Raw genomic sequence first — 72,089 nt, 5'->3', positions numbered from 1 at the left:
CAGTGCTTTTGTGGGGGGTCACGGACAGTTACAGCTGTCAAGAGGCTAATGCGGCGATTGACGCCCAGGGAGCTCCAGAGGGCATTGCGCATATTTGACGGGGTGCAAAGGTCCAAACGAGTCTTTAGCATCTTCTTTCCTGTCTGCCACGCGCCTTCCATGTATGTATACACTCTGAACCACCCCCAACATGGACAAACTTTCGAAAAAAACAGCTCTGCATTAAAAGAGCGCTGACTTGCGCACAGCAAAATATATCAAGGATGGGGGTGCTGGGCCAGGGAAACTAAGCAAACGCTGCAACAAACATATGAGAGGGCAGGTAGGACAATGGCCTCAAAGTCCACGCAGAAACAGAAACATAGGAATGTTAGCAGCTGTTGCGCCGTTCAACAAACCGGTGAATTATGAAGAGTGACAGTGACTAACGAAAAAGAATGTTAAGAAGGGAAATGTAGTGATGGATACGAGGAAGGGGGACGCGCATAAAAGGCGTCAAGAACGAAGTTGGCAGATAATTATTGACAGAGGGAGAACGTCTCGTCACTGCCCAATCGCTCAACACCACATAGCCATGGCCAGTCACCTAGATAAGGCTCACCTACCACACGGTAACACGTGCTGCTTGCTGTGCAGAGCCCATTCTAACTAAACGTCTCGGAAATTTTTGGAATAGAGGGGTGTCAGGAGAAACGACGCTTTCAAATCTCTCCGAGCTACTGGCCCTTATTTTACTGCAAACGACGGATGCCGTAATTTTCACAATGGCCTCTAAACAGGAAGCAGCCCTACTTCTGACTGTCTGCTTCATCAGTTCGTTCCTGTGTGTGATCAAATAACAATATGCGACGTGCGATGACTACAGTACCATGATCGCAAGTTACTTCCAAGCAACTTTACAAACAAGTTGGCCAGAAGGTCACCAAAAGTGAATGAAACTTGCATCATATGATACTGTCAAAGTACCAGCGCAAAGCTTTGGCCCTTTATTTTTAAATCTAAAATAATATAGCATTCCCACAGCGCCGAAAGCAGGATTGAGTGATGGGAAACTTGCAAAATAGTGCCCGCACTCTCCTGTATGTAGCCGTGGCTGTGCCACACACTAGAAGGTCTGGCTGGAAAACAACAGTGATCTCCACTGTTACCTGGGCTGCAACAAGTCTGGCCTGTAAACGAGAAGACACACGACGATGCACCGTCTTGTTTTTGTATCGCCCCATTTTTAGCACTGTTCGTTTCTCCAGGTCATGTAACAGCTAGGTCATCGACACACATTATATAAATGCCTTAATCCACAAACAAAATTTTAATTTTTTAGATATCATATTTAAGTATAGCATAAGGATGATAGCATAATTTGATGCAAAGTGGCTGCAAAACATGCATCCTCATTGTTAAAACATTCTTGTCCTGGGAGTTTGTCTTTGCGTAGTGTACAGCCTCCAGGCACTTTGTCGACCAGCCTTCGTCGACCGACGAAGGCCAGTCCTGAAACGTCAGTAAAAACGTCAGTCCTGAAACGTCAGGCCAGCTGAAACGTCAGTAAAAGCATACACCCACAATGTTTGTCTATTTTTTTTAATGTTACACCTTCGAGTCTGGCCGTAAACCTTTCATCTTGCATACACACACACACACACATAATATACAGAAAAAGAGAGAGAAGGTGGGGAAGGAGTGGTAGTTGTCGGCGGACCCCCCCCCCCCCCCCCACCAAATTAATTGCTGGCTGCACCACTGTACCTGACACTGTGGTTTAGGTGTGAACCCATTAAAATTTTACTTTGACCGTTGCTCTCCCTCTTAACAAATCAATTTATTAGACTGAATCGATAACAATAATGAATGAAATAATGAACTTTCGCTAAATGTACAAACTCACTCAGTCACGTCAAAATAGGGCATTCCAAAGCAACCGTCCACCAAGACGTGCTTGCCAAAGCCAGTGCACAGTCTGTGCTGCTCGTCCGTGTCGAAATTGTACAACACTGCACTCATCTGATTCTCCATAAAGAAGCCGACTCCGTCGCCAACGGCACAGCCACACATAAGGGACTGCAGCGATATTCGCGGATTTGAGTATTCCGAATAGGTCCTCGGTTCGTGAAAGGTGTACCAGCGGTTAGCATCCCTGCACACAATGACCGTCTTATGACTGCTGAATGGAATGGCGACGACCGGTGGTGCAAAAGACATCCCTGTCGGGAGGATTGCGGCGAGCATCAATTCGATACCTTCCATCGGACAGGCCGGGATGATGCACACGTGGTCATTCAAGTTTACGATGGCACTGGCTTGGTCAACGGCAACTTCTTCCTGAAGTGTCTCTCCCCGATGCCACAAACCTGGACGGGCACAACAATTAAAGACATAGGATGAAGGCATTAGCAAGCACTTGCTAAGACATCAGTATTGAAAAAGTATTTTTCTGAGATTTCTTGGTCAATTTTAATGAACCTTTCTATTCCTGTGCAGATTTTCTGCACTGATTTCAATTAGGCAATTAGTTTTGTTATAGGTTAATCATTTCCAAATGCAATTAAATTTTCACTCCCATTGCTTGAGGCCACAATGGAAAAGAAATGGCACTATAAAAATAATTCTACAGCATGGCTAGCTAAACTAAACAGTAAGGAATAAAAAGTCGAAAACTGTTTCTTGATCTGACCATTATTAGATATTTTACAGTCCATTAAATTTAGGCCTTCAAAATCTGGCAATCATGTGGCAGAACACGCAGAAAATACTTTCAGAAATGAAAAAAAAATCTGCTTCCAAAATTTGATTCCTTCCTCTTTAGGCTATGCAACCGTACTTTAGAAAGCTATGTAACCACGCCACGTTTGCCAAAGATTATTGTCATGGCATTCTGCATATATGTGTGTTTATTTAAAATGTCTTCGAAATGTCACAGGCTGTTCAGAGGCCCTTTAACTGGATTGTTTCAAACGACAACAAAGGGAAACACAGAATCAATCTAAATTATTTCAGATTAACCTTCTATAAATTTTGCAACCTCTAGATTTATACCAACAGATGTACTTTCAGGGGAAATCGGAGCTGGAGGGAGTCACTGAATTCCTCCCCAATTCGATTTGCCTGCTACGTGTGGGTGCTCTTGTACATCTTCCCCGGTGACCTTTGAGGTGATGTCTGCTTCAGCTACATTGCACTGACAAAATTACCCAGCAAGAGTGACTGAACAGTTTTGGCCAGACCAGGCCCTTGAGCCATAAAACTAAACAGTGCAGTCTTCTAATGAAGTTGCATATGAATTATTGCTAAATAAAACAGGAGACAGCCAAACACATTGCACATTAGCTTATTAACTGATGCCTCAGCACAGTAACAGTGCCTACTGAAGCCCCGTCCTTCAAAACAGCTGCTATGGAAATGACCATGTATTTTCAGTTAAGATGAAGCAAAAGATACTTTTAAAAAGTCACCTTGTGCAGTTCGTCCTCCCAGTATGCTCTGGGAACCAATGCTGTCCCCTTTATTTGGGACGAAATTAGTAGCACTTGATGTTTTGAATTTAAAATTAGCTAATTGAACTCAAATCAATTATTAAACAGTTCTCTATTTCAAAGGTAAACATTCGGCAGACATCTGCCTGGTTGGGGACAACTGAATTAGGGAGAAGGAAAACTCCAAACAATATTTATTTTAAAACCCGATGTTTGAGAGCCCGACCAGCTCCTCCTTCGGGGGCGAGATGGCTTGTGGAGTAGCAGTGCTTACGTGCTTCTTTTGGCGCTTTGACAGGCATGCAGACATTTCCCGTGGCCTTCGAGGTGCAGGTAATTACCTGCACCGAGTTCCGTGCGTCCAACGTTGGCGACACTGATAACTTCCCAGAAATATTTCATCAACACAAGAATGACCTTCGCCACCTAACAGAGAGTGCAGACCTGCGGCAGAATAGTGAGACCTTTTTGATCCCCGGATTAGACTTGAAGGCACAGTCATCTTGGAGAGAGAAAACAACCACCAGCGGCGGCTCCTTTTGGAATCCTGGCATATGCAGAAGACACCTGGTAACATCACCCGTTCATCAGGAACACTTCCCACCGTTTATGCTCGAGGTCTATGGAAAATGTCTGCGCGCCTGTCAAAGTGCGAAAAGCGCATATAATCACTGCTATGTTTCCTGCCATCTCACCTTTGAAAAAAGGAGTCGGTCGGGCTCCGAAATATAGGGTATTAAAATAAATTTTGGTTGGGGTTTGTCTTCTCTTCAATTCAGTTCTCTATTTGCATTCAAATGTTGAGATATTTGCATACTCTCAATACTGGATGGCAGAGCTCATAGTGGAAAATATAATGAAAGAAAAATACAATATTAAACCTTCTCTCCTTATCTTTAGAATCACAAAGAAAAAAATCGCTCTGGTGAAAACTGTTCAAATCAAGTTATGCACAAGTTGTGCAATGTGTACTTCTGCTTAGAAAACACAGTGGGGACTTGGTTCAAAAATTTGAAGTGCATTGTACCAACAGGGGACCTCTTTCGCAGTAGCTTAAGGACTTTCACCGGCATTGCAGCATTCGGCTGTTATCCCCTACGTACATACATCGCGTGTCTCTTAACATGACAAAAGTCACAGCGAAGGCCAGAGTTAAGGTTATTTTTAGTTCCCCTGATAAACTTCACAGATTATGCAGAAGAGTTAAAAGTTATGGGGTTTTACGTGCCAAAACAACTTTCTGATTATGAGGCATGCCGTAGTGGGGGACTCCGGAAATTTCGACCACCTGGGGTTCTTTAACGTGAACTTAAATCTAAGTACACGAGTGTTTTCACATTTCGCCCCCATCAAAATGCGGCCGCCGTGGCCGGGATTTGATCCTGCGACCTCGTGCTCAGCAGCCTAACACCATAGCCACTAAGCAAGCACGGCGGGTATGCAGAAGAATTAATGAAGAACAAAACGTAAAACAGCTATATGCCTAAGAGAGCATGCTCATAATTTTGTTGATAGTTTTACGTTATCCTAGCCCAGGCTGCATACAAGATCCTGCTCGCACGCGATCGACATTACAACAGGCAAATAGCAACACGTATCAACAACCAAATGTCAAAATTTGGCTTTACTTAAAGGCCAGAAGGCACAATCATTTTGCTGCCCACTGTCAGAGGTACAGCTGCACTCTGATCTTTGAACAGTGCAAAATAGTTCAAAAGTACCACGCATGTACACAATATTTTTAAGACCTTTAGCCTTTTGACAGGCTGAGAAACATGCATCAGCCCTCCGTCTCTCCCCCTATTACCCTACTGACAAAAGAGAATGACTGTCTGCCCTGCTGATCATTTTACATTTTACGTGTAACCTTCCTCGTGCTTTCATATGCAGCTTCTGCAAATAAAGCATTCATTTGTTAGTCAGTGATCTGGCCTCTGTCTCTTTCCCTTGTACTTTGTTGTGCTGTCAGAAATTCTGCTGTTTGACACCATTGCACACATTTTCCTCTTACTGAAGAGGCCACAAACGAGGTGAGCCAGCAACCAACCTCGCAAAAAGTGCCCTGCGAGAGGCAAAGAATGCTTCGCCTTACTAAAGGGTGACAGGAAACCCACCAGTACTTGTGTCATAGATGTCAACGCTGAACAGACGCACACGGTGCCTGCCGACCCCGCCGTACAGGTGAATTAGGCTTCCCACGACAACTGGCTTGCAGTGACTCCTTGGCTCTGGTAGCGTAGCAACCTCAACCCACTTCGACAGCATGTGGTCCCAACGAAATACATTGAGATTCCAGTGGCCGGATCCGATTCCGTATTCGCCACAGAGGAAGTAGGCATCCTTCCCTAGAATTTCACAGAATGAAATACAGTAACCCCTCATTAGCTCCGATGTCTCGAAATACTGGTCAAGTAGAAATTTTTTCTCTCGCTGTGGTTTCATCTCATGTTTTCCCCCTCTTATCTTGAAAAGTTCTTGTGCTGGACTCCAGATGCTTTGAAATCTTGCTGTCTCAAACCACTAATGCCCAGATGACTAGCGTCAAATATTGTATTAGTATCAAACGTCGTGACTCTGCCAGGCATGCAGTCTTGGCACGTTGCCAGTAATGCCATCGCCTGCAGATGCGCTGACACGTCCAGAGAGATGCAGGCAAAAGTGGTCGAGGTTATTACTGGCATGGCATTTTGGAAAGGCTCCGTGTGGCCTATGCACAGCTGGCAGGCTTCTATTTTTCTGATTTCGCTTATCTCAAGATGCTGCTTATCTCGAAATTATTTCCGGTTTTTACACCTTTAAGTTAATGCGGGTTTACAGAAAGCAAGAAATAAAAATTCCAACATATTTTTTTTACTTTTGCAACATCATTAGCATACAACAGCTCCAGCCAGAGAGATACTGTTATAAAAAAATGTAAACCAACAATGTGGCATGAAAATATATAAATAGGTGTGCACAATAGATCATTTCTGCGTAGGTTGGTGCATTTATCATAATTGATAAAGCAAGCAGAGGCAAAAATGCCTACTAAAGATGAGGCAAAATACTAAACATAAGTTGAATATCCGCTGTCTAGTTGGTGAAACTGAGCAGCTAATTAGCAAGAAGTGGTCAAAAGCAATATTGATAACAAATGCAAGATAAAAGGGGGAGGGGGGACAGAAAGACGCCGTGAATGTGTGCATACAGATGGCGAGCACCACCGAGTAAGAGGCATGCACAAAAGCCAGTTGTTCTCAAAACAAAATTACATTTGTAAATCGTTGCAGGCCTTTAGGGGATCGCTCTCAGTTGTTGATAAACAGCTACTAAGAGATACCACTGACCTGCGTTTGCCGAGCATAACTATAAACTCGAAACAAACGAGCCCCAACACCAAATTTCCGAGGTTGAATAATGCATTGCGTGTTAAGCCGCACGCGTCCCACAACAAGTTGGCAAAATCTGAGCTCATTCAGTGCGGCAGAACAAAGAATATTTCAATTTTCACAGTGGAACCATACAGCAATCTGGCAATACTACCGGATGACGAGATTAAATGACACCCCCAGCAACTTTCGTGCAGCTGCAAGTGCTAAAAGCGATTGTAGGAGCTGGAAACACGTAATGGTCACCGTAAATGGTTTCGCTGCAGCCCCACGTAGTTGCTGCACACGCCCTCTGGTGATCAAGGCAGAAAGCTGGGCTAGTTGGTGTGTCATCATTATTCTTATTATTCGTTAGTGCTCGTCCTGTCGTCTACTGTGTCTTTGTCCCTGCTTTTTGCGCTAGTCTTTAGAATAATGATGCCCTCTGGTGCTTCACTGCACGAGCGTGAGGATTGCGGGCACAATTCAAAGGCAGTGCCCTTGCTGCAATTAGGTTCCAGAGCATATAGAGCAAGAGATCCAGGGCAGTTGCAGACTATTTTAGTACAGACGACACAGAGGCGCCCTTCCTGGTGTTACACAGTCCATGCCAAAATGGTGGTCCCTGTCAGTAGGAGGGGCTAGAGGCAGCTATCTTAAATTACAATTTCGAATTTAAATCCGCACAGTTTTTTTGTGCATGTAACCACATCAGCAGTACAACTTATGGCCACTTCAGTACAAAGGCCTCTCCTAGCGATCTCCAATCGCCCATCTCATTATCTCAGTTTATTTCCTTAAGAGGAAGCTTTAGCTCGGGTGCTCCCGTCTAAATACATGTAAAAGAAGAATTCGTTTTTCTTGGCAACCACTGCATCAAACTGATGACGCATGGACTGTTGGTTTCGAATTCTTGATTTAGGTGGTCAATTTTTTATTAAAGATTGTCAAAAATAGAAAATTTTCAGAGAACGAAACTATCAAGTTTGCAACTCTGTAAATCAGCAATGAAAAATGGTCTCACAATTCTGTGAATTGCGTCTAATAGTACATCTAAAGTGGAAAAAATTGAAATGTTACACATGAATCTCAAAAAATTTAGTAATATGAAAATACAGCTTTTGGAGAACCCTTGTACACAACATAACGAATTCACATAAGATATAAACTGACCCATCAAAGTTGTCTGCTTTGAATGATCTAATGGATGCTGTTTACAGAACCGTGATATCTGTTCTTGATGCAGAGCAATTAATTTGTCAACTTCGAACTTCTGTTCTTTTCACACTTTCGAATTTTTAAAAATTTGTTTAAGATAATTCAGATCCTAAATTGAAATTCCGCTTCTAACAGTTATTAGAATTTAACTTTCTCTCTCAAATGTAACAAATTTCATTAAAATCGGTCCAGGGGTCATCTCAGAAAAGTGCTTCTGCGTTCTACATGTAATTGAATAGGCTGCATCAGAGTTGGGTCCGAGCTAATGCTTCTTCTTAAAGGCCCCCATTTCAAGGGGGTACTAAATAAGGGGTGGGATTATATTTGAATAATAAGAACAAACAGCGAAGATTATTTAACATTGAAGATGATCAGTTACGCATTCTTAGAAAGATGATGTAGCAATGAAGACGATGTCATAGGGTAGGCCGACCCAGTCTGCAGCTGCTCTAAAAAATGAAGCAGGAAACGTACTAGTGTGCGATGAAGGACAGGCAACTCGAAATGGATGACCGGTGCGGTAGGATATGCATGCTGCCTCTTTAATATACAGTGCTTGATTGAGAGAAAAATAAAAATAACTTCTGAAAAAAGTCAAGGCTAGCAATGTGGTGATGATAGGAAAGGGGCAGTAGTCTGGATTGTGCTTTTAAAGACGAAATACTCCAATTATAGCCCACTGGCCCCTTTACTCTCAGTCACAATGATAAACTGAGAAAGGCATGACTGCCATGTCCTCCTTAAGCTCAACTTTGCTTGTGCAGTAAGAGATATATTCAGAACATTTCCCTTTCTCTCAGGCATGGGTAGCTTTATTCAGAAAAAGTATTTGCAAGTGTTGAGGCAGGCAATGAGCGAATAACTATTCCCAAGGCGATAAACAGTTACATATTCTATATTTGGGTAATGCGCACCAATCTGGGAAGGTTGTCTATACTATTCTCCATATTTTCTTTTTTTCTTCTCGCACTGTGACAGCCATTTTCTGCTTAAACATTCGCAAATTGACTGTTTATGGTTACTAGTTCACCTCAAGGAAGTTCCATGATAATCCACTAGGAAACTTCCTCAGTACACTAGACAACTAATAAGATGGTACACATTTTCCCAGCCACATAAAGTTCTGATCACTGGGATCCACTTCCCTTTGAAGCTGTGAAGAATACACAACTCAATGAGAGAGACAGGGCCCCACTGCTTTTTATCACTCACTATATTTTTCTTTGCTTTTTCAAAATATTTTTTTCTAGAACCACTATCCCATCTGCAAGCCATTGCACGCTGTCTGACATCATCATCATCATCATCATCATCATCATCATCATCATCACCACCACCAGCCTGTTTTATGTCCAGTGCAGGACGAAAGCCTCTCCCTGCGATCTCCAATTACCCGTGTCCTGCACCAACCGATTCCAACTAGCGGCTGCAAATTTTCTAATTTCATCGCCCCACCTAGTCTTTTGTTATCCTCGATTGCGTTTTCCTTCTCTTGGTACCCATTCTGTAACCCTAATGGTTCAGCGGTTATCTAACCAGCGCATATTACATGACCTGCCCAGCTCCATTTTTTCCTCGTGATGTCAATTAGAATATTGTCTATACCCGTTTGCTCTCTGATCCAAACCACTCTCTTTCTGTCTCTTAACGTTATGCCTAGCAATTTTCGTTCCATTGCTCTTTGAGCGGTCCTTTTGTCCTCAAGTTTCTTTGTCAGCTCCAAGTTTCTGCCCCATATGTCAGAACTGGTAAAATGAGCTCATTGTACACCTTCCTTTTCAATGATAATGGTATGCTTCCAGTCAGGAGCTGGCAATGTCTGCCGTATGTGATCCAACCCATTTCTATTCTTCTGTGAATTTCCTTCTCATGATCAGGGTTCCCTGTGATTTGTGATTAATTGAGCTCGGTAAACGTACTCCTTCACAGACTCTAGAAGCCGACTGGCGATCCTGAACTCTCATTCCTTTGCCCGGCTATTTATCATTATCTTTGTCTTCTGAATATCAATCTTCAACCCCACTCTGGCACTCTGTCTGTTAAGGTCCTCAATCATTTGTTGTAACTCATCTGCATTGTTGCTGAATAGAACAATGTCGTCGGCCAACCGAAGGTTCCCGAGATACCAACCCAACCTTGCTTTGAGGATCCTTTTAAGTATGTCAGGACTCGCTCCATCGCGCGATTGGGGATTTTTGTGCGCTCCTTTTGCTTTTTTAGACCATCTAATATCGTGAGCCGGCCGGCCGGCTGATGGCTATGGCCGCCTATGTACGCGGCCATGCCTAAGCCTGAGGTTCCCCAGGACGAGCAGACGTCCGTGCAAGACTCCCCTAGTGGTGTCAAAACGCCTTGCTCGGACGGCTCAAATGTGTCAGTCTTCTCTGATGAAGGAGACACGTTGGTTCGCGAAGCAGAGATACCTGGAGGGGAACGCGATCCGCCTGCAAGGGACGGCCCCGCTAGCGCGCTTCTACCCGGGCCCTGTTGTTGCTGCCCTCAGTTCCCTGCCATCCGTTTGCGGCAACTCGGTTTCCACTGTTCCACTGGATTCTGAGCAACGGATTACCGCCTCCATCCACCGCACAGTAGAGAAGCAAAAACAAATCACCGACTTGATCTTCTATGCCTCTTCCAAAGTACCGAACGCTCAACGCTCGCATTGTGTCCTGGCTAGCTGAGATATTGCAGGAATGTTCTGACGTGCGCCCGATTGCTGCCCATCAATCGGGGCGCATCAAAGAGTTGCCGCGGGACCAGCTGCAGCAGACGAGGCGCCTTGCCCGCGATACGCCGGTGGCTCCACCGCCTCCTCCTCGCCAGCCAAGGACATACGCGGCTGCGGCGCATCTTGGGATCATGCAGGCTGCTCCTCTGACGACCCAGCAGCCCCCGATGGGGACCCCCGCAGAGATTCTACAAACGGACCCGGACCCGATGGTACTTCCTCCACGGCCCGATGCAATCAGGTGAGAGCACGAATTTATCCTGTTTCTGACCCCTATTGCTCGTTCCGCCTCGCCGGCATGCGAAGTCGTAGCCTACTGGAAAGATTTTGCGCCAAAAAACACAACACACACAAGAACCCAATGAAGGTGAGCGACTTGTTGATCACTGCAGGGCTTGCACCGATTGCGTTCCACGGTTCCACGAAGCGAGGATTCTGGGTAGAGGCAAACATCAGACATCGCGTGAAACATTGGAAGCATTCTACATCAAGAAAGCGGGTCCTAACTGTGTTAGTGATACATCGGTTTTTCTTTACGAGGCTGAGCTGAAGTTTCTATCACGCCTACTTTGATAAAACTATGTACTCCATGTTGCCTTGTACGCATGCGCGGTGTTTTGGATGGCTATATATGTCGAGTGCTTTCACCCTCATTAAACAGTTGAAGTAGCGCCCGTGGTGTTGTCGTCTTTCTTGTGTGTGTTGTGTTTTTTGGCGCAAAATCTTTCCAGTATGCAAGAACACCAACTAGCCCAGCAGTTAACTCTTCTGAAGTCGTAGCCCTTCTGAAGGCAAACATAGACCCTAACACGGAGGGAATCGGTGACGTCTCGATGCGCCGTACACGCCACGGCGTCACAATACTCACTAATGAGCGACACTCCTTCGAACACCTTAAGGCTGCAATCGAGATCGAGGAACCCGATAATGCGTACAGCGATCTCCATCAAGGTGGGCCAAAAACGACAGCCCCATATTCGCATATCAGGCGTCGATCCCGACGTACCCGCTCATGGCCTCCTTGCCGCAATCAATGCGCGTAACCCATCTATCCAACTTGATCGATCCTGAATCCTGTAAAGTGCGACACTCTTTCCGCCGACGCTCTGGTAACCTCACCCACGTCCTTGCCGTCGATGTAGCCTCTTTCCGCTCCCTTAACGCCCTCGGACGGCTGACCATAGGATGTACTTCAGTGACGGCGCGGGAAGATTTGCATGTTCCCACCTGCACCTACGGCTCGACGTACGGGCACTCCAAACGCGCCTGCCCGCATAAGTCGGACCCCTCGCGGATGGTGTGCATGAAATGTGCAGAGTCACATCTTGCGGAAACGTGCTCGGTCCGTATAGGGGATGCTGCGGTGTCGTGCGCCGAGTGCCGGCGGGTGACTAGGGCGTCGTCGCATCCCACGGGCGATGCGACTTGCCCAGTTTTACTCGAACGCATAGCGCGTATGCGCATGCGCACGGACTATGGATAGGATAACACGCACCACCCATACTCTTGTCCCTTGGGGTCTGCGCGGTGGCTCTTTCCATCTATACCTCCTGCCGTCAGATGCATCGGTGTGCTCACTATCCCTCGGCTTCCGGACCTGACAGTAGTGTCGGTTTGCGGGTGCGTACCCCCCCCCCCCTCCTCTTCCATCCTCGTTCGTATTTTGTTGCTTACCATATCCCTCTCTTCCTTCTTGTGGTTTCATTCTCTCTATTCGCTTCCTTCCTATCTTCTCTCTCTCTTTCCTCCATTTTCCCCTTTTATCTGTCAACTTTTGTCTCCTCCTTACTCTGTGCAGCCTGCCTTCCTTCATTTCTGCCATCTGCGCTCCTATGCTCATCTTAACGCACTCTTCCCCTTTCTCATATACTCTCAACCATGGCCCCATTCCACACCTATTAAAAATTTGCAGGCTGATCTGGTGCATTCCCGACAACCAACATTGCTGTTGTCGTATTTTATTCAGCAGCACCACATTGATTTCATCATTATTTCTGAACCATATACACGAGGCAACTCTGTTCCGCACCTACCTCACACGCACATAACCTTCGCTTCACCACTTACTGGTCTGGTTCTCTTAGCACCTAAACATACCTATGATCTCTTCCTAATCCATTCCCATCCTCTCTATGTCATGGTCTCCTGTGTTGCCCCTTCTGTCTCTTTCGTCATCCTCACTGTTTACACTCCCCCTCACGAACCACTGGAACCCTTTTTGATGCCCTCCAGGCTCACTTGTCCTGTATCACTCAACCATTTCTGGTGATGGCAGGTGATTTCAATGCCAAACATTTACTGTGGGGCCCAGTAGAAGGCAATATCAGAGGTGTGCAGCTCACACAATTTGCTGCCGCAAACAACTTACAAGCATTGAATAATCCTCGTTCGCATTCTAGCTTTAAATCCCACTTTGCTGAGAGTTGGATCGCTGTCTCCTTTGCATAGGTTCATCTCGCCTCATGCGGCTACAGCTCGTTGGTCGACGAGTCTGAAACGCTCTCCGACCACAAATATATCTTGTTTTCCTTTTTTTGACCATACCAGACCTCGCCATAAACGCTTAACCAAATCGACTACATCTCATCTTTTGCAGTCACTCATCACATCTCCATGGTTTTCGTTGGTCCAACAGACGACTTTGCTATCATCCAACGCAGTCGTTTGGTTTTAGTGAAGTTCTACATTCTCTTTGACCAGCTTCATCGTCTCCATTCTCGCTGGATAAAGCCGCGCCGCTCACCGACTAATTCATGGTGGACTCCCGAACCCACTGTTGAACGCAAACGTGTCCGTGCTCTCTGTTGGCGCTTCCAACGCACCACTGATCCTTCGCTTCGTCAGACGTTTAAGGCATAATATTACGATGCCCATGCCAACTATAAAATGCAAATCGACCAGGCCAAATCTGCTGCCTCCAAATCTATCTGCTCCTATCTTTCCAAACGCAATCTTTTAGGCCTTCCTTTCCGCATCTGCTTTGACAAACTCTCCCGCACCAACCAGCTCCCCTCCCTTCTTTTACCCGATGGTCGTTCCACATGCAGCGTCCTCGAGTCTGCCAATTTCTCCTTACTGTTCACGTTACTCAAGACTCCTTCTCAACAAATGACGACGACCACGTCCGCTTGCGTAATATAACCGACACGCCTTACTCCTCCAAAACTATCGACTTCCCTTTCACTATCACAGAGATTGAACATGCCCTCAATTCAGGCAACAACAACGCCACCCGAGGCCTAGACGGACTGACTATTCCTACGCCCAAGACGCTTTTTTCCTATCACCCGTCCTTTTTCCTCTTCATTTTTTACCAATGTCTCAATCTATCCTACTTCCCAGCTCATTGGCGTAAAGGAAATGTTATCTTTATTCCTAAACCCAACCGCCCTCCACTCTCTCCTTCATCCTATCGCCCTATTGTTACGAATTCTTTGTTTAGTAAAATTCTCGAACGACTTCTAAATTCCCGGCTCTACTTTTTTCTCCACTCTAATAACTTACTTCATCCGCGTCAACTCGGTTTTACGCATGGGAAAAGTGCATCCACCGCTTTGTACCGTCTTCGACAAACTTTAAACACCTACAAAGACCTGAAACAGCATGTCATTCTCATCTGCCTAGACTTCAAAGGGGCTTTCAACAGTGTTTGGCACCCTGTCGTCCTCCTATTTTTATGCTCACACAATTGCCCTTCCAATCTCTACCAACTCCTAAAATCCTTCTTAGAGCACCGAGAGATCACTTTCCGATCGCAGGCTGGTCAGGTGTCTGCCATGCCTACTTTGGGCAGCCCTCAAGGGTCACCCCTCAGTCCACTGCTGTGGAATATTATCATTTACGGATTGCTTGACCTCCCCTTTCCCCCAGACGTGGTTGCGCAGGTCCATACAGACGACACTGTTATCGTGCTCTCTGCAGCCAATTGTCGCGCCTTAGAATCGAAGGCATCTCTCACTCTTAATCTTATTTCGACATTGGCACAGCGCACCAAATTCACAATCAGTACCGACAAATTTTCCTTCCTCTACTTCCCCAATATCCATTCCTCTTCCTCTTCACGCACCCATCTTCCCACTGTTCGCTTTAACGGTTTCACCCTCAAATCTCAGTAGAGTATTAAAATTCTTGGCGTCATCTTTGACACCCATCTTATTTTTAACGTGCACCTAACGTATCTTCGTACTAAAGCAGACCTTCTCTCTTCCCATCTTCTTCTGTTCCTTCGAATGCATTATTCGATGCCCCCATCTGCTCTCCGTCTCCTCTATAATCAGGTTCTTCTTCCTTCCATAACATTAGCTTCTCCTGTCTGGTGGCCGACCTTTCCTACGTCACAGTCTAAACTCAAAATTTCCTCTATCCAACGTACTCTTCTCCTTACAATCACTGGTGCTTTTCGTACGACGCATGCCTCGTCGCTTCAGGTTTTGACTAACGCACCACCGCTCCCCATTGAACTAGACCGCTTAAATGCACTCTTCCCTTTATTTGTACTCAAGGCCCTTACCTTTTATGGCCCTGACTCCTACCATCCGTCGCGTGTTCACTACCCTCTGAACCCTTGGGACTGTCATCCCAGCTTTAAATCTTGTTTTCCTCATCACCGCCTTCGAATTCAAGAGGTACCCTCTGTTACCACTATGCTGGCCTACCACCTGTATACTGACGGCTTTTACACTTCCCACTCTGCTGGTGCCACTTTCGTACTTTATAATCCAACAGGCCACATCACTAAAGTCGGCAAGTTTAAACTTATCGTTGCCACTTCCTCTTATGCCACCAAAACCGTCGCTTTACTGGAGGCACTAGCCTACATACGGACTCTGCCCCATTTCACCCCTCTGCACATTTACACCGATTGCCTGTCAATGCTCACTGCAATGAACACCTTTACAACAACCAATACCTCTGTCAGGGACATCATCTTTTTCATGTGCCGGCACATCAGGGCGTCGAAGGCAACGAAATGGCCGACTACCTTGCCAACTCCGCCGCGTCCCATGGTGCTTCTCGGTTCCTCCTTGCCGCTCCCTCTTCTATAAAATTAAAGATGCGTGCCTATTCCTTCGCCCAGTGGAATGCTCACTGGACGCGAGAGAATAGCGACACCACTGGACTTTTTAAGTGGATCAAAAACGTTGCTCGCATTCCCCCTTTTTTCCCGCCTAAAAGACCCATTGTTGACCTCATCACCGCTCAGGGCCGCTTCCCTTCTTATTATTTCCGTTTTCACCTCTTATCTCACTGCAACTGTGCTGTGGCAATCCTTGCCCAGACTTGCTTCATTATTTCAACAACTGTCCTCTTACTTCTCATATTGCTCATCTCCTTAAAGATAATCACCAGACTACCATAACACCTGATTTTCACCTCTCTCTTCTTACCGAGCAACGAAAGCGGGCACTTCTAATTCATCTTTATCGCGTCATCTCTTCGTTCACTTTTCAGGACTCCTCCTAATATCTTTTCTTCAGCCATACCTTATTTCTTCATCGGTTTCTTTTCTCTCTCATTTTTCCCTGTTTCCCTTCCATATTCCTCCCACCTTGCCCTTCGCCTTTCGCTCTATAGTGTCCTTAGTTATGCCAACTAAGGTGGAGCTCGTCTCCAGGGACACTATAGACGGAATGCCTGCTTTCTTGACTCGGCCCTTTAGCTTTTCCTCCATTCCCTGCCTGTAACCTTTGCTCAATGCTCAAGATAAACTTACTGAACCTGCTTTGCTACCACTTTCAAGTCTCTTGCAGATCTTCAGTCCAGCTGTAGTCAAGCGGCCCCTGCGCTCTGCTTCTGATACCTGATGCACTGTCGCACCTACCGGTGACCTCCAGTCACATGTACGAGATGCACGCCATCCCACGAGCCTTCAAGCATATACCACTGCATTTAATCTAGAGGCACCGCCTACTAAATGCCAGTACGTCTCCAGGCTCCAGCCGTCCGGTCTACCCGAAGCTCTGCTCCAGATGTCCGGCATCCTGCTGGACCTGTAGGACTGTTCTGGCCCTGCCCTTTTCTGTTGTCCCGAATCTTTTTTCTTTCTTTTCCCTTTTCTTTTGTTGTTTTTTTCCTTCTGCTCAGTGACCTAATAAAGAATTGGACGAATCCCGAGACGACACACACCAATGCAGACAGGTACTCCGACGTTATTCCTGCTCCCTACTTTTAGTTACCTGCAGGCACGTACCCAAGGGGGGGCCCGGGGGGGCCCGGGCCCCCCCCGAAATCAAGTGGCATACCCCCCCCCCCCCCCTCCTCACCCACGCCACCACTCCTCACACATTCCTAAAGCGCCGCCAGATCAATGTTGAGACTTGGCAGCTGTTCATCGGTCAGCATTATGCTGCCTTTTTCATTCCTTTTAGATGGCGGTAGTTATCGGCATCTCTTGTAATGTGAAGGACAGTTTTCTCATAGATTCCGCACCCGCGCGATTAACTCGAGATGCGTTCAGTTGTCACCATCTATTCAACCGTCACGCACACAGCTGTTGCTTTTGTTAGTTCAACCTTCTTTGTTTAGGCGGATCCTGGGACCAGAGGAGGGATGCGGCTGTTACTCAGCTGGTCTGTATTCTCATGGAAGGAGTTGCGGCGGGAGAAAACGCCAATTGCGTTTAACTTATCCCTTTGCTTCATTATTTCCTTGAGTTACGGCTCGCCGTGACGCTGGCACATGCTCGGAACCACATACCCGTGATATTGGTTAGATAAGGTGGGAAATAAAATAATGTGAAAGAGCGCCCATCATGAAACCCTGCAATAACCCTTAAACCCATAAGCAAGATGACTGTCGCCCGTTACCTCGTCTGTTTTTCCCTAACTTTATAGCACTTTCCTGCGAAATTGGCAACTGGAAACAAAAATCGCAAGGAGTTGAGAAATTAAGCGATCTACTAAGGTAGAGAGCCAAAGCAACAACCAAACTGCAAGCAACAGCGAATAATAAAAAAGTTAACCATTGTTTATGAGAATATTTATGGATCAACATCTTTTTATTTAAAAAGGAAGTAGAGAAAACGCCGCCAGAAGTGGAGAACAATCGCTTGTTTTGAATGACGCTTCTACAGCTATCGGTCGAACCGCCTCACATAGTCACTTCTCTGCTGTGCTTATGTGGGTGTTTTTCTAACCTTTCGCGGTGAGCGCAGTACGTCTAGAATCGCAGAGTCCTGCGCGTTACGCGGTTGTATGGGACTGGCGGCCGCACAGCGTTACGCAATTGGCGGAACTGTCAAAACTGACCAACAAGGCGAAAATAACTGATATTCGAAACTATAACATCAGAAAGACTGAAGAAGCCGTAAAAAAAGAAAGCAGCCTGAAATCAGTAAAAAAGAAACCTGGCATAGGACAAACCATGATGTATGCACTAAAAGATAAGAAGGATAATATCATCAGCAATCTCGAAGATATAGTAAAAGCAGCGGAAAAATTCTAAGGTGACCTGTATACAGTACCCAGAGGAGTCACGATACCTCACTTAGAAACAGTAATGAACAGGATACAGAAACTCTCCTATAACTAGCGATGAGGTCAGAAGGGCCCTGCAAGACATGAAACAATGAAGAGCGGGAGGAGAAGGTGGAATAACAGTCGATTTAATCAAAGATGGAGGAGACATAATGCTTGGAAAACTGGCGGCTCTTTATACGAAGTGTCTATCGACTGCAAGGGTCCCAGAAAACTGGAAGAATGCAGACATTATGCTAATCCACAAAAAAGGAGACGTTAAAGAATTGAAAAATTATGGGACCATTAGCTTACTCCCAGTATTATATAAAATGTTTACCAAAATAATCTCCCAACACTGGACTTTAGTCAACCAAGGGAACAGGCTGGTTTCAGGAAGGACTACTCTACAATGGATCACATCCATGTCATCAATCAGGTTATCGCGAAATCTGCAGAGTACAATAAGCCTCTCTATGTGGCTTATATAGATTACGAAAAGGTATTTGATTCAGCAGAGATACCAGCAATCGTAGAGGCACTACGTAATCAAGGAGTACAGAACGCTTACGTAAAAAGCTTGGAAAATATTGCTACATATGTGTGGTATTTGTTTGAACGAGGCGCGTAGGCGCCATCACTTCAGAAAAGAGGAGGAAGAGCGAACTGGGCTCGCGCTGTGAATCTAACCGGTCAGCGCTGCAACCTTTGTTGTAAATATAATCTGTAAATAGTTTCTCGTCTTACTGACTCGTCCTTCGCGTAAGAATATCTACAGAGGTTCTACAGCTACCTTAATTCTACGCAAGAAAAGCAGGGAGATACCTATAGAGAAAGGGGTCAGACAGGGAGACACAATTTCTCCAAAAGAATTCAAGCTATTAAACTGGGAAGGCTTAGGAGTAAAGATCGACGGCAAATATCTCAGCAACCTTCGGTTTGCCGATGACATTGTTCTATTCAACAACAATGCAGACGGGTTACAACAAATGCTTGTAGACCTTAACAGAGAGAATGTAAGAGTGGGGTTGAATATTATTGAGCAGGAGATGAAGATAATGATAAATAGCCGGGCAAAGGAACAAGAGATCAAGATCGCCAGTCGGCCACTAGAGACTGTGAAGGGGTACAATTACCTAGGTCAATTAATCACAGGGAACCCTGATCATTAGAAGGAAATTCACAGAAGAATAAAAATAGGTTGGATCGCATATGGCAGACATTGCCAGCTCCTGACTGGAAGCTTACCATTATTATTGAAAAGTAAGGTGTGCAATCAGTGCATTTTGCCAGTGCTGAAATATGGGGCAGATACTTGAGAGCAAGTTAAGGACAGCGCAAAGAACGATTGAACGAAGATTGCTAGGCATAACCTTAAGAGAGAAAAAGAGTGGTTTGGATCAGAGAGCGAACGGGTATAGACGATATTCTAATTGACATCAAGAGGAAAAAATGCAGCTGTAGGTGATGTAATGCGCCGGTTAGATAACCGTTGGACCATTAGGGTTACAGAATGGGTACCAAGAGAAGGGAAACGCAATCGAGGACGAGAAAACACTAGGTGGAGCGATGAAATTAGGAAATTCGCGGGCGCTAGTTGGAATCGGTTGGCGCAGGGTAATTGGAGATCGCAGGGAGAGGCCTTCGTCCTGCAGTTGACATAAAACACGATGATGATGATGGTGATGATGATGATGGAGGTGGTGGGCCCCCCTCGAAAAAAAATCCTGGGTACGTGCCTGGTTACCTGTATACATATACTGTCGGCTTACCTCGTTTTTTTTTCTTTCAACAATTGACTTTTCCTCAAATTACATTTTGGGTCTCTACCCCTCTTCATTTAATTTGGATTGGCTTAAAGCTGCTCTACCTTGGTGGTGTGGGTTTCTCTCATTTTTATTTAGGTTATTTTTGTAACTTGAGGGGCTCAAAAATATGCAGTGAATAGCACTGGAGAGATCGTGTCTCCCTGTCTGACCCCTTTCTTTATAGGTACCTCCCTGCTCTTCTTGTGTAGAATTAAGGTTTAGATATTTTCAAAGGTATTCACGTAAGCGTTCTGTACTCCTTGATTGCGTAATGCCTCTATGACTGCTGGTATCTCTACTGAGTCAAATGCTTTTTCATAATCTATGAAAGCCATACAGAGAGGTTTATTGTACTCTTCACATTTCTCGATAACCTGATTGATGACATGGATGTGATCCATTGTAGAGTATCCTTTCCTGAAGCCAGCCTGTTCCCTTGGTTGACTAAAGACAAGTGTTGCCCTTATTCTATTGGAGATTATTTTGGTACATATTTTATATAACACTGGGAGTAACCTAGTGGGCCTATAATTTTTCAATTCTTTAACATTTCTCTTTTTGTGGATTAGTATAATGTTTGCATTCTTCCAGTTTTCTGGGACCCTTGCAGTCGATAGACATTTCATATAAGGAGCCGCCAGTTTTTTAAGCATTATATCTCCTCCATCTTTGATTAAACCGACTGTTATTCCATCTTCTCCTGCTGATCTTCCTCGTTTCATGTCTTGCAAGGCCCTTCTGACCCCATCGCTAGTTATAGGAGTTCCTGTATCCTGTTCATTACCATTTCTAATTGAGGTATCCTGACTCCTCTGGGTACTGTACAGGTCGGCTTAGAATTCATCCGCTGCTTTTACTATATCTTCGAGGTTGCTGATGATATTACCCTGCTTGTCTTTCAGTGCACACATCTTTGTTTGTCCTATGTCAAGTTTCTTTCTCACCGATTTCGGCCTGCGTTTATCTTTTACGGCTTCTTCAATCTTTCTCACGTTATAGTTTCGAATATCCCTTATTTTCGCCTTGATCAGTTTTGACAGTTCTGCGAATTCTATCCTATCTCTTGGGTAGGACACTTTCATTTTTTGTCGTTTCCTTATCAGGTCCTTTGTTACTTGGGAGAGCTTGCCTACTGGTTGCCTTGGTGCCTTGCCTCCCACTTCAATTGCTGCCTCTGAAGCCAACCTATTTACGGTTTCATTCATTAGCTTTATCTCATCATCATCTCTCTGTTCTAAGGCTGCATATTTGTTTGCAAGTACCAGCCTGAATTTGTCTGCTTTTACCCTTACTGCCTCTACGTTGACCTGTTTCTTCTTGACCCAATTTAGCTCTCTCTCTATTCAAGTTGAGGTGAATCCTAGCCCTCACTAACCTACGATCACTGCACTTTACCCTACCTATCACTTCTACATCCTGCATTATGCTGAGATCAGCAGAAAAAAGCATAAAGTCAATTTCATTTCTTGTTTCACCATTAGTGCTTTTCCAGGTCCACTTTCTGTTGCTACTCTTCCCGAAAAAAGTATTCATTATTCAAAGCGTATTCCTTTCTGCGAATTCTACCAGCATCTCTCCCTCTAGCGTTCCTAGAATCGATGCCGTAGTTGCCAACTGCTTATTCACCAACCTGCTTTTTCCCCACTTTTGCATTAAAGTCACCCATTACTACAGTATATTGAGTTATCAGTATAACTCAATATACTGTCTGACATATATCACAGCAAATATGCTGTAAGATACCACTTTGTGCAAACTGCTGAAGAGTTTGTACGGTTGAAGGGTGGTTGGAAGCTGCAAGTCATTGTGTTGTGTGTAACACCATATGGCATGCTTTCCTTCTCTGAGTTACTGAACCCTTGATGGGTTAATGTGGCAAGCACCATGCCCATATGTTAACCACAATACATCCGAGACAAAACTAAAAGAAAAGCGCTACTACAATAGGGACACAAGTCCAGCAGCTACTAGGGAAAGTACAGCCTACGGTGATGATGGCTAGGCAAAGTTGGCATATGATGCAAAGGCAAAAAAGTGCTACAGACAAGAGCAGAAAGCACAGATAATGTGTCGTTTGCTCATCGCTACACACAGGTCTTGTCTGTTGGCATTAACAATGGTATGGTAAACAAGGAACGTTGCCTCCGTCAACATTTCAACAAGGTATCAGGGCAATAACATAAAGGCAGCAACTGCTTTCCTTAGCAGCGTTGTTTACAAACAGACTCACTCTCCAAAGCATCTATGTACAGCGCTCACGGAATGAAACGCGACAGCGAGTATTTGGTAGAACCCACCATATGTGCAGAGAACTCGAGAGTACCATGTCATGTCGCTATGAATCTGGTCACTAAAGGTGACTCTGACTCCTCTCTAAGTGTACACACCAAAGTTACGTCGATGTGACACGAACTGCAGCCGGTACAAACGAAAGTCTGGGCATTAGTTAGCCCTAAATTGACGCGTTTCATTCCGTGAGCACTGTACAGATAGCTCAGATTGAACTGCACACACATAAACGCTGCCAAGGAAGGCAGTTGCTGCCCAGACGGAGAAAAGAACCCTAGTCGAAATGTTGGTTTCACTGACGCCCTCAACATACCGCCCCGTCTTTCTTCCCTCAGCAGCTGCATCGAAAAGCGACGGCAGCAATGAACATTCTAAAACGCACCGACGGAGCAGACGACAAATCCTAGAAGCATTTCGGGGCGGCCCGCCAAAGGCAGCTCCGAGTGAAACGTGAAGGGACCCTCGTCGCTCTTCTTTGGCATGTACACGCACACTTTGGAAACTTCGCGGCAACTCCAGGCGGGCACGGACACTGCGACAGCAGGCCGCATGATCGATCGTGGCGGCATCGTCACGCTGCTTTGCATGGCTTCGCGCCACTGGTCCACTGCGCTATCCCGCTCGACAAGCAAGGCCTCGACAAACGAGCACCACGCCGCTGATGCCTGTTTGCGTAGCTGACCACGCCTGACGCGCGATGCGACCGCGATAACTTCCTCGACAGTGCAAGAGGCCCCGTTGGCTCTCAACCACTTCTCTGCCGCCACCCGCACGACGTTTTCGTTCGACACGTTAAGCGTGTCATTCGACAGTAGACGCTCGAGCAGCGGACGCGGACAGCTCGCCAGGGAGGCGTGCTCGACGAACTTCTCGAACTCGCTGAGAAGAGTCACCAGGGCACCACGGCACAACTGTCGAGCGCCGAAGACGTAGCCCTTTTGCCACGTTTCGACGGCATTGTCGAGGCAGACTGTCCGAAGCAAGTGATCTGTGCAATCTCTTTCCAGTTCCTCGAACTGAAAGATGCAGCCCGCTTTCAACAGGCTGTCGACGTTGTCGTTCGACACCTTCACCGGACGGCCTTCGGATACGTCGATGAGCGCCCTCAGGGTGTCTGGCTCAATGTCTCGCATCTCAATTTCGTCGCACGACGATTCCTTCATGCCCGACGCGAACATGGCATCGAAGTAGCGCGAGCATTGTCGGAGAGCTTCGCGAGAGGCTTCTAATTTCTGACCACACGATACGATGAGCACGCGGTCTGATGGCATCGTAGGCGACGGGTGCTTACTCGGTAACGCTACACAAATTTGAGTGTAGTTTGAATGAAGCGCTGTAGGACAAAAGCGCACGCTCGACGATTTCAGCCTGGATGGATGGATGGATGGCGGCTATACCCTTTGTAACGGGCGGCGGCTGGCGCCACCTAGCCTTTTGCTCCCCCTCCTATTTTATTATTATTCTTTTTTTCCTATCTTTATATCCTCTTTTTCTCAACCTAGCTTTTACTCCCCTCCTCCCCCCAAGATAACTATCTAAAACAGTAGAGGAAACATTATGTCCCCGATTTATGTTATTATCTATCCGACAAGGCGCCGTAGCCCACTGCTAGAGAAACTAGCCCACATGTAGCCAAGCACAAAAAAGAGCAAAACAAATTCGTAGCCAATATAGCCATTTTAATTTGTATATACATTTTCATATTCAACTGCGGTAACAGCTTTTTGCACAACCTGTCGTAAGAAAAAGTCCATGAGGTTGTGATGGTCGACCCTTTATATATATTCCACAACAGCGACATCATGCTTGCGCACAGAACACCTTTTTATTGGCCCTGGAAACTCAAGTTCCAAGGAATCGCTGCTGAGATTTTGTAGGAAACTCTATGCTGCTGAGGGAGAACCTGTCGAAATGAATATTCAATGTAAGCACGAACAAAAAACTTGTAGGATGCTTAAAGTGACCGACAACTGGCCAGAATGTGTTCTAAAACATTTATTCAGGAAAATAAATCATCAACCAGGCACGCTGTTCACAATTGAAGTAGGGATTTTAATTTTAAATTGGCAACGAAAATCACAAAGGCCAGTAAGTGGCGAGGCCTGGCAATCAAATATTGATACTCGATCCTGATGTAGTCTATGAGATTACTGTAAGTCGGCTGTTATTAAGTACAATATAATTATTGCTTAAGATTGCAGTTGACATTTGCAATATTGCAAATTGCAATATTAGACACTTGCACTTTATTATATGCTTCGGAAATCAAATGCGCACGCATGGCTACGGCAACACGCTGAACTGCGTGTCACGTGTAAAATCGTGGTTTCGTTTTCAATCCGATTGGTTTTGCTTTGAGTGTTTAACTATTTCTGTACATTACCCATTGGACGTAGTTATCCCGCTAACAATAGTTTGAGACGCCGCTTTCGTGACATTCCGTGCTGCTCACGGACACACAGCTGTGCCATTGGACGCGAACGAGGAGAACCACGTTTTTGTTTTCTCAGCAGTAAGATTTTTTCATGCCAGCTGACGGTAATTTTTGAATGCGCTCTGAAGTTCCGCGATCGTCAAAGTAGAAAGCAAAGATGGCCGCCTCCGGGAACGGTGCGTGCGTGCGCTTCGAACGATCGCAGGTGCCGCGATTCCCGTGGCTCTGCGGCTGATTTTATCGATGAACCGAGCAGCAGCGAGTCTCACGATACTGCCTAGGGATTTGTCGGACTTTGACTCTGATAGTGATGACGATACAAAACAGCCCGGAACATGCGCGGCCGCAGCCCAGCTGTGCCCTGCTGTAGTGCTTGCAGTTAAATTTTTGTGGTGGGATACCTGTTCAATGAAAAATTTTGAGTTTTTCGGAGATACTGCCTATTAGATGGTAATACATTTTGTATATCTCATAATTTTTGTTACATATTTTTCTTAGTTACAAACCTTGTTCATATTTTATCCTGCAATCTTGGTTCTGGCAATTTGTCTTTTTTATGACATACATCTCGTTAATAAAACTTTTATGCTTGAAAAGTGCGTTCATTCTGCTTTTTGTTTATGTATTACGTAAAATATTTAGTGCAGCATTTCTTCCAGAAAACAAATTTGGCGTAACCTACAAAATACACCTATTTTCTCCATGGTAGGGAAAGAGTTAAATACCAAAGAAGTTGATCAGGAAAAAATGAGAACACGTAGCTGTTATAGCGGGACAGTCTTGGGGCTAAGCAACCCTGTGTGTATCCTGTGTCACGTGACGGTGGCTTCCCGTCAGTCTGTACCCGGCCTCCGGCAATAAAGGATGTAACATAATTGGCGACGAGGATCGAAAGTTAGGCCTGATTAGGCGTAGGGCTAGCCGAAATGGCAGCTGCACTGGGCACGATTGGGGAATTTGTTCCGACGGAGGCGCCGTCTTGGCCCTTGTATTTGGAGCGCCTCGAATTTTTCTTTCAAGCAAACGACATCGACGGCAACGAGAAGAAGCGAGCAACGCTCTGCAGCGTTTGCGGCCCAGCAACGTATGCCATCGTGCGTTCCCTTTGTTCTCCGGACGCGCCGTCGGCGGTGGCCTACGATGAGATCGTCAGGCGTCTCTCAAACCACTTCTCGCCGCGACCGTCGGTGACAGTTCAGCGTTTCAAGTTTGGCACGCGTCAGCAGCAGCCCGGTGAGTCAATTGCCGACTACATCGCAGAACTGCGACGTCTCTCGGAACATTGTGATTTCGGTGCGTCGCTCGACGACATGTTGCGCGACCGACTGGTGTGTGGGGTGCGAAGCGAGACCCTTCAGCGTCGGTTGCTGGCGGAGCCGGAGCTTACGTTTGCGACAGCTCGGGAGAAAGCCATTGCCATGGAATCTGCGCAGCGACAGACTGAGCAAATTCGCGGCGGTGCCACATCGTCTGAAGTATGCAGCGTGAGCGGGAAGCGTTTCGACCCATGTGTTACGAAGGTCTCGGCGCCGGGGACAGCCAAGGAGGGTACCCAGAAGCAGGCGGGTTCGCCTGGGAGCACAAGTGGATGTTTCCGCTGCAAAGGTGCGCATTCGCCAAGCAGTTGCCCATTCATTAATGTGCAGTGCCACTTCTGCAAGCAACGAGGGCACATAGTAAGAGCATGCAGGAGGAAGGCTACAGCTCGCGCTTCGGCTGAACCGAACTCTCCGAACGGAAAACGGGCCAATGGAGGCCGTCACAAGAATGCTGCGTCGGACGTATACGACGTGTTCGTACTGTCTGGTGAGGAGCCAGCCGTGAGAGTGGAAGTGCGCGTCAACGGAAGTCCCCTAGAGATGGAGGTGGACTCGGGTGCAGTGTGTTCAGTCATCAACGACCGGACTATGCGGAAGCTGCGAATATCGAAAAGGGCGTTGCGCCCAAGTAGCCTTCACCTCCGAGCTTACAATAACAAGGAACTACGAGTGTTGGGTGAATTGACCGTGACGGTGGAATTTAGGGGGCAGGAACATCGCCTGCGATTGGTGGTGGTTAAGGGTGCTAGTATCGGACTTATCGGTCGAGACTGGTTCAAGTCCTTGGGAATAAGTCTGAGTGGCGTTCACAGTGTGTGCGAGCCGAGTAGAACTGGCAGTAAAGGAACAACGGCCTGGCTCAAGAAGTATTCTTCAGTCTTTGAGCCTGGACTTGGGACAAGTAGAGGGCCTCCTGTACGCATAGAGGTGAACCCGGCAGCTCCGCCGCGATTTTTGAAGCCACGGCAAGTACCGTTTGCATTGAGACCGAAGGTCGACGAAGCACTGGACAGGTTGGTGAGCCAAGGCATTTTCCAGCCTGTACGGCACTCGAAGTGGGCAACACCGGTCGTTCCAGTTGTCAAAAAAGATGGATCGATAAGGATCTGCGGGGACTACAAGAGCACCGTCAATCGTGTGGTGCAGTGGGAAACGTATCCTCTGCCAACACCAGAGCAGCTGTTTGCCAGGATGGCAGGTTGCTCGAAGTTTTCAAAGCTAGACCTCGGACAAGCGTATCAACAGAAGACTGTTGATGAAGAAACAGCTGACTTGTTGACGGTGACAACACATCGGGGACTTTTCCGCGTAACCCGTCTTCAATTTGGCGTGGCAGTGGCAGTGGCTATTTTTCAGAGGTACATGGAAGAACTGTTGCATGGAATTGATGGTGTGCTGGTGTTCTTGGATGACATCTTGATCGGTGGAAGGGATGAGGCACAGCACTATGCTCGTTTGCAAGAGGTGCTCAAAAGAATCCACGAAGACGGTCTGCGACTGAAATTTGACAAATGTCAATTTTGTGTTGAGGAAGTGCGTTACTTGGGATTCATCGTGAACTCTGCAGGTGTGCAGCCGACAGAAGACAAGGTGCGTGCTATTCACGAGGCCCCGGAGCCAACATGCAAAAAGGAGCTTCAAGCCTTTTTGGGAGCTCTGAACTTTTACAACAAGTTTCTTAAGGGAGCAGCACATACCTTGGAGCCACTGTACCGGCTGTTGGACAAGGGTCGCGAGTGGCGTTGGACGGGAGCAGAGGCAGACGCATTTCGCCAGGCGAAGGATCTGCTGCAATCATCGCATGTTCTTGTGCACTATGATGTCAACAGGCCCCTAGTGCTTGCCTGTGACGCTTCCCCGTATGGACTGGGTGCTGTGTTAAGTCATGTGGGGGAAGATGGTAGCGAGAGACCGGTTGCATATGCATCAAGGACTATGAGCGCGGCAGAAAGAAAGTACGCCCAAACAGACCGAGAAGCGCTCGCCATTGGCTTTGGCGTTAAGAAATACCATCAGTTTCTGTATGGGAGGCATTTCAAAATTGTGACGGACCACAAACCCCTCTTAGGACTGTTGCACCATGCCAAGCCCATTCCCCAGGTGCTATCACCACGGATGCTGCGGTGGACCCTCATGTTATCAGCATATGACTGAAATTGAGTATCGACCAGCAGAGAAGCTTTCCAATGCTGATGCATTCAGTCGTTTACCACTGAGGGCCAGTAAGGCGGAGGAAGAGGAGCAGCGTCTTTGGGAAGTAGGAATGCTAGAAATGGCACCAGAAGTAACGTGGAACTCTCGGAAGGTGGCCAGTTTTACGTCAAGGGACAAGCTGTTGGCTAGAGTCTGCAATTGGGTGCAGCATGGGTGGCCAGAGGGCAAGCTACCGGAAGAGTTTGCAGCATTTGTGATCCGCAAGCATGAACTGTCAGTGTATCAAGGTTGTTTGCTGTGGGGCAGTCGTGTCGTCATTCCAGAGCCAGCTCGACCATATGTCATGGACATTCTTCACACAGCTCATCCAGGAATTATCAAGATGAAGGGGCTCGCCAGAGGAGCAGTGTGGTGGCCAGGAATTGACAGAGACGTGGAGCAGAAGGTGAGGGACTGTGCACGTTGTCAAGAATCCAGGTCTGCGCCAGCAGCTGCAAAAATTCACCCTTGGGAATTCACCAAGCGTCCTTGGACAAGACTACATATCGATTTTGCTGGGCCATTCCAAGGCAACGTCTTCCTCATTGTGGTGGACTCTCACTCGAAGTGGTTGGAAGTGTGCCGAATGACTTCCATGTCGGCAGCTGCAGTTTGTGCGAAGCTTCGTTTTTTGTTTGCTACCCATGGCATTCCAGAGACTGTCGTTTCGGATAATGGAACCGCATTTTGTTCGGAGGAATTCAGAGACTTCATGTGCCGAAATCAAATCCGACATGTGACCGTTGCCCCATATCACCCTTCTTCAAATGGTCAAGCAGAGCGGATGGTGCGCGAAACCAAAGAAGTACTCAAGCGCATGGTTGGAGGCAATATCGACACACGTCTGGCTAGGTTTTTAATGACCCAGCATATCCTGCCTCATGCTACAACAGGCAAAAGCCCAGCCGAATTGCTAATGGGCAGAAAACTTTCAACTGTGTTAGAGCGTCTGCATCCTGACCTGCAGTCCACTGTGCAGCAGAAACAGGAGCAGGTGATGCAGCGCCGTAACCAGGCAGTGCGACTGTTTGAAGTGGGGGATCGAGTGTTTGTGCGCAACTATCTCTATGGGCCCAAGTGGTTGCCGGGCATTGTGGATTCTGTCACTGGACCAGTGTCGTACTTGGTCGTCACCAAGGATGGACGTCGGTGGAGACGGCATGTTGACCAACTCAGAAGTCGTTCTGCCAGCTACGCATTGGACACTGGAATGTGCGAGGAGGAGGAATCGTTGGTTGCTTTCCCGGCAGGGTGTTCCGAAAGCGGCATTCCTTCAAGCCCAGAGTACCCTGGAAGATGGAGCCCAAGAGAAATACGAGAAGAGGCTGCAACACCCAGTGCCGAACCTGTTTCCTGTGGTGAGGACAGTGAAGTGAGCGCACCCCTTCAAGTCCAGCGACCACAGCGCCAACGCAACCGTCCTGCGTATCTGAAGGACTACGTGACGTAGGGGGGAGGAGTGTTATAGCGGGACAGTCTTGGGGCTAAGCAACCCTGTGTGTATCCTGTGTCACGTGACGGTGGCTTCCCGTCAGTCTGTACCCGGCCTCCGGCAATAAAGGATGTAACAGTAGCTATTACCGCCCAAATACTTAACACTTCAGAAAACATGAATCACAGGAACCTTGAATTGTTAGACAAAATACTTTGTCACAGTTACGGCTGCACTTAATTGTGGTCTGCCTCCCACTAAAGCCGGCGTATACTCGCTACCGCGCTCACCTATCACCGCTTTCAACAAGCTTTCAGTGAACTACATTCTCACTGCAGGTAAAAAATTCTGATAAGAAATGCTCCGCGGCGTTCTCCGCGTTACCACTTCTTGATTACACTCAGACTGGTAAGCTTTCCATTGCATTAAAAGATAGGTACCATGAAAATTGGTTCTCAGTCCCTTTAATCTTCACCTTTACGAGTGGAACGCGATAGCATTCAAAGATCCCTGACTGCTTCCCACGCTTCCCGGCAGCTGTAGCTTATGTAACCATTATGTTTACCTGCAAACACTGGAAGCGAAGGATACGCACAAAGGTGAACTTCCTGCTCCTTTTTTTAAATTCCACCTTCATGGCCGGTGCCACCGCTGCTGCGGAGGCAAGTGCCATCTGGATGGTGTTGCAAGGGACCGAGCGGGGTGCGCCGCTCCTACTTGGCAGTAGCCACTTGTCCTCATTTTATGCGAAGCATATTAACGTAGGTTTCGGGCCTTCGCGCGACGCCCGGCGGTGGCCACCATTGACCCTAAAGTGGGGTCACGTGATGACGTCACACAGGCTGCAGATGGGGCCTCATATCGCGCCGTCGGTCGCCTCCCGGCGGTGGCCACCATTGACCTTCAAGTGACCTTCAAGTAGGTCACGTGACATGACGTCACGTGATGACGTCACACCGGCTGCAGATGCGGCCTCATATCGCGTCGTCGGTCGCCTCCCGGCGGTGGCCACCATTGACCTTCAAGTAGGTCACGTGACATGACGGCACGTGATGACGTCACACCGGCTGCAGATGGGGCTTCATATCGCGCCGTCGGTCGCCTCCCGGCGGTGGCCACCATTGACCCTGAAGTGCAATCACATGATGTGACGTCACGTGATGACGTCACACCGGCTGCAGATGGGGCCTTATATCGCGCCGTCGGACGTCACCCGGCGGAGGCCTCCACGCTTCGGTTCGCGCCGTCGCCACCATCGCTGCATCACGTGATATGTGACGTCACGCCACGGATGAAGCGGCGCGCGCCCGCCGTCGCTGCTCTAGTCGCTGCGGGAGACACATGGTGCGATTTCCCGTGCGATCAGTCGTACGGCGCGTCGTGTGCGACTTGCCACATGCGGCGATTCGGGACACATGGTACGAATGACCGAGCGGCGGCTAGCTCCGCCCAGAACCGGCGCCCCTGCGTGGAAGTTCGGAATGCTGCATAACTTCGAACAGAAAGTGAAAGCAAACGTATTTGCACAGCTCTCTTGTTTGGAACAAACGATGACAATATAAACACGCCTATGGAAGCACTGTAGACGTGTTTCCACAAGGCCGCGTTAGCAGTAACGGCTCCTTTGACAGCCGCCGATGGTTATATGGAGCCGGCAGGCACAGCTCGCTCGGCCATCGAATCCGACACCGGTGGCGCTTGTGACACGATCGCCGATCGCTTGCAGCTCGTAAAACGAAGCGTCTATGTTAGTCGGCACAACATGTACACAGTTATCCTACGCTTATATTGCAGCACATTTGATTTCATTGGCGCCGACAGAAGCGAACGAGCATGCCAGGCGGGCTTGCGATCGCTGGGAGACCGTGTAGGCCTAGCTCGCCGGCCGTCTATCCGAGGCCGAGGGCCCATGCCGATGCTTCCGCAGCTCCTAATTAAGCGCCTAAATTCATCAGCACAATCAATGCCTGAACACGTCGCATGCGCGGCGTGCGATCCGACGTCGCATGCGGCGGATTCTGTTGGGAAACCGTTGAGTGCGGCAGCCGATGCGAATGGTCGTACGACCGTTCGCACGGAAAATCGCACCATGTGTCTCTCAAGGTAAGCCCCGCGGATGCTTCGCGTCGCATGCGGCGGATTCTGTTGGGAAACCGTTGAGTGCGGCAGCCGATGCGAATGGTCGTACGACCGTTCGCACGGAAAATCGCACCATGTGTCTCTCAAGGTTAAGCCCAGCGGATGGTGCGATTTTCCGTGCGAACGGTCGTACGACCATTCGCATCGGCTGCCGCACTCAACGGTTTCCCAACAGAATCCGCCGCATGCGACGTCGGGTCGCATGCGCGGCGTGCGATCCGACGTCGCATGCGGCGGATTCTGTTGGGAAACCGTTGAGTGCGGCAGCCGATGCGAATGGTCGTACGACCGTTCGCACGGAAAATCGCACCATGTGTCTCTCAAGGTTAAGCCCAGCGGATGCGAAGCATCCGCGGGGCTTAACCTTGATAAGCCTCCAATTTCTTTCCTGTGTCCCTTGTGCCGCTTAACACTGCACGACAAGGTCTCATGGAAAACCAACTAGCCCAAACCATCACCCTCCTAAAAAGACGTCGAACGGCAGCTGGTTCCGCGTAACAAACATATGTTTACAATCAAATTACAGTTCGATGCTACCATGTCTGCAGGTTGAGTGTAAGTCGTACATTACGAATTTTCTGACGCGTTTTACTTTGAGAAATTCAATTACTTTAGTCACGCATATGTGCCAGCCGAAGAGCCTACATGGTTCGGGATCATTTTTCTCACACATACAACGGCGCTGACGCCGGATTTTGTGTGACACAGGTTCCTTAACACTATTGCGGTAAAGTTCATCTCGCACGCAAAGGAAAATTGCAATAAAGCTTACCATGATAAATGCGGAGTATGTCCAAAGCGGTGGCGTAGAGGTAGAACACCCGCCTCGCGTGCAAGAGGTCCGTGGTTCGAATCCCGGTGCCGGCAATTTTCCACCAGATAAAAAAAAAATGCGTGTTGATAAAATAGCACAAAGAGGCCTGGAGTGTGGCCTGATCCCGGTGACCAGAACCGGCATCGCACTCCCTCACCAGAGCAGGATTGGCCACCCTGGTGCAGTACTTGGCCACAACCTCCTATATGAACAACACAATCAAACCCCAGCCCTCAGTCCCCAGCAGCTGTGAAGCAACTGACCACGGCGGAGGCCAGACCTGCGACGCAGCAGAGGGTGCTAGGAATCACTGGCTCCGGACAGGCCGCCATTGGAATATGAACCTGGCAACGTTTAACGCTAGAACGTTATCTAGTGAGGCGAGTCTAGCAGTGCTTTTGGAGGAATTAGAGGGCAGTAAATGGGATATAATAGGGCTCAGTGAAGTTAGGAGGCCAAAAAGCATATACAGTGCTAAAAAGCGCCACGTCCTGTGCTACCGGGGCTTAGCGGAGAGAAGAGAACTAGGCGTCGGATTCCTGATTAATAAGAATATAGCTGGCAACATACAGGAATTCTATAGCATTAACGAGAGGGTGGCAGGTCTTGTTGTGACACTTAATAAGAGGTACAAAATGAAGATTGTACAGGTCTACGCCCCTACATCCAGTCATGATGACCAGGAAGTCAAAAGCTTCTATGAAGACGTGGAATCGGCGATGGGTAGAGTGAAAACTAAATACACTATACTAATGGGCGACTTTAATGCCAAGGTAGGCAAGAAGCAGGCTGGTGACAAGGCAGTGGGGGAATATGGCATAGGCAGGGGAGAGTTATTAGTACAGTTTGCGGAACAAAATAATATGAGGATAATGAATACCTTCTTCCGCAAGCGGGATAGCCGAAAGTGGACGTGGAGGAGCCCGAACGGTGAGACTAGAAATGAAATAGACTTCATACTCTGCGCTAACCCTGGCATCATACAAGATGTGGACGTGCTCGGCAAAGTCCGCTGCAGTGACCACAGAATGGTAAGAACTCGAATTAGCCTAGACCTGAGGAGGGAATGGAAGAAACTGGTACATAAGAAGCCGATCAATGAGTTAGCGGTAAGAGGGAAAATAGGGGAATTCCAGATCAAGCTACAGAACAGATATTTGGCTTCAGCTCAGGAAGAGGACCGTAGTGTTGAAGCAATGAACGACAATCTTGTGGCCATCATTAAGAAGTGCGCAATGGAAGTCTGTGGTAACTCCGTTAGGCAGGATACCAGCAAACTATCGCAGGAGACAAAAATCTGATCAAGAAACGCCAATGTATGAAAGCCTCTAACCCTACAGCTAGAATAGAACTGGCAGAACTTTTGAAGTTAATCAACAAGCATAAGACAGCTGACATAAGGAAGTATAATATGGATAGAATTGAACATGCTCTCAGGAACGGAGGAAGCCTAAAAACAGTGAAGAAGAAACTAGGAATTGGCAAGAATCAGATGAATGCGTTAAGAGACAAAGCCGGCAATATCATTACTAATATGGATGAGGTAGTTCAAGTGGCTGAGGAGTTCTGTAGAGATTTATACAGTACCAGTGGCATCCACGACGATAATGGAAGAGAAAATAGTCTAGAGGAATTGGAAATCCCAAAGGTAATGCAGGAAGAAGTAAAGAAAGCCTTGGGAGATATATGCAAAGGGGGAAGGCAGCTGGGGAGGATCAGGTAACAGCACATTTGTTGAAGGATGGTGGACAGATTGTTCTAGAGAAACTGGCCACCCTGTATACGCAATGCCTCATGACCTCGAGCGTACCGGAATCTTGGAAGAACGCTAACATAATCCTAATCCATAAGAAAGGGGAAGCCAAAGACTTCAAAAATTACAGACCGATCAGCTTACTGTACGTTGCCTACAAACTATTTACTAAGGTAATGGCAAATAGAATCAGGAACACCTTAGACTTCTGTCAAGCAAAGGACCAGGCAGGATTCCGTAAAGGCTACTCAACAATAGATCATATTCACACTATCAATCAGGTGATAGAGAAATGTGCGGAATATAACCAAGCCTTATATATAGCTTTCATTGATTACGAGAAAGCGTTTGATTCTGTCAAAACCTCAGCAGTCATGGAGGCATTACGGAATCGGGGTGTAGACGAGCTGTATGTAAAAATACTGAAAGATATCTATAGCGCCTCCACAGCCACTGTAGTCCTCCATAAAGCAAGCAACAAAATCCCAATAAAGAAAGGCGTCAGGGAGGGAGATACGATTTCACCAATGCTATTCACAGCGTGTTAACAGGAGGTATTCAGAGTCCTGGATTGCGAAGAATCCGGGATAAAAGTTAATGGAGAATACCTTAGTAACTTGCGATTCGCTGATGATATCGCCTTGCTTAGTAACTCAGGGGAGCAATTGCAATGCATGATCACTGACCTGGAGAGGCGAAGCAGAAGAATGGGTCTAAAAATTAATCTGCAGGAAACTAAAGTAATGTTTAACAGTCTCGGAAGAGAGCAGCAATTTACAATAGGCAGCGAGGCACTGGAAGTCGTAAGGGAATACATCTACTTAGGGCAGGTAGTGACGGCGGATCCGGATCATGAGATGGAAATAATCAGAAGAATAAGAATGGGCTGCGGTGCATTTGGCAGGCATTCTCAGATCATGAACAGCAGGTTGCCATTATCCCTCAAGAGAAAAGTATATAATAGCTGTGTCTTACCAGTACTCACCTATGGGGCAGAAACCTGGAGGCTTACGAAAAGGGTTCCACTTAAATTGAGGACGACGCAACGAGCTATGGAAAGAAGAATGATAGGTGTAACGTTAAGGGATAAGGAAAGAGCAGATTGGGTGAGGGAACAAACGGGAGGTAATGACGTCTTAGTTGAAATCGAGAAAAAGAAATGGGCATGGGCAGGACATGTAATGAGGAGGGAAGATAACCGATGGTCATTAAGTGTTACGGACTGGATCCCAAGGGAAGTGAAGCGTAGCAGGGGGTGGCAGAAAGTTAGGTGGGCGGATGAGATTAAGAAGTTTGCAGGGACGGCATGGCCACAATTAGTACATGACCGGGGTTGTTGCAGAAGTATGGGTGAGGCCTTTGCCTGCAGTGGGCGTAACCAGGCTGATGATGATGAAGATTCCTGGTAACAATGCCACCCCGGTGGTGCCATCTATCACGGGCACAGTGAAAAGATTGTGTTCATCGTAGCCACAACAGATGGCACCACCTTTCTGTTGCAGTAGAATCGACATATTTTGTGTGGAGTTGCTGCACACGACACCCATTGTGAATGAATTGGGTATGTAATGCCTACAAATGTGGTATTAAACTAAAATTCTTGTGAAATGACACCTCTGTGGTAAATTTGAGGAAAGATAAGCCAACAAGGTATCTATACCTGGCACACCCACCTAAGCAACACTCATTGGGCCTTTTCATCAGGGGAGAAGCAGCTCATCCCTGGAATGCTGCGTTGAAGTACAAAGGCGCACGCTGCAGCGACTGCGATGCTTTTGAGAGAGGGCTGACATGTTCAGAGAGCCTTATACCGACGACCCGGAAAGTCCAGTTGAAGAGGTGTGGTGTACAGATTGCACCAAGAAAGCTAGAATCGGGAGGCTAGTAACAAGACGGCCCTACGAGATGATTCAACAGGATGGTGTTTCGGCCGTATTGGTACTGCATTTTGATTATATATCAGTGCGACAAAAAAAAAAAAAAGAACGGAAAAAGGCAAACACTGTTACACAAGTTGACATACCAGCGCATCATGCTCTATGACATAGATTATTCCGTTGCTGCTGTCGTCCTTGCTGTTTGTAACGCGGATCACGGACTTCCATATTTTAACTCACATTGGATCACACTGCACAAGATTGTAGCCCGCATTTTTCTCATGAAGAAGCTAGCTCCATCACCAAGATGTAGTATTATAACAAACCGAGGCAGTGCTTTATGCATTTGTTTGTTATGACCAATGTTCATGGTGTTTGAAAAGTGCACTAAATATTCAATCGCTTCCAAATGACAGCACTTTGATGTTCCTCACAGCGGCACATTAGAAAATAAGAGTTCGTTACCATGGAAACTATTATCCCCTGCACCCAGAGATGTGAATATTTGATCTAAATGTGATCATACGACAAACTCAAATCACAGATTCAGTTGTTGGACACAGGAAAACAGCCCATCAGCAACTAATTGCGACACAAATGAAATTAGGCAGTTTGAACAGGCAGCAAAGAGAAAAATAATTTGTGCCACATTTGTAAATAACCCTTTCACAATATAAAAAAGCCATTCTTATGGAGAAGAGGCTTGATAAGGCAGAAAAGACGAAAAAATTAAAGACAGCTGACAACACTGTCTAGAAATTTTGATGGCATCTGCTTGAACCTAGTTAATTTGTTATAGGTAAAGGTGGTCTACATTGTACACTAAAGGAGCCAAAGGCTAAAACTAGGAAGCTTCAAGAACCTTTACAGGGCCAAAAGTCCCAAATATGAAATAATGCCTTGAAATACACAACGTCACACTGATGTACCTGGCATAGCCAAGAGAGGGGGGGGTCGAATCCCCGCCCCCACTTTACCACGGAATAGGAAATTTCAGGAAGTGACTAGGAAAGAGCGACATGGATGGAAGGGAAAATCCGAAAGGGGAGGAGGGGGTTGTCATGGCGCCATACCTAGAACTTCAAAGAGCGGCACGGCTGTTATTCCCTCATTTCGTGACTGCGTTGGTTCTACCCATTCTCTGCCTCCTCTCTACTATTATATCTAGATTCCCTCTGGACTTTCGTATAGTAGAAATGAAGGCGCTGTAATTTCTGCAGTGGTTTTGTGGTGGGTTAAGAGGCTAATGCTACGATTGACGTCCAGGGAGCTCCAGAGGGCATTGCGCATATTTGACGCGGTGCAAAGGTCCAAACGAGTTTATAGCATCTTTCCTGTCTGCCACGCGCCTTCCATGTATATACACTCTGAACCACCCCCAACATGGACAAACTTTCGAAAAAAACAGCTTTGCATTAAAAGAGCGCTGACTTGCGCACAGCAAAATATATCAAAGATGGAGGTGCTGGGCCAGGGAAGCTAAGAAAATGCTGCAACAAACAGGTGAGAGGGAAGGTAGGAGAATGGCCTCGAAGTCCACACAGAAGCAGAAACATAAGAATGTTAGCAGATGTTGTGCCATTCAACAAACCGGTGAATTATGAAGAGTGACAGTGACTAACGAAAAAGAATGTTAAGAAGGGGAGTGGAGTGATGGATACGAGGAAGGGGGGACGCGCATAAAAGGCGTCAAGAACGAAGTTGGCAGATAATTATGGACATAGGGAGAGTGTCTCGTCACTGCCCAATCGCTCAACACCACATAGCCATGGCCAGTCACCTAGATAAGGCTCACCTACCACACGGTAACACATGCTGTTTGGTGAGCAGAGACCATCCTAACTTAACCTCTCAGAAATTTTTGGAATAGAGGGGTGTCAGGAGAAACAACGCTTTCAAATCTCTCTGAGCTACTAGCCCTTATTTTACTGCAAACGACGGATGCCGTAATTTTCACAATGGCTTCTAAACAGGAAGCAGCCCTACTTCCGACTGTCTGCCTCATCAGTTCGTTCCGGCGTGTGATCAAATAACAATATGCGTTGCGCCATGACTACAGTACCATGATCGCAAGTTACTTCCAAGCAACTCTACAAACAAGTTGGCCAGCAGGTCACCAAAAGTGAATGAAACTTGCATCATATGATACTATCAAAGTACCAGCGCAAAGGTTCGGCCCTTTATTTTTAAATTTAAGATAATATAGCATTCCCACAGTGCTAAAAGCAAGATTGAGCGATGGGAAAGTTGCAAAATAGTGCCCGCACTCTCCTATATGTAGCCGTGGCTGTGCCACACACTAGAAGGTCTAGCTGGAAAACAACAGTGATCTCCACTGTTACCTGGGCTGCAACAAGTCTGGCCTGTAAACGAGAAGACACACGACGATGCACCGTCTTGTTTTTGTATCACCCCATTTTTAGCACTGTTCGTTTCTCCAGGTCATGTAACAGCTAGGTCACCGACACACATTATATAAATGCCCTAATCCACAAACAAAATTTTCATTTTTTACATATCATATTTAAGTATAGCATAAGGATGATAACATAATTTGATGCAAAGTGGCTGCAGAACATGCATCCTCATTGTTAAAACATTCTTGTCCGGGGAGTTTGTCTTTGCGTAGTGTACAGCCTCCAGGCACTTTGTCGACCAGCCTTCGTCGACCGACGAAGGCCAGTCCTTCAGCTGAAACGTCAGTAAAAGCATACACCCACAATGTTTGTCTGTTTTTTTTAATGTTACACCTTCGAGTCTGGCACTAAACCCTTCATCTTGCACACACACACATATATACAGAAAAAGAGAAAGAAGGTGGGGAAGGAGTGGTAGTTGTCGGCGGAACCCTCCCCCCCCCCCCCCCCTATATAATTGCTGGCTGCACCACTGTACCTGACACTGTGGTTTAGGTGTGAACCCTTTAAAATTTAACTTTGACCGTTGCTCTCCCTCTTAACAAATGAATTTATTCGACTGAATCGATAACAATAATGAATGAAATGATGAACTTTCGCTAAATGTACAAACTCACTCAGTCACGTCAAAATAGGGCATTCCAAAGCAACTTTCCACCAAGACGTGCTTGCCAAAGCCAGTGTACAGTCTGTGCTGCTCGTCCGTGTCGAAATTGTACAACACTGCACTCTTCTGATTCTCCATAAAGAAGCCGACTCCGTCGCCAACGGCACAGCCACACATAAGGGATTGCAGCGATATTCGCGGATTTGTGTATTCCGAAAAGGTCCTCGGTTCATGAAAGGTGTACCAGCTGTCAGCACCTGTGCTCACAATGACCGTCTTGTGACTGCTGAACGGAATGGCGATGAACCGTGAGACGGTAAGCACGTTTGCCGGGAAGGGGAGGGCGCGGACCGCTTCGTCACTGCCCGCCGGACACGTCGGGATGATGCACACGTGGTCATTTAAGTTTACGATGGCACTGGCATCAATGGCAACGTCTTCCTGAAGTGTCTCTCCCCGATGCCACAAACCTGGACGGGCACAACAATTAAAGACATTGGATGAAGGCATTGGCAAGCACTTGCTAAGGCATCAGTATTGAAAAAGTATTTTTCTGAGATTTCTTGGTCAATTTTAATTAACCTTTCTATTCCTGTGCAGATTTTCTGCACTTATTTCAATTGTGCAATTAGTTTTGTTATAGGTTAATCATTTCCAAATGCAATTAAATTTTCACTCCCATTGCTTGAGGCCACAATGAAAAAGAAATGGCACTATAAAAATAATTCTACAGCATGGCTAGCTAAACTAAACAGTAAGCAATAAAAAGTCGAAAACTGTTTCTTGATCTGACCATTATTAGATATTTTACAGTCCATTAAATTTAGGCCTTCAAAATCTGGCAATCATGTGGCGGAACACGCAGAAAATACTCTCAGAAATGAAAAAAGAATCTGCTTCCAAAATTTGATTCCTTCCTCTTTAGGCTATGCAACCATGCCTTAAAAGGCTATGTAACCACGCCAAGTTTGCCAAAGATTATTGTCATGGCATTCTGCATATATGTGCGTTTATTTGAAATGTCTTCGAAATGTCACAGGCTGTTCAGAGGCCCTTTAAATGGATTGTTTCAAACGACAACACAGGGAAACACAGAATCAATCTAAATTATTTCAGATTAACCTTCTATAAATTTTGCAACCTCTAGATTTATACCAACAGATGTACTTTCAGGGAAAATCAGAGCTGTAGGGAGTCACTCAATTCCTACCCAATTCGATTTGCCTGCTACGTGTGGGTGCTCTTGTACATCTTGCCGGGTGACCTTTGAGGCGATGTCTGCTTCAGCTACATTTGCATTCACAAAATTATCCAGCAAGAATGACTGAACAGTTTTGGCCAGACCAGTCCCTTGAGCCATCAAACTAAACAGTGCAGTCTTCTAATAAAGTTGCATATGAATTATTGCTAAATAAAACAGGAGACGACCAAACACATTGCACATTAGCTTATTAACTGGTGCCTCAGCACAGTAACAGTGCCTACTGAAGTCCAGTCCTTCAAAACAGCTGCTATGGAAATGACCATGTATTTTCAGTTAAGATGAAGCAAAAGATACTTTTAAAAAGTCACCTTGTGCAGTTCGTCCTCCCAGTATGCTCTGGGAACCAATGCTGTCCCCTTTATTTGGGACGAAATTAGTAGCACTTGATGTTATGAATTTAAACTTAGCTAACCGAACTCAAATCAATTAATGAACAGTTCTCTATTTCAAAGGTAAACATTCGACAGATATCTGCCTGGTTGGGGATAACTGAATTAGGGAGAAGGAAAACTCCAAACAATACTTATATTAAAACCCGATGTTTGAGAGCCCGACCAGCTCCTGCTTCAGGGGCGAGATGGCATGTGGAGTAGCAGTGCTTACGTGCACTTTTGGCGCTTTGACAGGCATGCAGACATCTTCCGTGGCCCTTGAGGTGCAGGTAATTACGTGCACCAAGTGCCGTGCGTCCTATGTTGGCGACACTGATAACTTTCCGGAAAGAATTCATCGACACAATAATGACCTTCGCCAACTAACAGTGAACGCAGAGCTGTGGCAGAATATTGAGACCTTTTTGATCCCCGGATTAGACTTGAAGGCACTGTCATCTTGGAGAGAGAAAACAACCACCAGCGGCAGCTCCTTTTGGAATCCTGGCAGATGCAGCAGACACCTGGTAACATCACTCGTTCGTCAGGAACACTTCCCGCCATTTATGCTCGAGGTCTACGAAAAATGTCTGCGCGCCTGTCAAAGCACGAAAAGCGCATATAAGCACTGCTACGTTTCCCGCCATCTCACTCTTGAAGAAAGGAGTCGGTCGGGCTCCGAAATGTAGGGCATTAAAATAAATTTTTGTTGGAGTTTTCCTTCTCTTCAATTCAGTTCTCTATTTGTATTCAAAGGTTGAGATATTTGCATACTCTCAAAACTGGATGGCACAGCTCATTGTGGAAAATATAACGAAAGAAAAATACAAGCTTAAACCTTCTCTCCTTATTTTTAGAATCACAAAGAAAGAAATCGCTCCGGTGAAAACTGTTCAAACCAAGTTTTGCACAAGTTATGCAATGTGTACTCCTTAGAAAACACAGCAGGGACTTCGTTCAAGAATTTGGAGTGCATTCTACCAACACCGGACCTCTTTCGCAGCAGCTTAAGAACTTTCACAGGCGTGGCAGCATTCGGCTGTTATCCTCTGTGTACATACACCGCGTGTCTCATAACATAATAAAAGTCACAACGAAGGCCAGAAGTTAAGGTAATCTTTAGTTCCCCTGATAAGCCTCACGGATTATGCAGAAGAGTTAACGAAGAACAAAACGTAAAACATCCATATGCTGAGAGAGCATGCTCATAATTTTGTTGATAGTTTTGCGTTATCCTAGCGTAACCCAGGCTGCATACAAGGTCCTGCTCGCATGTGATCAAGATTACAATGGGCAAACAGGACCACGTATCAACAACCAAATGTCAAAATGCGGCTTTACTTAAAGGCCAGAAGGCACAATGATTTTGCTGCCCACTGTCAGAGGTACAGTTTCACTCTGACCTTTGAACAGTGCAAAATAGTTCAAAAGTACCACGCATGTACACAATATTTTTAAAACCTTCAGCCTTTTGACAGGCTGAGACACATGCATCAGCCCTCCATCTCTCCCCCTATTACCCTACTGACAAAAGAGAATGACTGCCTGCCCTGCTGATCATTTTCCATTTTACGTGTAACCTTCCTCGTGCTTTCATATGCAGCTTCTGCAAATAAAGCATTCATTTGTTAGTCAGTGATCTGGCGTGTGTCTCTTTCCCTTGTACTTTGTTGTGCTGTCAGAAATTCTGCTGTTTGACACCATTGCACACATTTCCCTCTTACTGAAGAGGCCACAAACGAGGTGAGCCAGGAACCGACCTCGCACAAAGTGTCTCGCGAGAGGCAAAGAATGCTTCGCCTTACTAAAGGGTGAAAGGAAACCCACCAGTACTTGTGTCATAGATGTCAACGCTGAACAGCCGCACCCGGTACCTGCCGAACCCGCCGTACAGGTGAATTAGGTTTCCCACGACAACTGGCTTGCAGTGCCTCCTTGGCTCTGGTAGCGTAGCAACCTCAACCCACTTCGACAGCATGTGGTCCCAACGAAATACATTGAGATTCCAGTGGCCGGATCCGATTCCGTATTCGCCGCAGAGGAAGTAGGCATCCTTCCCTAGAATTTCACAGAATGAAATACAGTAAACCCTCATTAGCTCCTATATTTCGAAATACTGGTCAAGTCGAAATTTTTTCTCTCGCTGTGGTTTCAACTCATGTTTTCCCCATCTTATCTTGAAAAGTTCTTGTGCTGGACTCCAGATCCTTTGAAATCTTGCAGTCTCAAACCAGTAATGCCCAGATGACTAGCGTCAAATATTGTATTAGTATCAAACGTCGTGACTCTGCCAGGCATGCTGTCTTGGCACGTTGCCAGTAATGCCATCGCCTGCAGATGTGCTGACGCGTCCAGAGAGATGCAGGCAAAAGTGGCCGAGGTTATTACTGGCATGGCATTTTGGAAAGGCCCCGTGTGGCCTATGCACAGCTGGCAGGCTTCTATTTTTGTGATTTTGCTTATTTCAAGATGCTGCTTATCTCGAAATTATTTCCGGTTTTTACACCTTTAAGTTAATGCGGGTTTACGGAAAGCAAGAAATAAAAATTCCAACATATTTTTTTTACTTTTGCAACATCATTAGCATACAACAGCTCCAGCGAGAGAGATACTGCTATAAAAGATGTAAACCAACAATGCGGCATGAAAATATATAGCTAGGTGTGCACAATAGATCATTTCTGTATAGGTCTGTGCATTTGTCATAATTGATAAAGCAAGCTGAGGCACAAATGCCTACTAAAAAAAGTAGGCAAAATACTAAACATAAGTTGAATATACGCTGTCCTGTTGGTGAAACTGGGCAGCTCAATAGCAAGAAGTGATAAAATGTAATATTGATAACAAATGAGAGATAAAAAGAGGGGAGGGGGGACAGAAAGACGCCGCGAATGTGTGCATGCAGATGGTGAGCACCACAGAGTAAGAAGCACGCACAAAAGCCAGTTGTTCTCAAAACAAAATTACATTTGTAAATCGTTGCAGGCCTTTAGGGGATCGCTCTCAGTTGCTGATAAAGGGCTACCAAGAGATTCCACTGACCTGTGTATGACGAGCATAACTATAAACTTGAAACAAACGAGCCACAACACCAAATTTGCGAGGTTGAATTATGCATTGCGTGTTAAGCCGCACGCGTCCCACAACAAGTTGGCAAAATCTGAGCTCATTCAGTGTGGCAGAACAAACAATATTTCAATTTTCACAGTGGAACCATACAGCAATCTGGCAATACTACCGGATGACGAGATTAAATTACACCCCCAGCAACTTTCGTGCAGCTGCAAGTGCTAAAAGCGATTGTAGGAGCTGGAAACACGTAATGGTCACCGTAAATGGTTTCGTTGCAGCCCCGCGTAGTTGCTGCACACGCCCTCTGGTGATCAAGGCAGAAAGCTGGGCTAGTTGGTGTGTCATCATTATTCTTATTATTCTTCAGTGCTCGTCCTGTCGTCTACTCTGTCTTTGTCCCTGCTTTTTGCGCTAGTCTTTAGAATAATGATGCCCTCTGGTGCTTCACTGCACGAGCGTGAGGATTGCGGGCACAATTCAAAGGCAGTGCCCTTGCTGCAATTAGGTTCCAGAGCATATATAGCAAGAGATCCAGTGCAGTTTCAGACTATTTTAGTACAGACGACACAGAGGCGCCCTTCCTGGTGTTACACAGTCCATGCCAAAATGGTGGTCCCTGTGAGTAGGAGGGGCTAGAGGCAGCTATCTTAAATTACAATTTCGAATTTAAATCTGCACAGTTTCTTTGTGCATGTAACCACATCAGCAGTACAACTTATGGCCACTTCAGTACAAAGGCCTCTCCTAGCGATCTCCAATTGCCCATCTCATTAGTTCAGTTTATTTCCTTAAGAGGAAGCTTTAGCTCGGGTGCTCCCGTCTAAATACATGTAAAAGAAGAATTCGTTTTTCTTGGCAACCACTGCATCAAACTGATGACGCATGGACTGTTGGTTTCGAATTCTTGATTTAGGTGGTCAATTATTTATTAAAGATTGTCAAAAATAGAAAATTTTCAGAGAACGAAACTATCAAGTTTGCAACTCTGTAAATCAGCAATGAAAAATGGTATCACAATTCTGTGAATTGCGTCTCATAGTACATCTAAAGCGGAAAAAATTGATATGTTACACATGAATCTCAAAAAATTTAGTAATATGAAAATACAGCTTTTGGAGAACCCTTGTACACAACATAACGAATTCACATAAGATATAAACTGACCCATCAAAGTTGTCTGCTTTGAATGATCTAATGGATGCTGTTTGCAGAACCGCGACATCTGTTCTTGATGCAGAGCAATTAATTTGTCAACTTCGAGCTTCTGTTCTTTTCACACTTTCGAATTTTTGAAAACTTGTTTAAGATAATTCAGACGCTAAATTGAAATTCTGCTTCTAACAGTTATTAGAATTTAACTTTCTCTCTCAAATGTAACAAATTTCATTAAAATCGGTCCAGGGGTCATCTCAGAAAAGTGCTTCTGTGTTCTACGTGTAATTGAATAGGCTGCATCAGAGTTGGGTCCGAGCTAATGCTTCTTAAAGGGCCCCATTTCAAGGGGGTACTAAATAAGGGGTGGAATTATATTTGAATAATAAGAACGAACAGCGAAGATTATTTAACATTGGAGATGATCAGTTATGCGTTCTTAGAAAGATGATACAGTGATGGAGACGATGTCATAGAGTAGGCCGACCCAGGCTGTAGCTGCTCTAAAAAATAATGAAGCAGGAAACGTACTAGTGTGCGATGGCGGACAGGCAACACGAAATGGATGACCGGTGCGGCAGGATATGCGTGCTGCCGCTTTAATATACGGTGCTTGATTGAGAGAAAAATAAAAATAACTTCTGAAAATTGCGGTGACGATAGGAAAGGGGCAGTAGTCTGGATTGTGCTTTCAAAGACGAAATACTCCAATTATAGCCCACTGGCCCCTTTTCTCTCAGTCACAATGATAAACTGAGAAAGGCATGACTGCCAGTAAGAGATATATTCAGAGCATTTCCCTTTCTCTCAGGCATGGGTAGCTTTATTCAGAAAAAGTATTTGCAAGTGTTGAGGCAGACAATGAGCGAATAACTATTCCCAAGATGATAAACAGTTACATATTCTATATTTGGATAATGCACCAATCTGGGAAGGTTGTCTATACTACTCTCCATATTTTCTTTTTCTCTTCTCGCACTGTGACAGCCATTTTCTGCTTAAACATTCGCAAATCGACTGTTTATGGTTACTAGTTCACCTCAAGGAGATTCCATGAAAATCCTCTAGGAAACTTCCTCAGTACACTAGACAGCTAATAAGATGGTACACATCTTCCCAGCCACATAAAGTTCTGATCACTGGGATCCACTTCCCTTTGAAGCTGTGCAGAATACACAACTCAATGAGAGAGACAGGGCCCCACTGCTTTTTATCACTCACTATATTTTTCTTTGCTTTTTCAAAATATTTTTTCTAGAACCACTATCCCATCTTTAAGCCATTGCCAGCTGTCTGACATCATCATCATCATCATTATCACCACCACCAGCCTGTTTTATGTCCACTGCAGGACGAAAGCCTCTCCCTGCAATCTCCTATTACCCGTCTTGCACCAACCGATTCCAACTAGCGGCCGCGAATTTTCTAATTTCATCGCCCCACCTAGTCTTTTGTTATCCTCGATTGCGTTTTCCTTCTCTTGGTACCCATTCTGTAACCCTAATGGCCCAGCGGTTATCTAACCAGCGCATATTACATGACCTGCCCAGCTCCATTTTTTCCTCTTGATGTCAATTAGAATAATGTCTATACCCGTTTGCTCTCTGATCCAAACCACTCTCTTTCTGTCTCTTAACGTTATGCCTAGCAATTTTCGTTCCATTGCTCTTTGAGCATTCCTTTTGTTCTCAAGCTTCTTTGTCAGTCTCAGAGTTTCTGCCCCATATGTCAGTACTGGTAAAATGAGCTCATTGTACACCTTCCTTTTCAATGATAATGGTAAGCTTCCAGTCAGGAGCTGGCAATGTCTGCCGTATGCGATCCAACCCATTTTTATTCTTCTGTGAATTTCCTTCTCATGATCAGGGTTCCCTGTGATTTGTGATTAAGTGACCTAGGTAAACGTACTCCTTCACAGACTCTAGAGGCCGACTGGAGATCCTGAGCTCTTGTTCCTTTGCCCGGCTATTTATCATTATCTTTGTCTTCTGAATATTAATCTTCAACCCCACTCTGGCACTGTCTGTTAAGGTCCTCAATCATTTGTTAGGTCTATTCAATTCAGCCAAATTTCTCTGCACCTTCTGCACCTATTCACGGTCACTGCACCTAGACCCTCGATTCCCCAAGGTGCAGCAGTGCACCCTGCACCCCCGTGCTCGATTGAACGGGGTGCAATGCAAGGTGCCGCCCCGGTGCACTGCACCCTTGAACCTTGCAGCGGGTGGGTGCAGCCCGGCACCCCCTGCACTTTTTTCGTTTGAGGTGCCGTGCACCTTTTTCTTAATCGAACAAACCTGTTGCAACTCATCTGCATTGTTGCTGAATAGAACAATGTCATCGGCCAACCGAAGGTTCCCGAGATACCAACCAAACCTTGCTTTGAGGATCCTTTTAAGTCTGTCAGGACTCGCTCCGCCGCGCGATTGGGGCTTTTTGTGCGCTCCTGTTGCCTTTTTTCGGCCATCTAATACCGTGAGCCGGCCGACCGGCCGGCTGATGGCCATGGCCGCCTATGTACGCGGCCATGCCTAAGCCTGAGGTTCCCCAGGACGAGCAGACGTCCGGGCGAGACTCCCCTAGTGGTGTCAAAACGCCTCGCTCGGACGGCTCAAATGTGTCAGTCTTCTCTGATGAAGGGGACGCGTTGGTTCGCGATGCCGAGATACCTGGAGGGGAACGCAATCCGCCTGCAAGGGACGGCCCCAGTACCGCGCTTTTACCCCCCGTTGTTGCTGCCCTCAGTTCCCCGCCGTCCGTTTGCGGCAACTCGGTTTCCACTGTTCCACTGGATTCCGGGCAACGGATTACCGCCTCCATCCACCGCACAGTAGAGAAGCAAAAACAAATCACCGACTTGATATTCCATGCCTCTTCCAAAGTACCGAACGCTCAACGCTCGCATTGTGTCCTGGCTAGCTGAGATATTGCAGGAATGTTCTGACGTGCGCGCGATTGCTGCCCATCAATTGGGTCGCGTCGAAGAGTTGCGGGACCAGCTGCAGCAGGCGAGGCGCCTTGCCGGCGATACGCCGGCGGCTACACCGCCTCCTCCTCGCCAGCCGTATCTTGGTATCATGCAGGTTGCTCCGCTGACGACCCGGACCCGATGATACTTCCTCCACGGCCCGATGCAATCAGGCGAGAGCACGAATTTATCCTGTTTCTGACCCCTATTGCTCCTTCCGCCTCGCCGGCACGCGATGTCGTAGCCCTTCTGAAGGCAAACATAGACGCGAGCACGGAGGGAATCGGTGACGTCTCGATGCGCCGTACACGCCACGGCATCACAACACTCACTAATGAGCGACACTCCTTCGAACACCTTAAGGCTGCAATCGAGAGGAACCCGATAACGCGTACAGCGATCTCCATCAAGGTGGCCCAAAAGCGACAACCCCATATTCGCATATCAGGCGTCGATCCCGACGTACCCGCTCATGGCCTCCTCGCCGCTATCAGTGCGCGTAACCCATCTATCCAACTCGATCCTGAATCCTGTAAGGTGCGGCACTCTTTCCGCGGACGTTCTAGTAACTTCACCCACGTCCTTGCCGTCGATGCGACGGTTGACCATAGGATGTACTTCAGTGACGGTGCGGGAAGATTTGCATGTTCCCACCTGCACCTACTGCTCGACGTACGGGCACTCTAAACGCGCTTGCCCGCATAAGTCGGACTTCTCGCGGAGGGTATGCACGAAATGTGCAGAGTCACATCTTGCGGAAACGTGCTCGGTCCGTATAGGGGACGCTGCGGTGTCGTGCACAGAGTGCCAGCAGGTGACTAGGGTGACGTCGCATCCCACGGGCGATGCGACTTGCCCAGTTTTACTCGAACGCATAGCGCGTATGCGCATGCGCACGGACTATGGATAAGATAACACGCACCACCTATACCCTTAGTCCTTTGGGGTCTGCGCGGTGGCTCTTCCCGTCTATACCTCCTGCCGTCAGATGCATCCGTGTGCTCACTAGCCCTCGGCTTCCCGACCTGACACTAGAGTCGGTTTGCCACTGCGCAGCCCCTTTCCCCATAGGGCGGGTGCGTACGCCCCTCCCTCCTCTTCCATCCTCGTTTGTATTTTATGCGAAGCATATTAACGTAGGTTTCGGGCCTTCGCGCGACGCCCGGCGGTGGCCATCATTGACCCTGAAGTAGGGTCACGTGACAGGACGTCACGTGATGACGTCACGGCGGCTGCAGATGGGGCCTCATATCGCGCCGTCGGTCGCCTCCCGGCGGTGGCCACCATTGACCCTGAAGTGAGATCACATGACGACGTCACACCGGCTGCAGATGGGGCCTCATATCGCGCCGTCGGAGGCCTCCACGCTTCGGTTCGCGCAGTCGCGCGCGACGCGGCGGTGGCGCCACCATCACTGCATCACGTGATATGTGACGTCACGCCAGGGATGAAGCGGCGCGCGCCCGCCGTCGCGTCAGTCTCTGTGCCCGCAACCGCGCCAGCGTCTTTGCGCCGGGCGTGTATGCGGTCAAGATGCCTCCAAACACTAAGGATACGCTAAGGTGAAGCCCAGTGGATGCTTCGCATCCACTGGGCTTAACCTTGGTAAGCTTCCAATTTTTTTGTTGCTCACCATATCCTTCTCTTCCTTCTTGTGGTTTCATTCTCTCTATTTGCTTCCTTCCCATCTTCTATCTCTCTTTCCTCCATTTTCCCCTTTTGTCTGTCAACTTATGTCTCCTTTACTCCGTGCAGTCTGCCTTCCTTCACTTCTGCCATCTGCGCTCCTATACCCATCTTAATGCTCTCTTCCCCTTTCTCGTATACTCTCAACCATGGCCCCATTCCACACCTATTAAAAATTTGCAGGCTGATCTGGTGCATTCCCGACAACCAACATTGCTGTTGTTGTATTTTATTCAGCAGCACCACATTGATTTCATCATTATTTCTGAACCATATACACGAGGCAACTCTCTTCCGCACCTACCTCACACACACATCACCTTCGCTTCACCAGTTACTCCCCGTCTGGTTCTCTTAGCACCTAAACATACCTATGATCTCTCCCTAATCCATTTCCATCCTATGTCATGGTCTCCTCTGTTGCCCCTTCTGTCTCTTTCGTCATCCTCGCCATTTACGCTCCCGCTCACGACCCACTGGAACGCCTTTTTGATGCCCTCCAGGCTCACTTGTCCTGTATCACTCAACCATTTCTGGAGATGGCGGGTGATTTCAATGCGAAACACTTACTATGGGGCCCAGTAGAAGGCTATATCAGGGGTGCGCAGCTCACACAATTTGCTGCCGCAAACCACTTAAAAGCATGATCCTCATTTGCCGCCTACCTTTCAATCCCACCTTGCTGAGAGTTGGATCGATGTCTCCTTTGCATCGGTTCCTCTCGCCTCATGCGGCTACAGCTGGCTGGTCGACGAGTCCTAAAGGCTCTCCGACCACAAATATATCTTGTTTTCCTTTTTTGGCCGTACTAGAACCCGCCATAAACGCTTAACCAAATCGACTACAACTCGTCTTTTACAGTCACTCGTCACTTCTCCATGGTTTTCGTTGGTCCAACGGACGACTTTGCTATCACCCAACGCAGCCGATTTGGTTTTAGCGAAGTTCTACGTTCTCTTTGACCAGCTTCGCTGGATAAAGCCGCGCCCCTCACTGACTAATTCATGGTGGACTCCCGAACACACTGTTGAACGCAAACGCATCCGTGCTCTCCGTCGGCGCTTCCAACGCACCACTGACCCTTTGCTTCGACCAGGCCAAATCTGCTGCCTCCAAATCTATCTGCTCTGATCTTTCCAAATGCAATCTTTACGGCTTTCCTTTCCGCATCTGCTTTGACAAACTCTCCCGCACCAACCAGCTCCCCTCTCTTCTTTTACCCGATGATCGTTCCACATGCAGCGTGCTTGAGTCTGCCCAATTTCTCCTTACTGTTCACGTTACTCAAGACTCCCCCTCAACAGATGATGACGACCACGTCCGCTTGCGTAATATAACCGAAACGCCTTACTCCTCCAAAATTATATCGACCTCCCTTTCACTATCGCAGAGATTGAACATGCCCTCAATTCAGGCAACACCAACGCCACCCGAGGCCTAGACGGAGTGACTCTTCCTATGCTCAAGACATCTTTTTCCTATCACCCGTCCTTTTTTCTCTTCATTTTTAACCAATGTCTCAATCTATTCTACTTCCCAGCTCATTGGCGTAAAGGACGTGTTATCTTTATTCCTAAACCCAACCGCCCTCCTGACGCTCCTTCATCTTACCGCCCTATTGTTACGAATTCTTTGTTTAGTAAAATTCTTGAACGTCTTTTAAATTCCCGGCTCTACTTTTTTCTCCACTCCAATAACTTACTTCATCCACGTCAATACGGTTTTACGCATGGGAAGAGTGCGTCCACCGCTTTGTACTGTCTTCGACAAACTCTAAACACCTACAAAGACCTGAAACAGCATGCCATCCTCATCTGCCTAGACTTCAAAGGGGCTTTTGACAGTGTTTGGCACCCTGTCCTCCATTTTTTACGCTCGCACAATTGCCCTTCCAACCTCTACCACCTCCTAAAATCCTTCTTAGAGCACCGCGACATCACTTTCCGATCGCAGGCTGGTCAGGTGTCTGCCACGCCTACTTTGGGCAGCCCTCAAGGGTCACTCCTCAGTCCGATGCTGTGGAATATTGTCATTTACGGATTGCTTGACCTCCCCTTTACCCCGGACATGGTTGTACAGGCCTATCCACTCTCAGTCTCCTCTATAATCAGGTTCTGCTTCCTTCCATAACATATGCTTCTCCTGTCTGGTGGCCGACCTTTCCTACGTCACAGTCTAAACTCAAAATTTCCTCTATCCGACGTACTCTTCTCCTTACAATCACCGGTGCTTTTCGAACGACGCATGCCTCGTCGGTTCAGGTTTTGACTAACGCATCACCGCTCCCCATTGAACTAGACCGCTTAAATGCACTCTTCCCTTTATTTGTACTCAAGGCCCTTACCTTTTATGGCCCTGACTCCTACCATCCGTCGCTTGTTCACTACCCTCTGAACCCTTGGGACTGCCATGCCAGCCTTAAATCTCGTTTTCCTCATCACACCCTTCGAATTCAAGAGGTACCCTCTGTTACCACTATGCCGGCCTACCACCTGCATACTGACGGCTCCTACACTTCCCACTCTGCTGGTGCCGCTTTCGTACTTTATAATCCAACAAGGCACATCACTAAAGTCGGCAGGTTTAAACTTATCGGTGCCACTTCCTCTTATGCCACCGAAACCGTCGCTTTACTGGAGGCACTAGCCTACATATGGACTCTGCCCCATTTCACCCCTCTGCACATTTACACCGATTGCCTTTAAATGCTCACTGCATTGAACACTTTCACAACAACCAATACCTCTGTCAGGAACATCAAGAAGCTCCTCCTTATCATTTCTACCCGGCGACGGGTGTCTGTTTTACATGTTCTGGCACATCAGGGCGTTGAAGGCAACGAGATGGCCGACTACCTTGCCAACTCCGTCGCATCCCATGGTGCTTCTCGGTTCCTCCTTGCCACTCCCTCTTCTATAAAATCAAAGATGCGTGCCTATATCTTCGCCCAGTGGAATGCTCGCTGGACGCAAGAGAACAGCAACAGCGGACTTTTTAAGTGGATGAAAAACGTTACTCGCATTCCCCCTTTCTTCCCGCCGAAAAGACCCATGTTCACCTCATCACCGCTCATTGCCGCTTCCCTTTTTATTATTTCCGCTTTCACCTCTTATCTCGCTGTAACTGTGCCTGTGGCAATCCTTGCCCAGACTTGCTTCATTATTTCAACAACTGTCCTCTTACTTCTCATATTGCTCATCTCCTTAAAGATAATCACCAAACTACCATAACACCTGATCTTTACCTCTCTCTTCTTACCGAGCAAAGAAAGCGGGCACTTCTCATTCGTCTTTATCACGTCATCTCTTCGTTCACTTTTCAGGACTCCTCCTAATATCTTTTCTTCAGCCATACCTTATTTCTTCATCGATTTCTTTTCTCTCTCCTTTTTCCCTGTTTCCCTTCCATATTCCTCCCACCTTGCCCTTCGCCTTTCGTTCTATAGTGTCCTTGGTTATGCCAACTAACGTGGAGCTCGTCTCCGGGGACACTATAGACGGAATGCCTGCTTTTTCAACTCGGCCGTTTAGTTTTTCCTCCATTCCCTGTCTGTAACCTTTGCTCAGTGCTCAAGATAAACTTACTGAACCTGCTTTGCAACCACTTTCAGGTCTCCTGCAGATCTTCAGTCGAGTTGCAGTCAAGCGGCCCCTGCGCTCTGCTTCTGATACCTGACGCACTGTCGCACCTACCGGGGACCTCCGGTCGCATGTACGAGATGTGCACCATCCCACGAGCTTTCAAGCATATACCACTGCATTTAATCTAGAGGCACCACCTACTAAATGCCAGTACGTCTCCAGGCTCCTGCAGTCCGGTCTACCCAAAACTCTGCTCCAGATGTCCGGCATCCTGCTGGACCTGTAGGCCTCCTCTGGCCCTGCCCTCTTCTGCCATCCCGATTCTTTTTTCTTTCTTTTCCCTTTTCTTTTGTTGTTTTTTCCTTCTGCTCAGTGACCTAATAAAGAATTGGACGAATCCCGAGATGCCACACGCCAATGCAGACAGGTACTCCGACGTTATTCCTGCTCCCTGCCTTTCATTACCTATATACATTTTCTGTCGGCTTACCTCGTTTTTTTTTTTTTCTTTCAACAATTCGCTTTTCCTCAAATTACATTTTGGGTCTCTACCCCTCTTCATTTAATTTTGATTGGCCTAAACCTGCTATACCTTGGTGGTGCGGGTTTCCCTCATTTTTATTTAGGTTATTTTTGTAACTTGAGGGGCTCAAAAATACACTGTGAATAGCACTGGAGAGATTGTGCCTCCCTGCCTGACCCCTTTCTTTATAGGTACCTCCCTGCTTTTCTTGTGTAGAATTAGGGTAGCTATAGAGCCTGTGTACATGTTTTCGAAGGTATTTAAGTAAGCGTGTCGTACTCCTTGATTACGTAATGCCTCTATGATTGCTGGTATCTCTACTGAGTCAAATGCTTTTTCATAATCTATGAAAGCCATACAGAGAGGTTTATTGTACTCTTCACATTTCTCGATAACCTGATTGATGACATGGATGTGATCCATTATTGAGTATCCCTTCCTGAAGCCAGCCTGTTCCCTTGGTTGACTAAAGACAAGTGTTGCCCTTATTCTATTGGAGATTATTTTGGCACATATTTTATATAACACTGGGAGTAACCTAATGGGCCTAAATTTTTCAATTCTTTACCATTTCTCTTTTTGTGGATTAGTATAATGTTTGCATTCTTCCAGTTTTCTGGGACCCTTGCAGTTGATAGACATTTCGTATAAGGAGCCGCCAGTTTTTTAAGCATTATATCTCCTCCATCTTTGATTAAATTGACTGTTATTCCATCTTCTCCTGCCGATCTTCGTTTCATGTCTTGCAAGGCCCTTCTGACCTCATCGCTAGTTATAGGAGTTCCTGTATCCTGTTCATTACCGTTTCTAATTGAGGTATCCTGACTCCTCTGGGTACTGTACAGGTCAGCATAGAATTCATCAGCTTTTTTCATGTCTTGCAAGGCCCTTCTGACCTCATCGCTAGTTATAGGAGTTCCTGTATCCTGTTCATTACCGTTTCTAATTGAGGTATCCTGACTCCTCTGGGTACTGTACAGGTCAGCATAGAATTCATCCGCTTTTTTCATGTCTTGCAAGGCCCTTCTGACCTCATTGCTAGTTATAGGAGTTCCTGTATCCTGTTCATTACCGTTTCTAATTGAGGTATCCTGACTCCTCTGGGTACTGTACAGGTCAGCATAGAATTCATCCGCTGCTTTTACTATATCTTCGAGGTTGCTGATGATATTACCCTGCTTGTCTTTCAGTGCACACATCTTGGTTTGTCCTATGTCAAGTTTCTTTCTCACCAATTTCAGCCTGCGTTTATCTTTTACGGCTTCTTCAGTCTTTCTCACGTTATAGTTTCGAATATCCCTTATTTTCGCCTTGATCAGTTTTGACAGTTCTGCGAATTCTATCCTATCTCTTGGGTAGGACACTTTCATTTTTTGTCGTTTCTTTATCAGGTCCTTTGTTACTTGGGAGAGCTTGCCTACTGGTTGCCTTGGTGCCTTGCCTCCCACTTCAATTGCTGCCTCTGAAGCCAACCTAGTTACGGTTTTATTCATTAGCTTTATGTCATCATCATCTCTCTGTTCTAAGGCAGCATATTTGTTTGCAAGTACCAGCCTGAATTTGACTGCTTTTACCCTTACTGCCTCTACGTTGACCTGTTTCTTCTTGACCCAATTTAGCTCTCTCTCTATTCAAGTTGAGTTGAATCCTAGCCCTTACTAACCTACGATCACTGCACTTTACCCTACCTATCACTTCTACATCCTGCATTATAAAGTCAATTTCATTTCTTGTTTCACTATTAGTGCTTTTCCAGGTCCTCTTTCTGTTGCTACTCTCCTCTAGCGTTCCTAGAATCGATGCCGTAGTTGCCTATTGCTTGTTCACCAACCTGCTTTTTCCCCACTTTTGCATTAAAGTCACCCATTACTACAGTATATTGAGTTATCAATATAACTCAATATACTATCTGACACATATCACAGCAAATATGCTGTAAGATACCACTCTGTGCAAACTGCTGAAGAGTTTGTACGGTTGAAGGGTGGTTGGAAGCTGCAAGTCATTGTGTTGTGTGTAACACCATATGGCATGGTTTCCTTCTCTGTGTGCTACTGAACCCTTGATGGGATGTGGCAAGCACCACGCCCATATGTTAACCACAATACATCTGAGACAAAACTAAAAGAAAAGCGCTACTACAATAGGGACACAAGTCCAGCAGCCACTAGGGAAAGTACAGCCTACGGTGTTGATGGCTAGGGAAAGTTGGCATATGATGCAAATGGCAAAAAAGTGCTACAGACAAGAGCAGAAAGCACACATAATGTGTCGTTTGCTCATCGCTACACACGTGTCTTGTCTGTTGGCATTAACAATGGTATGGTAAACAAGGAACGTTGCCTCCGTCAACATTTCAACAAGGTATCAGGGCAATAACATAAAGGCAGCAACTTCTTTCCTTAGCAGCGTTGTTTACAGACTCACTCTCCAAAGCATCTATGTACAGGTAGCTCAGATTGAGCTGCACACGCATAAACGCTGCCAAGGAAGGCAGTGGCTGTCCAGACGGAGAAAAGAACCCTAGTCGAAATGTTGGCTTCAGTGACATTCAGTGACGCCCAGTGGCTTCACTGACGCCCTCAACATACCGCCCCGTCTTTCTTCCCTGAGCAGCTGCATAGAAAAGTGAGGGCAGCAATGAACATTCTAAAACGCACCGACGGAGCAGACGACAAATCCTCGAAGAATTTCGGGGCGGCCCGCCAAAGGCAGCTCCGAGTGAAACGTGAAGGGACCCTCGTCGCTCTTCTTTGGCATGTACACGCACACGTTGGAAAGATCGCGGCAACTCCCGCCGAGCACGGACACTGCGACGGCAGGCCGCATGATCGATCGTGGCGGCATCGTCACGCTGCTTTGCATGGCTTCGCGCCACTGGTCCACTGCGCTATCACGCTCGACAAGCAAGGCCTCGACAAACGAGCACCACGCCGCTGACGCCTGTTCGTGTAGCTGACCACGCCTGACGCGCGATGCGACCGCGATAACTTCCTCGACAGTGCAAGAGGCCCCGTTGACTCTCAACCACTTCTCTGCCGCCGCCCGCACGACGCCTTCGTTCGACACGTTGAGCGTGTCATTCGACAGTAGACGCTCGAGCAGCGGACGCGGACAGCTCGTCAGGGAGGCGTGCTCGACGAACTTCTCGAACTCGCTGAGAAGGGTCACCAGGGCAGCACGGCACAACTGTCGAACGCCGAAGACGTCGCCCTTTTGCCACGTTTCGACGGCATTGTCGAGGCAGACTGTCCGAAGCAAGTGATCTGTGCAATCTCTTCGCAGTTCCTCGAACTGAAAGAGGCAGCCCGCTTTCAACAGGCTGTCGACGTTGTCGTTCGATACCTTCACTGAACGGCCTTCGGATACGTCGATGAGCGCCCTGAGAGTGTCTGGCTCAATGTCTCGCATCTCAATTTCGTCGCACGACGATTCCTTCATGCCCGACGCGAACATGGCATCGAAGTAGCGCGAGCATTGCCGGAGAGCTTCGCGAGAGGCTTCCAATTTCTGACCGCACGATGCGAGGAGCACGCGGTCTGATGGCATCGTACGCGACGGGTGCTTACGCGGTAACGCTACACAAATTTGAGTGTAGTTTAAATAAAGCGATGTAGGACAAAAGCGCACGCACGGCGATTTCGGCCTGCTTCGGCCTGTCAGTCACATTCAGCGGGGATTCATACAGCCAATAATGATACAGCTGTGGATAGCACGTGACACTGTAGCCTCATAGATTTGGAGTCGGAGCTGCCGTTCTCTAAGGCCACGTCTGGTCTCTCGTAGGTGCTGCTACATTTCATTATCATCATCATCACCAAAAAAAAGATTAATAGTTATGCTGTGCATGTAGCAGCAGTAAAATGCTTTATAATCAATAAAACTTACAATTACTGGTCAAAAAAGAAGCTTTTATGACCGGCAATAATTTTTTAAAAGGCACTTTTGAGCTTTTTAGGCGCTTTGTCCATTGGCTTGATCGGTTGCTCCGAGAGCTTTTGCGTTTTCTATGGCTTTTTACTTGTTCGCTGCTTGTCACATTACGCGTGCTGCTAATTGCTTCTGTTCTTGTGACCTGCGTTCTAGTTTTTGTGGTTTTAGTTAACTATACTTTGTAGTTTTCCTTATTTGTAAGCCGAGCCTGCGTTGCGCTGTCCGCTTGCCAACTTTCTATATATTAATTTTTTTTTCGCAACTTTGTGATGCCGGTGGCGTCGGCTCGCTCCGCGTCCCTGTTGGCGGTAACGCGTACGCTCTCCTCGACTTTCTTCCAAGTTCAGGCATAAACACGCAACGGACAACAAAACTGGGCAGAAGAAAAACTCAGGACCATCGAACTTCGCGAGCTTTGTTGGTGAACAGCGTGTCTTCTGCGCTCGTGCGTGTGTGCGCTTCAACGGGACCGTCCTGGCCCAAGTGCGCGCGTCATAGTGTCCGAGCAATTCAAGCCAACCCCGCGAGGATCACCAGTGGCTACCTGCCGTTAACCAGCATCGCGCGTCATGAATCCATCGTGGAATCGGATGGCCGAAGAACGCCGCGCGAACGCGGCATCCGCACAAGCCGTGGTCCACGATGCGGCTACGGTGGCAAGAAGCGGCGGTGCCGACATCGCTGCAGGACCACCACCTGCCCCGACACCGAGGGGGCCTGTCGCCGCCGGCAGCAGTGCCGAGGACCAGGCCCGTCGGAAGACGCGCAAGAAGCGGCGCAGGGTCGACGTCAGGGCCGATAACGAGCGGGCCGACGTCTCCTCGGAGCTCCCCGAGGCCGCCGAAAGCGATCCGCCCGTGCGCGCAGCTGTCGAGAACGAGGTCGAGAACGAGGTCGAGAGCGACCAGGAGGACCTGAGCGGGCTCGAGGGAGCCGCGTTCCAGAGCCGGCTACCCTTCGACAAGATGACGGCGCAGGAGGCGGCCTGCTTTCCCGACATCGTGCAGAGCGCGCTGCAGACGCAAAAGATCTTCCTGCACATCCGCAACCGCCTGCTCCAGCTGTGGCTCGAGAACCCCAAGCAGCAGCTGGTCTTCGAGAACGCGCTGCCCCAGATGGAGCCGCCGTACAACAGCGACGCCCCGCTGGTGCATCGAGTCTTCTCCTACCTGGAGCGCCAGGGACTCATAAACTTCGGTGTGTTCGAGCGCCCCAGGCCGGGGCTGCTCAAGAAGCACGGCAAGGTGATCGTCATCGGCGCCGGCATCTCGGGCCTGGCCGCGGCGCAGCAGCTGCAGCAGTTCGGAATCGAGGTTCTCGTGCTCGAAGCGCGGGACCGCGTCGGCGGCCGCATCGCCACGTTCCGCAAGGGCGGCTACGTCGCCGACCTAGGCGCCATGGTGGTGACTGGCCTCGGCGGAAACCCCATCACCATACTCAGCAAACAGATAAAGATGGAGCTGCACAAGATTAAGCAGAAGTGCCCGCTTTACGAGTCCAATGGCACCACGGTTCCCAAGGACAAGGACGAGATGGTGGAGCGCGAGTTCAACCGTCTGCTCGAAGCCACGTCATACCTCTCGCACCAGCTTGACTTCAACTATGTCCAGAACAAGCCCGTGTCGCTGGGACAAGCCTTGGAGTGGGTCATCAAACTTCAAGAGAAGAGTGTAAAGGAGAAGCAGATTCAGCACTGGAAAGCTATCTTGGAGCTCCAAGAGAAGCTCAAGGAGAACCACACAAAGCTCATCGAAACACGCGAGCGTATCGAGGAGCTCAACCGGATTCACCGAGAATCAAGCGAGCTAAAGCAGCGCGACGTCACACAGGAGTTTGTCCACAGGAGCCGCATCCACGACCTGACTCTCGTGTGTCGCGAGTGGGACCAACTGCTCGAGCAACAGAGGGAAATCGAAGACAAGCTCGAGGAATTGGAATCATCACCACCCAGCGACGTCTACCTCTCTTCTCGTGATCGTCAAGTCCTGGACTGGCACTTCGCAAATCTGGAGTTCGCCAACGCCACGCCGCTCAACAACCTGTCTCTGAAACACTGGGACCAGGACGATGACTTTGAGTTCACGGGCAGCCATCTGACCGTTCGCAACGGCTACTCCTGTGTCCCCGTGGCCATGGCCGAGGGCTTGGACATTCGCCTCAACACTGCAGTCAAACAGGTCTACCTGTCCGCCACAGGCGTTGAAGTCACAACGACCAACACACGGACCAACTCGGGCCTGACCACATTCAAGGCAGACGCAGTTCTCTGCACCCTGCCGCTCGGAGTTCTCAAGCAATCGATAGTCAACAATCCGAACCTGCTCAACACGGTGCAGTTCGTGCCTCCGCTGCCAGAATGGAAGGCAGCGGCCATCGCGCGTCTAGGCTTTGGCAACTTGAACAAGGTTGTGCTGTGCTTTGACCGCATATTCTGGGACCCAAACTCAAACCTGTTTGGACATGTTGGTAGCACAACGGGAAGCCGGGGTGAGCTGTTTCTGTTCTGGAACCTCTACAAAGCACCTGTGCTCTTGGCATTGGTCGCAGGTGAGGCGGCGACCATCATGGAGAATGTCAGTGACGACGTCATTATTGGCCGCTGCATTGCGGTCCTGAAGGGCATCTTCGGCAACAGTGCCGTGTCTCAGCCCAAGGAAACAGTCGTGACGAGGTGGCGTGCCGACCCATGGTCTCGTGGTTCGTACTCATTTGTGGCCACTGGCTCGTCAGGCAATGACTATGACATTTTGGCGGCTCCCGTCACTCCGAGCTCGAACCACGTGACGCCAGCGCTTCCACGACTCTTCTTTGCTGGGGAGCACACCATCCGAAATTATCCAGCAACAGTCCACGGTGCACTGCTCAGTGGTCTGAGAGAGGCTGGACGAATTGCCGACCAGTTTCTGGGATGTCCCTATGCACCGAGCTGCAATTGAAGTGGCCTTACCTAACCTGTCGCTGACCACAAATGCACCATTTATTGACAGAGTAATAAACTTACTTTTCTGTACAAGGTAGGTGGGGAAATGAACTTTGTAACTGGTTGCCTTGGTGGTCTCAGAAATTACATTATCATTGCAGTCACATCGGTGAAAGCTTCACCCAAAGTCTCGGACAAATAGAGCCATTTTGTCTAAACTTCGTGTGATAATGATTCATAAAGCTCATCTCGAGTTCCTGGCAGCTGTCAAAGCATTGTCCATTCACAACTGGTGCATGTTCTGCGTACATTAAAGGGGCTGTTCAAGGCATTCTGAGAATTCACCTTTCACCTGCATTTTTCTGTTTTCTGGTTTGTTTTTTTGTTTTTTTTCGAAGCCTAACGTGTCACCATGATTGCTCAGAAAGTAATGTGCTGCTTTTCTTTCTAGAGACGGCTTAACCCAAAATCTATGAAATATGAAATGAGAGCAGCTGTACTTCAGTTACTTTCGTAAGATTTGTTAACATAGTCTCGCCTAACTAATGCAGTTTTATGCCACTGTTAAACTTAGGCATGCAGGGATTTCATGCAAAAAGTTGTGCATGGAGTGCCGCATTCTCAGTGTACAAATAAAGGTCTTATTCCATGCAGCACATCTTTCAGTGGCACATTAAGGCACAAGCCTGAAGACACCACAAAAGAAAATCCACTCTTGATAGGAATGCATTGCTTCATAACTACTATTCTCACTTTTCCTTATGTGAAATTCGGACTTATGTGGAAGCGAGCATTGTGCTGGGAGTAAAGTGTTCTCTTAATTTTTGTTGGCTTGCAAATATTAGTAAAGCTGCTTCTGTGTTTGACTCTTAATGTGTCTATTAAAGGCCCGTAAACACAGTACAGATGTTTGTGAATGTTTCCTACAATTCCTTTTCTCCCCCTTTCAGAATACAGTCCTAGTACATTGTTTCTGACATGCTTCAGAGAGCATTGCTGACTTTACAGGCTGCTGTATTAATGTGTTTGATTCACAGATAACACAGCTACATATTTGCAATACATACAACCCAGTCCAAAATATTTAAAGCCGCTAGCTTCATTTCAGGGTGCGAAAAATGTGCAGGGCGTATCTCTTAAGGCTGCCATCTTATTTTATGTTCCTAATTAATGAATTTCGTTATGCTTAATAGGGATAAAGGAGTACTGATTGGGCTCTATTTTTTGTGTTAAATCAGTAGCTCTTGGTAATCTTGGCAAAGACACCATTGCTCTAGCACACGATGATGGTTTAGTTATATGCTCACAAGTCATGACCGGTTACTTCATGCCCTGTGATGTAAGAGCTCGTAAATAGTGAAGATTGCTTGAGCCCGCCGACCTATGATGTGCGCTGGTGTGCCATCTACTATACCATCTGTGCTCCTGTTTCGTCTGCTAGTTTAGTGGGAAACCTGTGCATAAATGCATCCAACGTATTGCTTTATTGGGCAGAAGTCCACTATGCAGTATGATCCCAGCATTGGAAAGTTTTATCATGCCTGCACACTTCTTACAGTTTACGGTTTACTAGGTGACTGGAGAGGTGTACGGCAGGAACAGTGCTGGTAGTGACATCTCGTGACACCGTGTCTAACCAGATGGCCTGCAAAACTAATGCTGCCACATATATATTCTACCTAACCGCTGGTATAAAGCCTAGCGACACAATCGTTACGTACCACACCTTTATGGTAATTGCCTTTGACAATAGCGCTGGCACAACAAATAAAGAAACTTTAGAATGCATTGAAGCTGCGCAAATTGTCAAAGGATGTTGCCACCAGCTTTGCTACTGCCAGCCATAGCACCGGTAAGGGCTCATTTACACTGGTGACTGACGTTGGTCGCAAAGCGAGCAGTCGCGAATAGTCGCAAACGGTCGCGTTTCTCGAAAAGCGACCATTTTGGGCCAATCACTCTCTGCGCCATTTTTCGGTCGCGCAACCGTGGTCGCAAAACTGATAAACCAATCAGCGGCACAACGGAAGTGATGTTTCATGTGTCTACATCCGGCCTCCTCCCGCGTCGCGGCAAATTCCGCTTAGAATCCGAGAGTTCTTGCTGAGAACGATAACCTCCGGGATTGCGACTTGCGCGTCGCGCTCAGCCGGGCTTGCCGGTGTGAACATCAATCGCCTTCGGTCGCTTTCTGATCGCGAGTCGCAAATGGTCGCACGACCTCTTCAAGTCGCCGGTGTGAATAAGCCATAACCTGGTAATCCGTAGAGAGTAAGAAGATTACTTTGTGTGCGGTCAGTGCAAGACATCCTAAGCAAACAGTGCGGAAACGTCTTCCGAATGGCAAGACAATCCAATGATGTTGCACGTCGCCGAAATAAATTGCCGAAACTCGTGATGAAGCATTGTTTACAAATAGGACCTATGCTGATAACTACATTGATAGGGGCTGCACTTTTTTATTTGTCGCTCGCATGAACTTCAAAATTAAACAAACTGCCTTCTAAGCTGCATTTCCTGTTGATACTTTACAGATATCTATGAGCTTGCAGCAGTGGTATCTACCAGCTATTTCGAGTTGGAATTCTTTGTGTCAGTATCCCTTTAAGCTGTGGAAGCAAGTCTGAGCATCAAAACATACCAGCCAAGTTTCCCGAAAGTTTCATAAAGTTTGTGAATTCGGGCTCATTTTTATGATAGTGGGAATGCTACATGGATATTTACGAAAAATAATTTATCTAAAAAAAAAGTTGACTCGTCAGCCTGCAAATCGTCCATTGTAATTGTTTTGGTTGTGAAACAACACACGAAGGGTACTTGCTTCAGGCAAGTTCATACAGACTAGCTCCTGAAGCTTACAATATCTGCAACATAAAAGTCACTATAATCCAAAAACATTGTGTTGCTTCTTAGTCCTTGCTGTTCCAAGTTTCTCGTTGCTTGCATGTTGCATCTAAAGGTTAATGCTATTTATAAAACCAATATATTTTTAAGTGCTATATTATGCATCCCCCAAAAGGCATGTGTTCGGGCAAACATCTTTTTTTTTTTTTAATGCACACTATCCGCCCCCTTATTTCTTTTTCCCCTATTAAGGTTCGTGGGATTTTACAAATTTGAAGTTCCTAGTTTGACAGGTATGCAAATGCAAACTGAAACATTGCTCGTTGCCTACTACACCCAGCGGCAACCTAAGAATTCAGTGCAAGCTCCTCCCACAGAGACGCACTGGACCTCCTCTCTGTGCATCTGCACCCCCAAACATACTTCCGAAGGTTTACCAACATCTAAAGTTTGCCTCTCGTGTAATGTTGCTGAAATGGATGAACGTTATTGATGCAGCTATAGAAGTTCTCTTTGAGTTGGACAGTGGTGTATTTGTCACCGTCCATAGGAGTAAGGTAGGAATACTATCTACTTGTTCATGTCCTTGTGCCATTGTGAACTATGTAAGAAAATGCATCATCTATGCTGTACATTTCTTTATTGGAAGTTTTACCAGCAAGCTTGCGACAAGTTTTGCTGTAGCTTATACTAGACTTAAGGTTACAGATGTAGGGTGCGACTGGTTGCACTAGGACTGGCCGTGCAATTCGGAGAGCAGATCACTGCTGATCGTAGTTAAAGAATTGGTGGCAAGGGAAGGAAAACGCAGTTGAGGACAGCCGTGAACTAGGCAGTGCGATGAAAATGGGAAATTTTCGGGCATGGGTTGAATTCGGCTGGTAAATTGCACACTGCTAAGAAAGGCCTGGCTTTGTCCTTCAGTGGGCGTACAATAAGCCAATGATGACGACGACAACACTAAAGTATGCCAACTACAGTGACGCCAAGAGTAGTCGCCCCAAGCGCACATCGTTTGTAAGAAAAAGAAAATGGGGTGGGGGGGACAAATGTCTTGGCGGAAAAGCAGAGAAAGTTCATAGAGCATAAGCTATTGCCACAAGTGACCAATAACTGCTCTTCTCTGTGGAGGTTTGCCACATGTCACTGGCAAGCCTGTGGGATCACGAGAGGCACCGACAAGAAAATGCCACGTATGGTCTCTGAAAGGTGCTCCTAGAGGGACATTTGCACGGAGCCCTTATTCCAGAGATAAGGGGCAGGATCATCCGTAACATCGTTTCTGGTGAACCTCCTCTATCTCTCATAAGCAGCAAGGTTGTGCGGTGCTCCCCGAGCAGGTGCATGTGCAAGCGCTTCTTGCTCCCTGTATCCGCACAGAGATCTGCGGGATTGTGCCACCTGACAAATGCATGATATTGTCGTCACATGGTGCGCTTTCCTCACAGTGGTGACATGGACTTCTCCCCCGTGTGAATCGATCCCCCTTAACATGTACATGCACAGGCTGCGGCACAGAGGAACGTGCTGGGGCATTTAAAGAATGGTATGATATCTTGCTGCACTTTGTGAAAATTGCATTTTGCGAGAAGTGAGAAGGTAGGCAATGACTTGAGATATTGCAGTAGTACACTTTAGCTGGCGCACTCTCTTCTCTCTATGGTAGTGGGCATGAGCCATGTACACGACTACAAAACTGCTTCCAAATTTACAGGTGCGCAATACAAGTACGTAAATATGGCGAATAAATGGACAAAACAAAGGTCAAGCTTCGGCTGATTTGAATTCCACGCCAAAACTTTGGCACCAGTACGTAACTCCCACCACTCCCCACTGTGATGTCACGAATTTCAAAGTGCAGTTAACTACCGTTATTTCGACCTCGGCTAATTCGACATGTTGCCTAATTCGAACGCACTAGGAAGTCACGGCAAGAAACCATACATTGCTATAGAAGGAAAACACGTTTAGTTTGAATGTGAGAGATGTTGTTTCAGTTAATTCGACCCCCACCACAGCAGCCACACAGCAGCAGCCACGTTTAGCAGTCACTAAAACCTTGAAAATACCAAAAACTCAGAAAACGGTGCCACTGCTTCCCTTGGAAATGATGTTGACGGCAGTGACCTGTCCTACAGTGATGATGACGACTTGCACAGCACTCTGGGTGATGCGTCTTTTGAGGATTTTGTCAGTGCCGACGACACTTTTGAGGTTTGTGGGCCACCTACAGACAGTGACATGAATAGTTATTGTAAAACTGTACTGAGGTTTGTCGACAACATCAAACTACTCAATTGGAAGCAACAAAGAATACTGGAATTCACTAATTGTGCCACACCTTTTGCTAAATCGACCAAATCTTGCGGTCCTGCAAGAGTCGAAAGTTTTCGGCACTCAGAAACTTCAGTAAAGCTTTCTACGTTATACGTATGTCTCCTTTATAACACAATATGATACATTACCAAAAGATGACCAATATGGCACAGGCAGACATCAAAAACGATGACATTGCAGTATGCTGCTGCGGGAACTGCGAAACACCGCCGCTGCCCGTATTACATTTTTGTGTCTTTTCCAGCTTACCACACCTTATCGAGGCCAGAGTGGTCATATTGATATTGAAGTAGTGCAGCTAATTTATACGGCTTGACTTTGCCTGTTTTATTTTTTTCGGTGTCTCTTTTTTGTGCATGTTGCACTGTTGCAATTGGCCATATGCTGTGCGACATCATTGGGAGGCCGAAATAAGTGTAAGCCTTTGAAATGTCAATAAGTACATTTTTGTTTGTTCCCATTCTCAAGTTTCTCGGCCACATAAAGGTTCTTCTTTAAGGTACTAACTACCTTTGCATTCACGAAATGGAAAAAACTGGCATGCACCTGAATTGTAGCACAAAGCTGCAAAGGATACGGGTTTCTCAGAAAGAAAGCTTCACAGTTGAAAAAAAAAAATTTGTCCTGGTCCAGGACTCGAACCTTGGACTAACGCCTTTCCAGGGTGGTCGCTCTCCCATCTGAGCTAACCAGGAGGTAAGGCGATCGCAGAGTGAGAGTGAATTAATCGACAACTCGAGATACTGGGACAGTGAATATGGCAAACCAGTTAGTTCTGCGGAAGCCCACAAAGTGGAGGAAAGTACATGAAAGGAAATCCACCTTGCGAGCTTCCGCAGAACTTATTTGCATTCACCTTCATTGGGCACAGGTAGAAGAAGAAGAAAGCATTATTTGATGTTCATAAAGCCAAGTTGACAACGATGAAGAACGTTGCTACTTGTTGCTGGCCTAGTTGGTCCATTCTTATTAATTAGTATTGGGACACAAATAAAGTGACGCAAGACCACGACATGAGGCAGCGTCATTCTGGTTCTCTTTCCTGTCATGGTCTTGAATCGCTTCATTTTGCATCCTAGTACACCATAACAAGAATGAGGAACTCATAATGATGAAATTCATGTCCATCTTGAAAAATTTTGCCGTACTGATCTTTCCTGGTGTTGCGGGACCACGAAACGCAAACTCAAATACAGTCTACGTGTGAAAGAAATTCCCACAGTGTAGCTGATGAAAAGGAACTCTCTCACGAATCTCTTCCTATAATACAAACAAGATGGACTTTAACAGTAAAGATGGCAACTTGAAATGAGCATTTCCGAAGCATGTTGCGCCAGAGGAGTTAGGGAGAGCCGAATTAGGGTGTTCACAGCAGCCTTGAGGCTTCACTGTCATGGCCTTCGGCTGGCGCAGATGAGATTCACCAAGTGTGAGGTGCGAGCATGAAGTCATCATGAAGTGCTTCCATCCTTTCATCTGGCATGTAATCTGGCAACAGCCATTTCAGCAAGCAACTCGCAGCGCTTGCCTTATGAAGGAGTTAAGTTGCTATTCTTTTCTGCTGCTTGTTCCGTCCTTGGTGAAGGACAACTTGTACAGTGGGGAAAAGTTAGGAATGAAGCAATGAGACATGCACGCTGTGTTGACTTTCTGCTGTCCTTAGCTTTATTGCTTAAAGGGGTAATATTGATATGACAAATCATAAAGGTTGAGAACATACAAGGGATTATTTGATCTGCACTGTGACATTTCTCTGTCTTTGATCTTTACATTAGATTTTTGTCCAACATCATAGTCTTCTGCCCATATGTCACATAACAAAACATATATGTACCAAATAAAAGAGGCCAATGCTCTACTTAAGCGCTGTGTGTATACATATGTCCATACAAATATGACACGCCAAAATCGGAACATTTTATGAAAATATTTAAAATGCATTGGCGTTCCTGACACAGTCGAAAAAACTTGGGCGGCTTCAGAGCAGCTCGTGCGCTACTTTAATTCTAATGAACTTGAAGTCGTGGTAACCTCGATCATGAGAGCGCATCATTTGGGCCGCTTTTCGACGAGTAAGACAGGGCCAATCATTGCTAACTTTTACAATGATAAAGAAGTTGAATCTGTGATAGGAAACGGCTCCAGGCTCAGGAACACAGGCTTCAGCATCGCTCATGATTATTCCGAGTACGCAAAATCCGTAAGGAAAGACAGAGACCGCATTCAACTCGTCTTTAATAAGTTTCACATTAATAATGATGCCTATGTGTGGGACAGTGAGGCTAGACACGTAATTTGTGTATATCAGCGACCCACAGATGAATGACATGCTCTTGTTTTTATCTCAGGTCAGACGCCAGTTTCCCATCCTCTTCAAATCTAAATGTATAATACCGATAAAGCAATTTTTTTCCTTTACACTAATGTCAGAAGTGTCGCCCCAAAAAGTGTCGAAATATCTTCACTAATCGACTCATGTTCTGAATCATTAATAGCACTAACTCAAACATGGCTCACTGATGTTATACCAGATAGCACAATTTTTGTCAGCGAAACACGTTTCAATATTTTTCGATGTGATAGATCAAACCGTGGAGGAGGTGGTGTACTCTTGGCAATAAAATATGATTTGCTGACCGTGCCGGTAATGACTAGTTCATTTCTCGAATGTGTATGGGTTTCTTTAAACTGCTCTTATATTGATATAATTATTGCTGCTATCTATCGCCTTCCTAATATGAATGATTGCTTTTTATTTATTTATTTATTTATTTCAAAATACTGCAGGCAGCAATGCTGCCCTAGCAGGAGAGGGTTACATCAAGTGCAATTACATCAAGTTACATCAAGTGCCGAATTTCAGTGGCTTCTGTGTGAAGTATGTACATGTTTCCCAAGCTCTACTGTACTCATATTCGGTGATTTCAATTTCTCTAGTATAAACTGACTCACACAATCCGTCACAGCTAATGAGAGCGAAGCTCACATTTTTCTTCAATCATGTCTTGACTTCTCACTATCGTAACTTATTACTGACTGCACGCGTCACACATCGAGCACCATCAACATTATAGACCTAATATTAACAAATAATCCAGACATTTGTTTAGGCATAATTCACTTGGAGCGCATTTCCGATCGCGATGTAATAACAGGACGCATTTCAGGTTCCTTTAACAAAAATAAAACTACTGTTAAACAAATACTCTGTTACAACAGAGCTAACTATGATAAAATTAACTCTGAATCGGATTGTTTCTCTGCTGAGTTCTTGAATCAGTATTCCTTATGAACCATTGAGCAAAATTGGAATTTGTTTAAAAATACCTTTATTAACCTTATCAATGAATACGAGCCTCTCCTGTCCATCAAATGTAACAGCAGCACACCATAGTTTAATCAGAAGTTGCGGCGCATGAACAGTAAGAAAAAGCGATTTTATCGGCAGGCAGTAAAAGATGCTCGTTTGAGCGCGTGGGAAAAGTACAAGAAATGATAAAGAGTACCAGACACTGCTAAAATCCACTCGACGTCTCTTTTTCAATCGTGACTTGGTATCGCTGTTAACCAACAACCCTCATAAATTCTGGCGCATCATAAACCATAGCTTTCATCCCAACATTTTGCTTACCGACAGTAACAGTTTTGTAACTGATGAATCTGAATGTGCTCAGATATTTAATGAAACCTTTTCATCAGTTTTTACCAACTAAGATATTAGTTCGTCTCCCGAATTAAATATATTTGACGACATTCACATTCACATTCTGAAATAGTTATAGAAGCTGCTATCTTAGCCTTGTTAAACAACCTTAATATTGGTAGTAGTTCAGACCACCTTGGCTTTAACAATGAGATACTTAAGAGTACATCACAAAGCATTTCTTCGGTCTTGTCCTGTGTGTTTTCAGAATCATTATCAAATGGGCAAATTCCCAATGACTGCCATGTAGCCAAGGTAATACCTATATTCAAGTCAGGTGAGCGTTCTTCTCCGCTTAACTATCAACCCATCTCACTAACCAGCACCATTTGCAAACTTTTTGAGCACGTCATTCATAGCCACATAATTAGCTACCTCGAAGATCATAACATTATTTTCAAATATCAGCACGGCTTCCGCAAGGGTTTTTCATGCGACACTCAACTTGCTGGCTTTCTTAACAACTTACATTAATCACTTGATGTGAGCTTTCAGGTTGACACAGTATTTCTGCATTTTTCAAAGGCTTTCGATCAGGTCCCTCACCACAGACTTCTACTGAAATTGGCACAGCTTGACATCCACCCTAATGTACTCACCTGGATTAAAGACTTTCTATCGTCAAGAACTCAGTTCACTTCTGTTCAAAATTCTAACTCATCTTCTGCTCATGTGACATCTGATGCACCCCAAGGAAGCGTACTCAGTCCTCTACTGTTTCTAATCTATATTAATGATTTGCCTGACTGTGTACGGTCCAGAGTTTGACTCTTTGCTGATGATTGCGTAATTTACCATAACATTACCAATGACACTGATCGCCAATCCCTACAAACTGACCTCAATGCAGTAAGCACGCGGTGCTCATCCTGGTTAATGACCCTCAACGTTTATAAAACTAAACATGTGTTTCACTCATCGTACATCTCATATTCCAGCCGCTTACATCCTTAATAGCATTACTGTAGAACTAACAACAACTTATAAGTACCTTGGGGTGCACCTTCAGGGTGACGTAACATGGCATCACCATATCAACATCACCCTTGAGTCAGCTAACCGCTCACTTGGCCTTCTTAAATGTAACCTCAAACATCATCCTACCCACATAAGAAAGCTTGCTTACGCTACTCTAATACGCCCTAAAATTGAATATGCTGCGTCGATTTGGGACCCCGATCAAGCCTATGTTATTTCTAACATCGAATCCTTGCAGAGCTGTGCTGTTCGTTTGATTTTTTCAGACAACTCCTCCTATACAAGCGTCTCAGAACTAAAAAAGTGTGCCCAACTGGAAGACCTACCGTATTGTCGTAAGCTTGCTCGCTTAACACTTTTCCACAGCACTTTACCACTTAACATTTTATCACCATCCATCTCTCCACAACAATTTGTTTCAGTCACCCCATGCCATTTTTCAACTACATGATCATTCTTTCAAAGTTAAACGCGTAAAGTACCATTCATCCTCTCATGCGATCTCATTCATTCCTCGCACGATCATTCAGTGGAACAATTTGCCATCGCACATCGCCACAGAAACTGACACAAAAAAATTCCAAGATTTACTTCGCTGTGATGGAAATGTGTAATAATATTTTGTTCATTGTTCTTTTGTTCATCCTCTCCTTTCGTATTATGCTTTACGTTTTCATTGCTGTGTTTTATTATTGGTCTATGCATTGATGTTGCTTTTTCTAATATGTACAGCGTTATTAATGATTGTATCCCCCCCTCTACGTAATACCCTCCCCATGGGGGCCTTTCGGGGTAACATGAATGAATAGATAAATAAATAAATAAATAAATAAATAAATAAATAAATAAATAAATAAATCATATACATGACAGGACACTTCTGATAGGACATATGCTGCAAAATTATTAATACATCAAGGTGTGCCACAGAAAAGTTAGAAAAAATAGATGTGTGCTTGCTTGTTTGTGCCATCATGCAGTGCGATCATGTAATTGACTGTCTTTGACTGTCCTCGACAGTAACGATTCTGCACGTTAAATAGTTTGTCTTTATTTAAGTGAACCATTGTTCGGAATTACGGTGCAGAGCCTACGTTTGTTGGAAGCAAAAAAAAAAAGAACCAGAGAAAATGAACTAAATTCTCACCTGTTATTTTGATATGTTTATTTGCGCTGAAAGTGCAAAAAATAAGAAAGCTTTACAGGTAAATTTCTTATAGATAAAATTAATTAGCTTAAAAGAAATATAGAAGGCACGTACAGTCGAACAACGATTGTTTTGCCACATCCATCAGGAAAATACATAATCCGTTATGACCATCTATCCATTACATGCTGATATTGATTAGAAGCAGTTTAGAGTGACTTATTTATACCCAATAATTCGTTATATTTATGTTCGTTCTATCGGGGCTCAACTGTAACAGCCAGCCCAAGTTACAACTAACATTTCCACTA

The 72,089-nt window shown here is 46.5% G+C and overlaps 2 protein-coding genes and 1 pseudogene across 3 annotated transcripts; 1 reads left to right on the top strand and 2 right to left on the bottom strand.

Annotated features, from left to right (window-relative positions):
• Positions 1 to 952: 952 nt before the first annotated feature.
• LOC139061015 (kelch-like protein 3) lies at positions 953 to 23,696 on the bottom strand. Of its 2 annotated transcripts, XR_011515144.1 has the most exons (5): positions 22,697 to 23,695; positions 5,585 to 5,815; positions 2,238 to 2,348; positions 1,886 to 2,134; positions 953 to 1,169 (listed from the first exon to the last, which is right to left on the bottom strand). XR_011515144.1 is itself a non-coding variant. In XM_070540430.1 (4 exons), the coding sequence occupies exons 1-4, from the start codon at positions 23,583 to 23,585 to the stop codon at positions 1,145 to 1,147; spliced, it is 1,608 nt and encodes a 535-aa protein (XP_070396531.1). In that variant the 5' UTR covers positions 23,586 to 23,696; the 3' UTR covers positions 953 to 1,144. The 2 variants fall into 2 exon arrangements, 1 of the variants encoding a protein (XP_070396531.1); XM_070540430.1 differs by having other exon boundaries at positions 1,886 to 2,348; positions 22,697 to 23,696.
• A 14,812-nt stretch (positions 23,697 to 38,508) lies between these two features.
• Positions 38,509 to 57,624, bottom strand: LOC139061016 (kelch-like protein 10). The gene is made up of 4 exons (XM_070540431.1): positions 56,577 to 57,624; positions 42,762 to 42,992; positions 39,310 to 39,769; positions 38,509 to 38,638 (listed from the first exon to the last, which is right to left on the bottom strand). Exons 1-4 carry the CDS (start codon positions 57,463 to 57,465, stop codon positions 38,614 to 38,616), a joined length of 1,605 nt encoding a protein of 534 aa, XP_070396532.1. The 5' UTR covers positions 57,466 to 57,624; the 3' UTR covers positions 38,509 to 38,613.
• Positions 57,625 to 57,920: 296 nt separating this feature from the next.
• On the top strand, positions 57,921 to 61,669 carry LOC139061014 (lysine-specific histone demethylase 1A pseudogene; annotated as a pseudogene).
• The last annotated feature ends 10,420 nt before the right edge of the window (positions 61,670 to 72,089 follow it).

This window comes from Dermacentor albipictus, chromosome 6 (genome assembly GCF_038994185.2).
Source record: "Dermacentor albipictus isolate Rhodes 1998 colony chromosome 6, USDA_Dalb.pri_finalv2, whole genome shotgun sequence".
NCBI lineage: Eukaryota > Metazoa > Arthropoda > Arachnida > Ixodida > Ixodidae > Dermacentor > Dermacentor albipictus.
Note: the sequence above shows the minus strand (reverse complement) of the source record. Positions and strands in the feature narration are given on the sequence as shown.

What these genes read in the sequence shown, in the direction of transcription:
- LOC139061015 (XM_070540430.1), bottom strand. Translation starts at nt 23,585, where the DNA reads ATGCCATCAGACCGCGTGCTCATCGTATCGTGTGGTCAGAAATTAGAA. An exon ending in ATTTGTCGTCTGCTCCGTCG is followed by an intron (nt 5,816 to 22,696) that starts GTGCGTTTTAGA and finishes GTGAAATTCTAG; the next exon opens with GGAAGGATGCCTACTTCCTC. An exon ending in CCCTATTTTGACGTGACTGA is followed by an intron (nt 1,170 to 1,885) that starts GTGAGTTTGTAC and finishes TCTCGTTTACAG; the next exon opens with GCCAGACTTGTTGCAGCCCA.
- LOC139061016 (XM_070540431.1), bottom strand. Translation starts at nt 57,465, where the DNA reads ATGCCATCAGACCGCGTGCTCCTCGCATCGTGCGGTCAGAAATTGGAA. An exon ending in ATTTGTCGTCTGCTCCGTCG is followed by an intron (nt 42,993 to 56,576) that starts GTGCGTTTTAGA and finishes GTGAAATTCTAG; the next exon opens with GGAAGGATGCCTACTTCCTC. An exon ending in CATCTATGACACAAGTACTG is followed by an intron (nt 39,770 to 42,761) that starts GTGGGTTTCCTT and finishes GTGCCCGTCCAG; the next exon opens with GTTTGTGGCATCGGGGAGAG.